The 71933-nt window shown below is 44.3% G+C and overlaps 5 protein-coding genes across 5 annotated transcripts in view; 3 read left to right on the top strand and 2 right to left on the bottom strand.

The window, feature by feature from the left end:
• Window positions 1-9346: 9346 nt before the first annotated feature.
• On the bottom strand, window positions 9347-11941 carry tnfsf14 (TNF superfamily member 14; the record flags this gene model as incomplete). Its single annotated transcript, XM_080523289.1, has 3 exons — window positions 9347-9738; window positions 10164-10197; window positions 11741-11941. 3 exons carry the CDS (start codon window positions 11939-11941, stop codon window positions 9347-9349), a joined length of 627 nt encoding a protein of 208 aa, XP_080379415.1.
• A 1566-nt stretch (window positions 11942-13507) lies between these two features.
• On the top strand, window positions 13508-17071 carry tmed1a (transmembrane p24 trafficking protein 1a). Its single transcript, XM_080524421.1, has 4 exons — window positions 13508-13852; window positions 15291-15388; window positions 15958-16144; window positions 16327-17071. The coding sequence occupies exons 1-4, from the start codon at window positions 13658-13660 to the stop codon at window positions 16543-16545; spliced, it is 699 nt and encodes a 232-aa protein (XP_080380547.1). The 5' UTR covers window positions 13508-13657; the 3' UTR covers window positions 16546-17071.
• A 2019-nt stretch (window positions 17072-19090) lies between these two features.
• dnm2a (dynamin 2a) lies at window positions 19091-54407 on the bottom strand. The gene is made up of 21 exons (XM_080524313.1): window positions 54067-54407; window positions 40178-40251; window positions 39869-40018; window positions 39531-39734; window positions 38219-38317; window positions 37954-38114; window positions 37269-37411; window positions 36959-37094; window positions 34770-34837; window positions 33906-34044; window positions 31741-31827; window positions 31508-31578; window positions 29983-30034; window positions 28475-28507; window positions 25971-26081; window positions 24105-24214; window positions 23862-23973; window positions 23436-23600; window positions 22938-23161; window positions 22367-22612; window positions 19091-21737 (listed from the first exon to the last, which is right to left on the bottom strand). Exons 1-21 carry the CDS (start codon window positions 54225-54227, stop codon window positions 21668-21670), a joined length of 2616 nt encoding a protein of 871 aa, XP_080380439.1. The 5' UTR covers window positions 54228-54407; the 3' UTR covers window positions 19091-21667.
• Window positions 54408-54929: 522 nt separating this feature from the next.
• Window positions 54930-57801, top strand: qtrt1 (queuine tRNA-ribosyltransferase 1; the record flags this gene model as incomplete). The annotated part of the gene is made up of 9 exons (XM_080523689.1): window positions 54930-55217; window positions 55386-55454; window positions 55562-55700; window positions 55819-56013; window positions 56443-56581; window positions 56730-56805; window positions 56897-57006; window positions 57146-57230; window positions 57324-57801. 9 exons carry the CDS (start codon window positions 54930-54932, stop codon window positions 57474-57476), a joined length of 1254 nt encoding a protein of 417 aa, XP_080379815.1. The 3' UTR covers window positions 57477-57801.
• A 1920-nt stretch (window positions 57802-59721) lies between these two features.
• LOC308176043 (potassium channel subfamily T member 2-like) overlaps window positions 59722-71933 on the top strand; it is a gene marked incomplete at both ends in the record, with an annotated part of 36220 nt that continues 24008 nt past the window's right edge. The window contains 1 exon segment of the mRNA XM_080550638.1: window positions 59722-59810. Within this exon segment, the coding sequence (XP_080406764.1) occupies window positions 59722-59810 (89 nt within the window).

The raw sequence follows: 71933 nt of genomic DNA, 5'->3' as shown, positions 1-71933 counted from the left end.
TTGACAAAGGCCAAGAGTGACATCACAACTGGAGCTCACTGGGGTTTTTTTCACCTGAAATGTTCCCCAGATAGACCACAAGCTAAACCACAAGAGATGCTGGGCTGGACTCTGAGTTTTGTAAAGACGTGAAAATCATAAACCAGTGGTGACCTTTTGCACTGGTCATGCTACCTCAATTTTGAATATTCGTCGGCATGACCTAACTCTCTCTGACGCGCGTGCGGCACACGCACGCACGCACTCACACACACACACACACACACACACACACACACACACACACACACACACACACACAGGCCTCGGCGGACCTAACTCTCTCACACAAACGTAGGCCTAAACTCTGATCACAAACCTACCACAACAAATTGAGAAACATTCAGCATATGAAAGAGAACATTGCCACAACGCTTGCCATAATGAATCTAACCATCAAAACAATGGCTGGTACAAGTGACATACACAAACTATGTATGTGAAAGATTCTGCTTGCCATTGTTGTCAAGGTTTTTCACTCCTTCTTTTCTTCCCTTTTGCAAGTGTTGTTCCTCCTTTCATATGAGAAGAGTAGGAGGGCCATCCCCTACATGGAGAGTATGTCTTTTATCTATCTGGGCTTTCTCTCTGTCTCTGCTCTCTCTCTCTCCCTTCAGTCACAGAGGGAAAGTACCACATCAGTCTGCCTTCTGGACAACTACAGAGTGACACAGAGACACAGAGATCAACACATCCTCACCGGGTACAGACGCAAACATACAGCTCAGGAAACACTCTGAGGTTTCACAGCAGAGACATACAACAGGTCTCTCTCTGTTTCTCTCTCTCTCTCTCTCTCTCTCTCTCTCTCTCTCTCTCTTTCTCTCTCTCTCTCTCTCTCTCTCTCTCTCTCTCTCTCTCTCTCTCTCTATCTCTCTCTATCTCTCTCTCACTCCTTTACCCTAAACCTCTTTCCTGCACGACCCCACCGCGGACTGATGATGTTGCAGTCCATGGAGCGGTGTGAGGTGTCAGAAAGCTGCCAACACACTGTCGCTGCAACCCGCCACTGCCAGCGCCGGCTCGTCAGTGTTCTCCTTGTCTGGGTCTCCATCCTCACTATCAGTCAGGGGGTGTTCATCATCCTCTACTTCACTGATAGTCCACCACCATACCATCACCTGGTAAGACAGCTCACCTGCAGTACTGTTCAAAGCAATAGCTAATCATTGAGATTATTACTAGGGCAGTACAGATTAATCGATTCATTTTACAGATTAATCAACAAATGCTTTAGTTGACAACTCATTTTAGGTAAACCGATATTATAGAATTTTGTCAGACCAGGCACAATAAGTTAAAGCTAGAGTGAGTAACATGTAGCCAAGTAAATAACACTGTTGTATGTAAGGAAATTCAGTTCAAGCAATTAGCACTCTTTTGTCTTAATCTACGGGAATGGCAATAGTAATTCGTACCTTTGATTTGGAGGCCGTCATTTCATTATTAACTTGTAAAGAACCCTATTACTCCGCACTCATTGTTTGAGCACCACTTTAGGTTTCTTGTATAGGAATGTTTAGAAACTAATATGTATGCCATATTATGTGACCACCTAACTGCAAGGTGAAAAAAAAAGAAATCACATTTCCACATTCGATTAATCGGTGGATTAATCAACTAATAGGAAAGGATGAATCAACAATTCTTTTGAATCGACTGACAGCCCTTATGACTACTGGTATGTAAAAAGTTGGGAATCAGTTAACATTGAGTGGTTAACAAATGTAGTTTCCATTTCATGTGCAGCTACTGTGGCTGGAACTGTAGATTACCATTTATACCCTGACCAGGAAGAGAGGGCTATAAGCACAGAAGAGCTCTGAAAGAGCTCAAGGACATATGCTTCATGAGATCTTGACGTTGTATCAATGTTTGTCAACAGTGCTTGATTAAGTTGCCTTGGTAACACTTGCCTGTTGCACCTGTTCTCTACAACTCTCTGTAGTGGTTTCAGTTCCATCACAGGTGGTGGGGGAAACACATCAATATATGTTGTCTGTGGTCCAGCACTGGTTACAGGAGAGTCCCATGCATACCAATATCAGAGTAGTGTGTGAGCTACTGACTTGACATTGTTGTGTTATTCATGCCTATACATTAACCAAAGAGCTGAATACTTTACTATCTGACTAGGCAAAGCAGATATTAATTGTTGTCCGGTTGGGCTGCTTGAAGACTGGTGACTTGTTGGGCAAATCCCCATGATTTTTTTCTTTTCTTTTGCAGCCAAATTGTTCAGACCCGAAACCCACAGCAGACTTAACTCCGGTAAGCCCACCAAAGAAACAGAAGATAAATACCTGAATACCTATATATAATATCTGAACATCGAACCTCAAGTTCTAACGAGTCCCATGGTGTCAAAACCTACACTACCAATGCAGACACCAACATGCAGACAAAAATAAATAAATAAATAATCATGTCATAATCATCATACTTTATACTTGGATTATCCTTAAGAAGATATACTGACTATTGTGTTGATAAACAATCCAATATACTATAAGCCTTGTTATGCAGCTAGGTAGGAGAGTATCTGAACCCCCTGCACCTCCACGTCTCTTCTCAGTTCTCTCACTCTTACTCATCCTGTTGTATGACATCATAACTACATTCGGGGAAATGCCACACAGCCTTTCTCCCTTTTCACAATTCTTTCTCTGAAATTTTGATTAAAATCTATTTATCTCATTTCTTACCATTATTATGGAATGCATGATGTCTAAAATCTCATTGTTGCTATCTGGTATCAAGGTTGAAATGAGGCAATTACTGGATATCAAAAGTTAGACAGTGATCATCGGTAAATGGGCAAGACACCTTTCCCATGGCTGGAATTGATTCCATCATCATGTATAGCGTGAGAAATGTTTCTCGAATACGTGTTTATTGTTGATAGTAATCAGTGACTAACCAAGAATTATCTCTGTCTCCATAGAGCACTCTCCAGGAGCCAATAATGCTCACCTCCGCAGGTATGGCTGCCTTGCTGTATTATTCTAAATGTGAATAGTTAGTTAGTGTAGTTGTGTTGCATTTAAACTGACCGTACTAAAGTTAGATCTGTGTATACAAGAACTGTCCATTTTGAATGTTATTCATTTTCTTGGAGCAGTTCTCATGTCAGTGGTAAATGTGTGGCATTTACAGTTCATTCTGGGGGGAAGAAGGTGAATGTGATCCAGTGGAAGCAGGAAAATGTGGCCCATGAAAGCCTGGAAATCAAGAACGATGGCTGTTACTTCCTATACGTCCATGTGACCCTTCAGAGGCGCAAGAATGAAGAGCAGGAGGAAGAGTGTGTGGTTCAGGTCGTGGACAAGGACAGAAGTGTCCTCCTGGAGGGACGGCTGTCCAACTCAACCCGCACCAGTGGGTTACTAGGCCGGGCTCTGAAACTATCGCAACATAATTTCCTGAATGTCACCATCTCCCCTCCTTCCCTGATCAACACCACTGCCTATGCCACCTACATTGGCTTTTTCAGGTGTTGATGGAAGACGGAAAGTGATTGTTAAAGATGAATCATGAAACCTTGATTATGGGGGATGGAATGGAATGGAATGGAATGGAATGGAATGGAATGGAATGGACTTTATTTGTCATTGCTACAGTACAGGTACCAAACAACGAAATTTAGGAGGGGGATGTACCATATGTGACACGTTCTAGCGTTTTGGTCGGCATGTCGGCATCCGATTTAATGTTCTGACTTTTCTTTCGAAAAATGTGATTATATTTCTGTGTTGTTGAAAATTAATGACACATCGCTAGTCAACTAACGCAGCTTATAGCAGTGGGGCTTACTCACCAAATTCATTGTGCTGCAATATTTTGGCTTGACTAGCGAATTTGTGTTGTGATTCTCAATAACATTGAAATGTATTTCTGTGTTTCAAAGAGCATTTTGATTGGTTGCCAACATGCGGACCAAAACACTAGAACGTGTCACATATGACTTGCTGCAAGAATATTGCATGTATGTATGAAGCTAGTCATTAGCTACTACAAAAATGTGAGTTTGATGAGTGAGTGACCAAGTCTAGTAAGCCAATATGAAGATCATTCTACTGTCTTGGATAATATCTACTGAAAAAGTAGAAAAAACTGTATAACATATTTTTTATGTTTACTTAGTAAACTAGTATTTACTTGTCGCTTTGCATTTATGAGTCTTGAGATTGTGTATTGTATACAGTACCTATTTAAATGTCTTATTTATTTGTTTTCTATATATATATAAAGGGAAATGTTGAATGTAGGTGTGATAAAAAGGAGAGGTCAGTTGATAACCAATGAATGTGTGTCACTGTGTGACTGACTTTATAGTGTCAAATAAACAGTTCAATATAGAACTTTTGGCACTAATTTGGCACTAATTATTTACATACACATTTGGCTTGAATGTTGACTATATGGTTCATAATTATGAATGTCTTATCTCAACGGTCCTTTGTTTAAGGCTAACAAACATTTTCTAAATAAGCTTTTGCTCATGGTGTGGGAAGGTGTACCCACTGCATATAATCACTTTAAAGAGTCACTGGAATGTAATGTTAATGTTCTACCACAATAAAGAGATAATATAATTATTGACTTGCATGACTTATTCAATCTTTACAATTATTTTAAAGTTTAAAACAAAGTTTAAAATTATTAGTTTGTTGTTTAACTGGTACTGTAGTATTTTGAAGTTGTTACTACAAACACTACAATCATCACTGGAGTTTAGTTTAAAAGTGAAAACAAAATCATATCATGATGCAGATGTATGAAAATAAACCACAGCTAGATGATGTGTTGTGGTCACATGCCAAACCATGGGGGGAATGAGAACTGTTGTACTGTATGTGAAACCACAAAGTTGATCATAACCAACTTGTTAATGAGCAAGTGAAATGGAAGGGTTACACACTGTCATGTATTGTATCTGTGTGACTCAACCATGAGACCCCAGAGATGACGTGAAAGTGAGAGGTGGGGTACAGTGTGGCCCCCTTTATCATGACTTCATCTACTGTACAGGGCCTCCCCTTCACTGCACTGTCCAACATCTGCCAAGCCTGAATGTGAAGAAACCAAACAAGGCTGAGGTATCACACAGCACATCAAATCACCAATACAACCATTTACTTGCATGGGAGACAGAAAAAGGTTATTGGAACACACCATTACTCATCACAACCCATACATATTTTCCATCCATTTGGGTTTCACTTGAATAATTTTATTTTCCATGCTTCAATGATCAAATCACATGTCTCTCACCACTGTATTCATTAGCTGTTACAACCACAAGTTTCGATTATGCTTATATTGCCTATAATGCTGTTGTTCGTGGATTGATACCAGCATTTATTTTTCCACCACCAGAAGCGAGGGCAGAGACAGAAGGGGTAGCTCAGTCCTCTGGAGATTGTATGTGTCAACATTTCAGTCGAGACACATTAATCTGCATTGCCTCTAGTTCTTATTTCCCCACACAGAGATGGTGTCATGTTTGTTTCCTCTGTCAATCAGTTCACATTATGGAATTCTCTCTCATTAACTCCCTCTGTCTCAATAACTCCCTCAGTCTGTCTCTCCAAGTCAATGGAAAATGATATTGAAACATGGAAAAAAGTCTCCAGCGTTCATCATGTTTGTGGCAAGGGTTACATGAGATAATGTGATCATGTAAACCAACTACTACTGTGAGAAAGTAAAATCAGAAAGTATAATTATTATACTTATTAGTAATTTTAATCATTTCAACAATGAATTTCACAGAATGCGTTAAGCACATTCTTATTTGTTTACTGCCAGTATGCAGAATTATTCCTATGGTGTAACTTATGGGATGATTTCACTGTATGTTATATAAATCAATTGTAACATAGTCTATCATGAATTTCAATATAACTTGACTATACTTCAAACGAAACACCAGGGGACAGTGTTAAACTTCTGGCTAGACCACATCAGCCGGCTGCATGAATTTCACTAGGTTTCATATCTTACGTGAACTCAACTTTTGCTGTTCTAAATGTTTAACCACTGATATCTCAGGAGGCTTCACCTACGTAGACTTCCAAACCAAATAAGCCACATGACCTTTCACCACCTGCAGTTAAAAATGCAATAGGAAACAAATGATTCATAAAAGAAGGAATAAAAGTTTTAGTTTTTTTCATCTGCTGATTGAAATATTTATATACTTCAGTATATGACTTCAGTTGTTCTTCACATAGAATCAAGGATTCTAACACATACAGTATGTGTGTACAAAGAGGGGAAATCCAACCTCTCCTCTTTCACACTGCAGCACAGGTTACAGGTTATATATAGTCAGACCACTGAATGTTCCAAAGATGTGATGATGACTCAATTGTGGATCCTGAACCTGTATATGGCAACACTACATGCTATAACTTGTTTAGAGTTAGAAAAGTTACTTATTTTCTCAGAGAGAGTTTAATTAAAATCAGGACTAGGCCTATATATATAACATATAGGCCGAATAATAATTCGATGTTCTGTGTGAGGTTGAAAAACAAAACAAAAACAAATTGCAATTGTTTGACATGGAGATCACTGGAAAACCTGTCAATTGACACATTGGGGCAGTCTCACAAGCAGAGTTTAAATTAAATCTTGAGTAGGCCTATCAATGGACCTCATAATCCTGGATTTCCTGGTGTTCATGGGTCATTTCACAACATTGCCATTAAATAACTGCATTCATCTAAAATGAAACTTACTTCTGGACAGGTCTAATTTAAACCATCAAATTAACATCTAGATTTGCTCTAGTCTCTTCTCAGGATCAGATTCTAAGGAAAAGTCAGAGACCACGGACCCTCATGGGGATCCGAAGTGATATAAAGAGTTTACCTCGATCAATTCTCTTCATCGATATCACATTTTTTTCACAACTTTGCATGCTATACGATGCCACCATTTTTTTCCAGAGACGGTAAACACGGCCTAAGTCACATCCAGTTTTCTCCAACTGGAGAATGTGTCATGTCCGGTTTCAACGCCAAATTTCCATACCATTGGTCGGCCAACTCAAAAAAAAAAAATTAAAAAAAAAATCTGATACATGAGAAAGGTCAAAGGTCAAAGATGGTGCCAACATATCTCCAAATGGCCTAAACATATAGGTGTCCGCCTAAACATACCTGTACTAAAACAGGTACAAAGTTGCATTTGCTCACATTACTAGCATCAACTTTGGCACAAGTACTAATAAGACCCTGGAGTACTGATTCCTAGATGATTTGGGCTTGGTTATCAGGTTTCCAAGGTGATATTCACTGTAAAAGCTGTTGTTTTTTTAGGCGGAGACTGAATTTGAGATGTTTTATAATGTTCTAGCTCTATTTACTCTGACACAGTAACATAGATTTTGATTCTGACACTTCTACAGCCACCCCACAGGTGTTAGCTTTCATTTGATAACAAGATCATTATGAAGGCCCTTGTGATTGTGGAGATATTCTATATTCACTGTGGGCATGTCATTTCGAGCAGAAAACCAGAAAAATGAGGTGGATAAGAAGAGGTTTTAAACCATGCACGAGAAATGCAATTTCAATTAGTCCAGTTTAAAAATATACCACCCTTAAAGCATGGATGAGAGACACAAACTAGACTCGAGGAACATCATTTCACCTCTCAATAGTCCTCCTCAACCCTACCCCCCCCCCCACCACCCACCCACCCTCTCTCCAAACCCCCAGGCTTGTAAATAGCAGGTCTCCAGCTCATGGGTTGGAAACTGAGTCAGCGAAACAGACATAATGAGATACCTGCCGCTCGCATCTCCCCCAGCACCCCCCACCCCCACTTCCTCTTCAGTTTACAAACATACAACACAGGCCTGCAGTGTGGGTGTCCTCAAAGAGCAGCTTCTTAGAACAGAACAGAGTTGAGGGGAAGGAGTGAGATCAAAGTGCCATGTGCACTTGAAGGGACAAACAATACTAGAGTAGGACATTTTGTTAATAGCTAAATCAATCACACCTCCAACAATACAACGTATTACATACATGTACAGTAATTAAACAGCCTCATCACCTCTATGCAGCTAATCATTTTAGATGTGCAATCTAGTCCAGGATTAATGCCTCCCCGGAAGTCCTGGACTAAATCACACTTTCAATAGAAAATCTACATTGAAGACATTTTTTAGTCTAGAAATAAGCTTTGTCTTTTTTGGAGGGAAACCAGCTGTATGTACTAGTGTTGATCTGATAGCTCTGAGGTACAATCAATCAGGTACTGTAAGCAAAAGAGGAGTCAAAATGCAAACACATGATGGAAAGATCTGCTTAAATTCAGGGGGGTGTTAAAAAAGTTCAGGCACTGTTTGGTTGGCTATGACTGTCTAACAGCAGCTGTGTCTGTAATATCCGACCACTCAAACCACTCTCAATAAGTTCCTGCACAGAAGCTATCTGTTTGTGTGTGTGTGCACGTCCGTCCGTGCATGCGTGTGTGTGTGTGTGTGTGTGTGTGTGTGTGTGTTTGTGTGTGTGCGTGTTTGTGAATGTGTATGTGCATGCAGGCATCCATAGAGTACTGCACTGTTTATTCCCTGAAGTATGTGTGTGTGTGTGTGAGCGTGAATGTGTAAGTAATAAATACTTCATCAATAATGCTGCAGATTTGTGGGAAAAAAGACAGTATCGATTTGTTTCATTTATTTGAATAAAATACACATTATGTGTTACAGTAACACTGCTTGCATTGTTCATGTAGGCTACAGCACTGGTTAGATCACATATTGCAATTAAAGTGTATTTTGGTAATCAGACAGTACGAAAGGGTTACAGTGGGGAAAAATGCTGGAACATGCTTTTGACCTTAACATGAATGCTGTGCAGTGATTTACATACAGTGGTTACCTGAACATCAAGTGCACCTATATGCTTTCAACAATATACAGTACATGTACTGTATCACTATCTATAATTCTACCTCTATTTCAGTCTCTCTATATCTCACAGCATCTCTGATATATAATCTTTCATCAGGTCAATATCACAGCAAAAAAAAGCAGAAAGAGCCAATAGTCAATAGAGTCCTACAGTTCAAAATCATGACCATCCCTGAGTAAATTCAGTTAACTCTAACCATAACCCTAACCCAATAATTAAATAAAATTACATTAAAGAACATGCATTCACCTTACACATTTGATACAATACTTTGTGTGTTTGACAAAATTCTTCTATTGTTTTTTGTTTTATTTTTTTACCACAAATTTGAATCAACCAACTGTTGAATCTTAATTTTACTGTAATTAACCTCTGGCTTATATCATGTAGGCACCAAAGTAGTTCTCTGTCGAGTCCTGCCACAGAACTTGAGTGAGGTTTGTCACCTTCACAAAGATGGAGTCCCCAATATAGAGATGGAACACCCCCCCCAGGTAGCTGTTGGATGTGGACATTTTCCCAACCTTGGGGTTGTAACCCCTGGACTTTAAGAGCTCTATGTCAGGCCCGAGGTATCGTGGAGAAATTCTGCTGACAGAGTGTCCGAATACCCCGTTGAGCTGACTGAAGAAGATCTTGGAGTAGACAAAGTAGAACCCTTCTTTCAGGATGAACAGTTTTCCATCTTTGTAATCCATTTCATGGAGCAGGGGTTCTGCCACTGTGTCCCATAACATGATTGTTTTTCCATGAAGGGGTGGAGGTCCAGCTTGAGAACAAAGAGAAAGACAGAGAATGAATGCACTGGTTAGATCACATTGCAATAATCTCACAGTATACACACACACAATATATTTTCTGGTGTTCATCCTCATAATGTTTTCCTCATTAGTTCTGAGGAAAAAGTGACAAGCTTCTCAAAATGTATACTGCATAATATGTATCTAGCCAACCTGATGCTTGAGAAATATTTCTGTGAAGGTGCTGTGTTGTGTGGTTATCATGGTATTGGTCTTACCTATCAGATGAGCGACAGGTTTTGAAGGCTTCATATCGGTTGATCTTCTAGTCGGGGGAACATAAATGTCTTCTTTTCCTTGTTTTAAGGATGTAAAAAATGTATTTAAAAAAAATTATGTTAGTAATGTGGTGTGCATGTCGGACAAAAAGAGGAAATATAATACTGAGACATACCTTGTATACTCTTTTCAGATAATCCTGATTTCTCCTGCAATGAAGAAAAAAGATAAGGAAAAGAGATCATCATCAATTTGTTTTGATTGTTAAGCCATATTTGAAATGTGTTTAATTACATTTGTCTGGTAGAATAGTTCCAAAAGAGCAAACTCCAAGCTAAATCAATCGCACCTCCAACAATACAGAGTATTATGTAATTAAACTGTGTGTGTGTGTGTGTGTGTGTGTGTGTGTGGTGTGTGTGTGTGTGTGTGTGTGTGTGTGTGTGTATGAGTGTGTATAGGTGTGTATGCGTGTGTGTGTGTGTGTGTCTCGCATCTGCAGTGTGAAAGCTAAATCAATCGCACCTCCAACAATACAGAGTATTATGTAATTAAACTGTGTGTGTGTGTGTGTGTGTGTGTGTGGTGTGTGTGTGTGTGTGTGTGTGTGTGTGTGTGTATGCGTGTGTGTGTGTGTGTGTGTGTGTGTGTGTGTGTGTGTCTCGCATCTGCAGTGTGAAACTAGACTAGCTCTGTCCTCTTTCACTAAACCACACTCTAGACACTAGGCTGGTTGAGTAGAAATTGCGTCACTAAAAGCACCTGACCAAGCACCATCATGGGACATGGAAGGATGGTCCTTGTCAGAAGTGCGTCATGAAACAGCTATGTTTTTAGGAATTGAGGCACAGCTCTGAGATACTTCTCCATTTAACTAAACAAAAAACATATATATATATATCCCGGGAAACTCCAACCATAGCTGAGCCAGCAATTTTCCCGAAAAGAAACACTGGGCTGGGTTGTGAGAGCTGTTTGTAGATGACGCCAACACTGAAGGGACTAATGAAATGCATTGTAACAACTAAGGATCAGAGAACAACTAAGGAAGAGGATGACATATTTAAGCTTAAGTTTTTGTTTGTTTCTGTTCCCTTTAGAGCACGAAAAATATTTCACAATAGAATTTGACAAAAATAACGTTGACATCATAAAAGGGTTCTAAGATGATTAAGATGATTTGAGCTGACCATTTTAAACATTACTTTTTATACCGAAATTCACTTGCTATGTGGCTCTGTTCTGAATGAGTGTACTGGAGGATATACTAGAGCCAAAAGGCTAGTGAGAAAACAATCATCAATAGAAAGGAAAGCCTTTGGGATAGTTATTTCCTACACAAGAATGCCAAGAGGAAGTAACACAATCACACTTTATCGCTTATAGATAAATGACAAGGTTGAAAATATATTCAGTGCCATTTTGAAATAAATAAATATTACATGTGTTTCCGAGAACAATGCATAGACAGAAATGTTTTGGTTGAGAGGAAGAGTGGAAGAGATGTGAGAACAAGAGCTGTTAAGTGAGAAAAGGTATTGTGAACATTTTACAACTAAAATGAGACATAGGTGCAAGCCAAGATATGTGGTAAATGAGAGATGTGTGAAGATGTTAAGAGTGATGGAAACTAAAGCTGTGAAAAAGAAGCAATCTATCACAATCTATCACACTTGGTAGACAGAGATAGACGGAAAAGAGAGGTATACAGAAGGCAGAGACAAGGATAGGTGGACACATGGTGGTACTCACTGGGCCAGGGTTGGAGAGGCGGTAAATGAAGCAGGCCTCTATGGCTACACCACACAGTGCCAGGCCAACCAGCAGGAACAGTAGGTTCTGGGCCACTCTACCACCCCGGCGAGGTGGGCTCGGTTTGGGGGGTAGTGGAGGGTAAGCTGCATGGCTATCCACCACAAACACAGAGGGATAGGTGACACCAGCCTCGGCCATGTCCAAAAATAGATCTTTCTCCAACCAGGGACACAAAAACACAAAAAGGATCCTCCAGGAGATGACAAAACTGGGGTCCGCGTCCTTGGGGTCCCAGTTCAAAATGAGAGAGAGAGAGACTTGGTCCCAAAGGTTACGCCAACGCTAGTGTGGGTGGGATCACTTGTGGGCAGACAGACACACAAGAACCATAGACACAGTACCACCTCCAGAAATCCCCCTCAAGACGACTTCTCTGAAGAGCAGTTACAGAGACACCATTAAAAAAAGAGCAAAAAAGAAACTGAATTTTACACTACACACCAAAATCAATGGTGAAAGAGGACAAATGTTTCACCTCTTTGGTAAAGTTTCTCAGTCAGTGTAGTATGCAAATTAGCATTGTGAAGAGAGTGACCATGCACAGTGCACTATCATCACTCATGCACCCTCCCACTCTCCTGCTGCAGCAGAAACAACTCTCATCTCTCGGTTTACACTTCCTCTCTCACACACTTACACACTTTCAGTCTTTTTTTGTCTCAGTCTGAGTTGATGATCTTGTTGTTCGATATTCTAGGAAGATCACTGTCTGTTTGCTAAACAAACAACAAAAATGAATGAAAAAAAACAACACTCTGCATTTACATTTCCAGGGCAGTTTGTTCTAAATACCAATAATCTACCCTTCTTTTTACTGAAACTTTTAGTTTATACTTTCTTTCTTTTTTTCCGCTCACAGGCTTCGTCAGGAAGTGACCACATAGACAGGGGGCATATTTAGCGTCAGTGTGTGCAGATTGAGCACACGCCTCTGTTGCATGCTGAATACAGGCAATGCACTGATATTTACTGTGCTTCTCTACTTGTTTCTTACTATACCCCCAATTGCATATGCGCAGCCAAAAGTACCCACCCATGTTCATTTGACCATTAGGCCTATGCTCTTATAAGTCTTTCCAAATGGGTAGGCCTAGTACCAGGGTTAAGAACCACTGCTCTAAAATGCTTGTCCATTCCTATGGACAATGCACAGAGAAATTCCAGAAAACACTCATGCAAATCTGACCAGTGTTAATGGGGAAACTTCATTCAATACCCACAATAACATTCTATCACAATAATGATACATTTTCCGTTTGCCATAGAACCCCTAGTCTCCCAGAGCACAATGCACTATACAAAGCACTATGAACAAAAGTTTGTTATGATAAGATATTTGTTTGCAATATGTTTTATTTATCAAACACGTAGCCTCTGTGATAATACATAATATTGTTTCCTATTGCTAATGCCTCTATAAAAACTAAAAGTGGATCGTTTAATTATGAGTTCTATTTCATTTTCACAGCCATGTCACCTGGAATCACAATAGTGAAAGTAGTTTTGTTTTAGTGGCCGTAAATCCATAGGCCTCTACCTCGAGCTGTTTTTCCTTATACTCCCAATATGGTCTGACACCTCAGAGTACACTAGGCTTCCGATTGGTTTCACCCATACTGGCATGAACCGAACTGAAGCGCTATTGGTTGTACTGGGAAGAACTTTGTAGCTTGATTCCTATTGAAAGAATTTGGTCAGAGAACAATATCGCTGTCAAATGAAGATGAAGTTGTTAATGCAGTGAGAAAATAGTCAGAGAGCGAAGTATTATCAACTGAGAGGAATCATGCCGTAAAATCGACTGTTGTAGTGTTGCAGTGATATTGCAGAAGTTGAAAAATCGCTTCAACAGCCATGGGTCAAAGTTGGGAAGAAAAAAGTGCCTCTGCAATACTTTATTTGCTCTCGTGTTTCGTCTTGTCTGTGGACTTAACTTTAGGTTTGGGACAAAGCCAAGACACTGAATTTACATTTCTTCTACCTGCTGGCAGAACGGAATGTTTTTACCAAACAGCTGCGAAGAACGGTAGCATGGAGGTAGAATACCAGGTAGCAGACTTGGACATCATCTTTTGAGCCTATTGAAAAACGTTCTCTCTCTCTCTCTCTCTCTCTCTCTCTCTCTCTCTCTCTCTCTCTCTCTCTCTCTCTCTCTCTCTCTCTCTCTCTCTCTCTCTCTCTCTCTCTCTGTTTGTAATTAACTGTGCCTCTTTTGTAACACTTTAGTGAATGATATAAAGCACATTGTCAGGCAGCTCATGCTGGAATATTAGAGGCATAGGACTTTGCCCACAGTGAACATCAGGAGATAAGGCATCCCTCCATGCAGGTAGGCACAACTTGCAGGTCAAGGGGGACTGTAAGCAAATGGTACAGTTGTGTCAGCACAATTAAAGACATTCTCTCTGCAGAATCATTTAGTATGATCCCAGACATGCCAGGAGGTGTCGAATGAGGTGTGGAATGTGAGTCCCATGTCTAGCTGTAGCGGAATAATACAACTACATGTGAGACTATCAGAAAGCTGTAACAATAATAATAATAACCTTTATTTGTATAGCACTTTTCCTGCAAATGTTGCAGCTCAAAGTCCTTTAATCATTATATAATCATCATTTAATTATTTAGTAATTTAAAGGCAATAAATTGGCAGTGCATTACACAATTTGGGTGCATAAAATGAGAATGGGGTTGGGCTGATATGCTAGCATATGCTAGCAAAAGGTCTTTCAGATATTCTGGTGCTGTGCCAATGATATCTGTATATCACGATGGTGGCCACTCACTTCAATTCAAACACATATCACATTTAATTCAAACATAGGCCTATCTATAGACAATATGTACAATGGACCCCCCCCCATCCTCAGTCCTCATGCTGTATGTAGACCCTCTGGCCAACGATGCATGACAGTGGTATGATGTCACGCTCCTCACTTCCCCAGCCGGGACACATTTCTGTGGGCTCTGTGTAGTCAGAGTGGAGCCTGGTCGGCTTACTGTGGTATCCACTCAGGAACAGCTGAGAGTGGTGAGAGCTTGAGTTGAATGACTGAGGGGATTGAACTTGTCTTATTATTCAGCATCCTGTGCTGTCTGTCTGTCTCACCAAGCTCTCACCCACACACTGTAAAAAGGCTAGTTCACACAGCACAACTTACTTCCTCCCCATGTGTTCCCTCTGTCTGTGAGATGTTATTTTGAGGGAAGAAGGTGTCAAGGAGTGGGCACTGTAGCTTAATGAACTAGCCTCTTTTATTCTGGTTGAAACTGAAAATGTCTGAAATGTGGTCTTGGTGACTCGTAATTTCCGTGTAACTCCTGTGTAGAGAATTTCAATATGGAAACGAAAGAGGCGGTTCTACTAGGGAACACCTGACAGTTGTGCTGTTCATGTGAGGTGACTCAGGGAGGCTGTCTAAGAGTTTAGATTAGATTAGAGTGAATTTCAATGTTATTGTTACCATGCGTTTGTGTCATTCCTCAGGTCATTGCAGGTTCTGGTCTGGATGTGGGCTTCACCCTCGTCTCCCCCAGTGGCTACCGCCTGGCCTCGGACTTCAGGAGATCTGACGGCATCCACACGTGCGTTTCAAGTTTTATTGTTATGTCACATTACACAAGTGTAAGAGAGTAAAATTGTTACGCTTTGGTTCCTGACATTGCAGCAAAAGAGGCATAGGCATAATTCAAGATAAAAAAGCGACTAGTACAGGACATAAGTGACAAATAAGACAGGACACAATTAGCAGTACAACTAGTAATAAAATACATAGTTCAAGTAGTAAAGTGTCTGTGAGCTTAAGGTTTAGCTAGCCTGTGTACATGGGGTGTGCTTGGGGTTGATAGTCAATTGTTTACAGTGGACTTATTCATGGGCCTGATCGCCTGGGGGAAGTAGCTGTTGGTTAGCCTGAGTTTTGGCCCTGAGGCTCCGGAAGAGGCTTTGCCTTTTGGACGGCATCGGTTCAAACAGACCGTGGTTGGGATCTTTGATGATCCTCCGGGCTTTGCTGACACACCGAGTCAGCAGCTAACCCCGACCTCTCTAGGGTAGTGTGCCCTCTCCTCCATTCTACTGACTACGTGAGCACCTCCCAATGTCTCACTTTTCTCGGAATCCCACCCCCCTCCCTCCCCGGTCTCTGTCTCAGGGTGGAGCCTACAGAAGATGGAGACTACCGTCTGTGCTTTGACAACAGCTACAGTAAGCTGTCTGAGAAGATGGTGTTCTTTGAGGTGATCGTGGAGGCCCAGGGTGGGGACGCCGGGCGAGGTGAGGAGTTTGCAGACATGGCCGAGCCAGAGAGTCTGGTGGAGTACAAACTGGAGGATATCAGGGTGAGAGGAACCAAACCACTCAGCCCATCAGTCATTGGTCTGGTTTCGACTGTTTTTTTTCTTTCTTTTTGACATATGCTCCCTTTTTGTCTGTCTTTTTCTTATAATTTCACCACCCTTTGACTCTTCTGTCTCTTATTTCCATCTCTTGCCCCCCTCCTGTCTTACTCCCTCTACTGTAGGAGACAATGGAGTCAGTACACAGACATCTGGAGAGGAGTCGGCAGATGCAGACCATGCTGCGGGCCTTTGAGGCTCGTGACCGCTACCTGCTGGAGGATAACCTGTGGAGGGTCTCCTTCTGGTCCTGTGCCAGCCTCCTGGTCATCCTGACGGTGGCGATGATCCAGATTTACACGCTCCGCCGCCTCTTTGAGGACAAAAAGAGGGTCTGCACATAATCACTCCACCACATCCCCACATGAGGGTGATATGACTCACAGGAGCCTACTGTGCAGTCATGGGTTTAGAGATTTAAAGAGACTTCAGACAACAGTGATATGGGCTATGTGAGGGTAACTGTATAGACAGGATATAGTGATGTGTGTGTGTGAAGCTTGAGGAACTTCTGAGAAAGTAAAATGCCTGTTTTTATGTCAGTCATGAACACTGAATAACAATATCATGACAGCTCAGCATCAATCTACCTGATTGAAGGAAGAAGCAGTGCAAGATAGATGATGTGGCGGTATGATTTACAAATATTGGTTCTTATAATAACATTTAAATTATAATTTATTAATCAACTTCATTATTCAACATGGGTATAGACAAAACAACAGAATAACAACAACATTGTCTATGGTGATATTTGCTAATTCTGGAATGAGTAGAAACAACAGTTTTTATTACATGGAATGGTTTTATTGAATTACAGAAAACTAAATGTAACGTGGAAAAGAAGACTTTTAAATTACTTGAGATTATTTCATTTGTCCTTTTTCATGTATACCACGAGCAGTGTTTTACATAGTCCAACATACGTACGTGCTGGACCTAATCATAAGCTATGACGATGTTTATTACAAGTTTAAAAATAGAGCTTTACCCATGCTGATAGACCTTGAACAGTATTTAGAATTGGAGAAGGCAGTCAACATTATAATGTTACTATTTACAGATCTGCCTGCTATCTTACTCATCTGTGCAAACCCCAGCACTACCTGTTTCTACAATCCTTCACCTCACCACTTGAAACTCACCATGAAGGCTCTCTCAGACCATTTTCTCTATTTAAGCCATTTATAGCACAAGGGCCATCATCATTAGTGATGTCCCCCAACTTACAGTACAAATCAATCAAGTGTAGCATTGAACACTGCAATTAATGGTACATTTTAATTTCTCACATTTACAGACAATTCTGCTACATGAGACAAGTTATAATAACCTATAGTCCCCAATTTTTTCAAATACATATTTCAATAGTGTCTCGTACAACGTTTGATAAACTAACTCACTATTATGCAGAAAATGTATTATGAACTGTTGAGTAATGCCCCTATTTCAAAATGTACTAATGTTCATGGAATCATGGGGAGGATGTGCCCCATGAGATATAGCATTTGTTTAATGAGCTGTGTCATTAGATATTTGGCACATGACCAGTCAATTTATCAGTATAAAAACAATTAGATTCTCTAAGTTTATACATATTTAAAAAATCACATGTAAAACCAGTCCTGACTGAGTGAGTAGTTACACTATCTGAACAGACAGAACAGTCCGCTAACCCCAGTGGAGCTCGAAATGTCATAGAATACTTTCCACACACTTTCAAAACTTATTTTATACCAGCTATTAAGCTAGTTATGACTTTCCAACCCTGACTTTAGCAGACATGTTTTATGACATCTTATGCCTTCTTTTTATGAATACATTTTAGTAGAGACCTTCAGTAATTGTAAAAAGGGTGAATATATAATGGTTAATGAGCATTGATGTCAAAAAACATATGGCTTCTAATCCCGAGCCTCATCAGCTCTGAAACGTATTGTATATGTTAGTGAGAGGGACAAGGTGTTCAGAGTTGAATAAACCGTTGCTTGTCTGTTCGGTTCTCCTCTTGAGGTGATGACTGGGCATGTCCAATCCCCTGCTCTGGGGCAGGGTCACCACTGGTTTCGACGAGGAGCAGGCCGCCTGTTCAGGAACAATCGTAATGATAAGAGCAGCATTAATCAGTTTCTCTCCCATCCATGTCTCCTTGAGTCGTAATGCTGTAAGGTTTGTTATGTACTGTGAGTGAAGAGTGGGAATGATGCATTCATAGATAAATGGTCTGCTAAATGGTAAAAATGTAATGTAAAGATAACATCACAGCAGACAATGGGTTGTCTGCACAAACAGCATGGGACCTATACAACTAGAAACTCAGTAGTGGCAAATGTGTTCCTGCCAATCAAACTGTAGTCATGAACCATAGCTGGCCTTTTTTCTACATACAATGTGGTATTGTGTGGCAACAGACGACAATAAAAGTCAAGTAGAATAGGCCATAAAGTACAAGTAACTAGAAATGATACAAAGGAAAGACTGCTCCCACCACCTTGACTGTTGTGTCTACAACTATGAGGATTGAGGTATATGTATACATATATATATATATATATATATATGTATAACATATTATATATACCTGGCATTCAGTGAAAATGCTGGGGGGAGGAAGAAAGAACAAAGAAAACACTTGCAGGATTTCTTATCCTTCATAACTTCTCTCCGCTTTTTACTGAAGTCAAAAGGCAACAGGCCTGTTGGCAGAGTTTCCATAGCAACATCTGCAGGCTTAGGTTTTATATCTACAAAAACGCAGAGGGAGGAGAGAGGGAAAGGAAACAGGCAAGGGGAGAAGAACCAGGCAATCCAATGAGAGGGGAGGAAGAGGATCACACAAGACACAAGGAGACACCAACCACCACAGCCAGTCCCTTTATTGTACACAATACCTCTTTATTAGCTCTCCTTTCCAAATCTGTTCATTTGTTTATTGAAATCCATTAATTGCTACAGAGGCACTTGACAAGGCTTTGCAAAAACAAAAGAAAGAGATGTATGCAGGTTCCCCACCCCATCGCCCAGATCCAGAGAGGGGAGAGAGGGTGGTGGGGTAGGGAGGGTACATCCATCAGGGAGAAAGGCTGAGTCACCACAACCTTACACATTACAGGACATCAATGAGGGGGGGGAGGGGGACAGGCTACAGTGACAGATGCTGAGGTGAGTCTATTCCATTAAATGTCTACGGTATGTCCCCTTACAACATCTCCATGTCAGAGAGTGACAAGTTAATGTAGGGGGGGTCAAGATCTTCCTGCTTAAAGTTCTATATTTGGTCAAGAGATTAAATCGTTGCATGGACAAACAACATTTGCCAAAGGGTCTAACTAATTGGAGTTAGCTGAGGTTAGACACCCACGGGCACTGTCACTGAAGCCAGACCTGATGAGAAGGAAAGGGGAAGAGAAGCACATTCTGCCCGAGAGTCTGTGGTTTTAGACAGTTTCAATCTTGTTCAGTTCAAACTGCAGATTTACTAGTTGACCTTTCTGTGAGGAGCACAAGGCATTTGCTGAGCTCAACACTATTTAGACATCCTCTCCAGGCAGGATGTGCGTACACCAAAAACAGCAGAGCAAGTCCCACCACCAGCTCACCCTCAATATTCATCATCAAATCAAAACAGAAAACATCAAAGCAGTCCATTGTCACTCACCCCTCTAACCCCCCCCCTCCCCAAGGTTTGCCAATAATAATAATACAAAATAACAAAAAATCAATGATCAAATACCCTCCCAGAGCAATCAAATATTGATATTCATCAGCAAAGAATCACAGCTGTGGAGACACTCCACTCCTGTTGACCCGCCAAGGTAGGGACAAAAGGTAGAGACAGTTGAGACCCTGGTCTGTGGAGCCCTGCAGTATCACCCCAGAGAGATCTTCAGTCTCCCTTTCCAAAGGGGGGAGTAGGGGAAAGTACTGTATAGTATACAGCTGACATATATTTGCAATCAAAACAATAATGATGACAAATGCCCAGGTTATAAATAATGTATCTGGAGATTACCAATCTCAGTTTCCCTACGTCCCAAGCTATTCAATATAAACGGCTGTGTTAGTGCTTCCATTAGTATGGTAACTACATTTAAAATGTTTGGTTTCAATTTATTATCATTAACATGGTTTCCATAGGTCCTTCTTTTAAAAATGAGACATCCCTATCTCTGTGTCTGAATTGAGGCTGTCCTTCCACAATAAAGTTATATACAATGGTATTTCAACGACCAGGAGGGTCCATCAACCATAACGGGAGGGTGGCCAAGACCCATGTTTTAGTAACCACATAGCTTCCCAGTCTACAAAACCCTATTCTCTCACCCTACTCCCTGTCCTCTTTGAGAGGATACCGTCATCTCTGTTAACCTGTTGTAGTCCGGAACAAAATTAACGAAGGTCCATCAGAGACCTCAGTGGGGTTAACTCAAGACTAAAGACACTGTTGGGACTACTTTCTACAAGAACTAGTGGAGAAAAATCATCTCACAAAGTGCAGACAACCTTCTCTCTCTCTCTCCCCTCAATGTTTATTGTGCATAGTCTTATAATAGTGAAGTAAAACCTTGACTCTGAGTGCCTTTCAAGGAAATAACAGAAGTGCTTGGTTAGGGTGGTCAATCTAACTTCTCATTGTGGCAGGATATTCAAATAATGGACAAAAGCTACTCTCAAATCTCATATGTAGCTCTTTACTAAATTGACTTTATATGCCTGATTTTGCTGTGATTAGAGATTTGTTTTAAAGCTACATACGGGGTCATTAAAAGGACAAAGTCACTCAAATAAAATAACAAGAAAAAAGTAAATCAACATCAACACCACCATAATAATAATAACGATAACCTATTTTCAGTATGAAATCAGATAGAAAACCAAGAAAGATTTAACAACAGGATGAATGTGTATATTACACAGAGGTCTAGGGTTGGGCTCCAGGTCAATCTAAAGATGGAAGGAGGGGGGGAGGGAAAGCCAGCCTTTAACATTTTAAAAGTCTATACTAAGCTGCAGTGCACCTTTTCAGAGAAGGTTGTTCAGATATTACAAAAAAAATGGTTTTTACACCGGTCGCTAAAAGGCATGTCACCCTACTAGATCCATATGACCATCCACAGCTGATGCAGCGCCCCCTGCTGGTCAAAGGTGAGTAACTCCTCTGAAACAGGTGGACCTCATATGTTAATAATACCATGAACAGTCTGATTCCAATTCCGTTCCTGATTCTAAATATTCAAGTGGTTAAGGTTTCTTTTCTTCTTAAGCATGTGGAGAGAGACCTCCACATGGGTTTGAGACTAAAGAGAGGGAATTAGCAGCTTATGTGAGAGAACAGTTTAAGTCGACTATATGAAGTAAGGCTGGAAGATGCATATCAAATGTGCACAGATATCAGTAACCCCCCCCTCCTCTCTAGCCCTCCCTCTGGCCATAGCGCACACACACAGGTGGGCATGGGACAAGGGTCTAGTCTAGCAGGGAGGGCTCGGCAGGGCGGATTATGGTGGGCCGGTGAGGAGCGCCAGGGGGTCTTCTGCTGCAAGAGGGGGAAAAAGAGCAAGAACAAGGCATGAGACATGCTCACGGAGAGACAGGAGAGAGAGAGAGAGAGAGAGAGAGAGAGAGAGAGAGAGAGAGAGAGAGAGAGAGAGAGAGAGAGAGAGTGAGAATGATGAAAGTGATGAAATCAACCAGTGGAGAAATGAGGGAGGAGAGAGGGTAGAACGTTATGAGAGAGATATGAAGGGAAAGGAGAGAGAGAACCAGGAGCCAGTGAGAGGAGAATCGGCCCCAGAGAAGGGAGAGATGACTTAGATGGGCGGCGTATTCATGAGGAACATGGGTTCCTGAGAAACTGAGAACGGAAAGCAACGTCAGGGAAGGAGATGGAAGTGAAGAGAAGAAGTGAGATGGGAGTGAAGAGAAGAAGAAGGGTGCAACAGAAAGGAGAATGGAGGCCCTGTGACAGAGGCCTGTGTCACAGGGGGGGCTCCTTATCTAACCAAACCAACAGACACTCAAGAGCCTGGTGCTGCCGTTATAGTGGCATCACTGATAACCTGGGAATTCAACAAGGAATAGTGGGCATAATATTATGTGAGGCGTCGTTATCCTTGGGTAAGAACCGGTAACTGCTCTTACTGAGGGGAGCCACGGTGGTCTTACCTGGGCACACCGGGGGGGATGCGGGCGGGGCGAGAGGGGATCAGCGGGGGTGCACTGAAGGGGTCCTGACTGCTGTTGCTGCCAAAGGCGTTGGCGGGGGGGCCGGGACGAGAGGGGATGGGGGGCGCCCCGAATGCTGGGGAGGGGTTTAGCGGTGGTCCCGGCGTCGGGCCTCGCACTGCAGGTGGACGGCTGGGAGCAGGAGCGGCGGCCGCAGCTGCAACCGGTCGACGCTGGGGGGTGGGACTGGGGAGGGGCGGGAGCAGAACGACGAGTGGAAAGAGAGAACAAACACATAAAGAAGGAAGAGGAAGAAAAAGAAACATTCTACATCACGACAGAAATGCACAAAGTAGTCTCTTACCCAAGTCATCTAAATGTCTGACGAAGGCTCCAACTCTAAATCCCCATCTCCCCCATGTCATGGCCTACACTACGGTCCGACCCAACCCAGCGGTGTCCCCCTCCCCCTCCCCTTCCCTTCCCTTCCCTTCCCTCCCCTCCCCTCCCCTCCCCTTCCCTTCCCTTCCCTTCCCTTCCCTTCCCCTCCCCTCCCCTCCCCTCCCCTCACCTGGACTCCTGCATCCAGCTGTTGTTGACGGGTGGGGGCACAGGGACGGACACGGTGGTGGTGCTGATGTCACCGATGAGGTGCAGCGCCTCCTTGAGGGCGTGGTACATGCGCAGCATCTCGTCCCTGCGCTGGGCCTGGTCCGCCGACTCCTCCATCAGGCTGTTCTGGTCCCCAGATGAGTAGAGGTAGGCCAGCAGCTCCGAGTGGATGAAGTCCTTGGCCTGAGGGAGCAGAGGGAGATGTGAGAGGAGGGGGAGGAGAGGGGGAGGGGAGGAAAGGGGAGGGAAGAGTGGAGGAGAGGCTAGGGAGGGACGCCGGCGGCTTCAGACTAACGTCCAGTGGACTCTGAAACAAGAATCACTGCCGCCTCGATAAGCTCAGGAACTCCACACCCGTGGAGAGCATTCCAACCTAACCACGTTTCTCACAGAACCCGTGGTCCGACAAGACTGAGCCGGACGACAGCCGGAGGACAGCCGCTCTCTCTCCACTCACGTTGTTGATCATGAGGTGCATGATGGTCTTAGGCATGAGGTCTCGGATGGACTTGTTGACGATGCCGGTGTAGGAGTCCACCAGGTTACGGATGGTCTCCACCTGCCTCTCCAGCTGGGGGTCCATAGAGAAGGTGTCTGCAGGGGCAGAATCCTCACCCTCTACCTGGGGAACACAACACAACACTCATACTGTTCAGTACGGGGCTGTTCCATTTGGTTCCGCTGTCAACATGACTGGCCCTTTCTTCGAGTTGAGTGCTTGAAGTGAATACATCTAATATTCTGCCACCGGTGTTATAAACAGTACACACCACTGCCTATAACATCTGCTCTCCCTGGGATGTTAAGAGAGACCCGGTCTCTCCAGATCGAAGGGCATACGGTTCAGCTTTCTAGTACCTCTGCCGTGACGGTAGTGTCATACCTGGTCCTTCTCAGGATAAACGCCTGCCCTGAGGAAGGAGGCCTTCCAGCTGTCCACGTCCTCCTGGGAGTCACAGGCCAGCTCCACCTGACGCAGGTCCTTATACACGTTCCTGGTTGGGGGAAAGCGGATGCAGCGCAGAGGTCAAACCGAGCCGGATGAAAAGCCGGATGAAAACAAGGGACATACTAACAAACGGCCGCTCAAGACACCCCGGAAATGCATCCATCCACAAACTCTGACCTGGACTCAGTGTTGAAGATGGCAAAGATGTGTTTAGTGGACATGAAGCCTTTCTCTACATCTCTCAGCTTCAGGTTGTCCAGGGGCAGCATGTACTTCTTCTCTTTTTCCTTAAGTGACACAGAAAAGAAAGTGTTTGAAGGAAAACATCGCAACCATGAACATTAGGAGGAGGCATTGTAAAATCCATTCACGGACGAGACAAAACGGTCTTGATACAAGCACTGAGCTGCTCCAGCAATGAGCAGACAGGGTGGAATGTGTTTCCTCTGTCTGGGGAGACCACCAAGCTGGTGAGAGGGACGGGAGGATGAGGGAGAGAAGAGGAGGAGCAGGCGGGAGTGCTAGGGGGATGGGGGCGCCAGCTTTCACTGTTGAGAAGAAGCATCTGGAAACGTTTATGTCTGCGCTAACACAGAGAGCAGCACAGTCTCAACAGTTACATCACTCAGAGCAGCACACAAGCCCCTGCCCCCCTCGACACGCACGCTCACTAACTGAAGCACAAATACTTAATTACACGCATGAAGACATACAAACATCCATGCACTTTCACATATTGTAAGCAGACAAATGTAGCATACATACGCACAAACATATGCACCGATACATAAACATATACGCCGACACACACACACACACACATATACACACACACACACACATCCCCCAAACCCGCCCCCAGTAACCCAGTACGATTTCCTGCAAATTCCAAAGTCAGATCCCGGCTGGAACATTTCAGCCCGCCTGCCACGTCAGTTGGCTTCTACCATCCTCCCTCTCTCCTTCTCTCATACCCTTTCTCCCGCTTTCCCTCCTTTTCAGCCAGCGAGGACTGGTAGAGACTGAATAGTACCCGTCATTTTTAGGGAGTAGGTAAGGTTGTGGGTCAAAGGGTGGTGTTTTGCTCCGTCCAGTATCTTTTTGAGGCTTTTTTGGGGGGGTTTGGCTGGGCGCATCGACACGGCCAAGGCCTGGGCTGTTCTGGGACAACGTCGACAGTGGATCACCGGCAAGTACAGGAATAAGACTATGTTTGTGAATGCATGCATGTGTAAATCTTAAATGTTAAGATAACGTCATCCGTGCTGTGGGGTTTCAGTTTGTTATATATCAAATGTTAATGTTATATATTAAATGTTTGTCTAAACAGAAGAGAGATGTAATACTATAGTAGAATAATAAACAAAATTAGCCTCGTGCATGCATTTACAACCTTTCAAAGGACCTAAAATGCATTTAAATCTTTCCCTAACCCTATGTAGTTGGAGAGGGCAAACAGTGTCCAGTTTGGTGAAGTTGTAAAATGTACTGAGTTATTGCTAATTATCAAGTTGAATTTATTATGCAGAAAAGAGAAAAACCTAACCTACTTACTATAGTGTGGCTACATGTATCAATGCAGTTGTATTTGGACCTGCGTGTGTGGTTTCTTTATCTGGGGCGGGTTCAAAGGAATGTTTACTCTGTCTCCCTTTGCCCCCAGTCCTGTCCCTAGGGCACTGACCTGCAGTCACAACGACCTGGCGGCCCTTCCCCCCCTCACCCCCCCGCCTGCCCAGTGTTCAGACTACCTGTTCATCAGGCTGCAGCTGAACAGTAGTCTGCACATTGGTTAGGCTGGGCCGGGACACACACACACACACACTCCATGGAAGAGAGACAGAGGAGTCATCAAGGCCACCGGGGGCCTTCAATGGTGTTCTAGCCTGATCTCCCCCACAACGGCAGTGAGAGGGGGAGGAGGTAGGATGCAGGTTATATATCAGAGCGAGGGCTGGTCATCAGGAGGGGTGGTTCAGTCCCCTCTCTCTCTGGCAGCATGCATGTAGTGTTTATTCCCCCAGGGCGAGCCCAGTCTCTCACCTCCTCATCCTTGTACCAGGACAGTGACTCGGCGGTCAGGACGAACCAGTACTCCTTGGAGCCTCCCTTCATGATGCTGATGTTGATGGTGAGCCAGCCTTTGCGGATCACCTGTCATAGTTGAAAGGGGGTGGGGGGTGGGAGAAAGAGAGGGGTGGCGGGGGAGAGGGTATTCCAGGACGGAGGGGAAACATGTTTGTCATACAGGCTCATTGAGGTAAAGACACTGTCTCCTGGTATGTGGTGATACTGTAAGACTAACGTGACTAAAACTAATAAAAACCTTACCTGATTACTCACTGTGAGTGTTTTCGCTTTCTCCAGTTCAATAGCAACACTAAGTCATTAAGCATTCTGCTACTTCTTAACGGAGCATACTGCTCTGGGAAATACTAAGCTTGAGGTATGTACAACGACGACAGAACACAAAAGCATCACCCAGAAGGGAGAATTAGCTGAAAATGTAGAAAGGCTTGAGTGTCAAACAAACAAAATGGGGCCAGATGGTGTCCAGACCAAACGGGCCCCACAAAAGGGTCAAAGGACAAGGGGTTGACGGTGGTATGTTAGGGTCAGCAGGTCAGTACACACTACCCTATACACTCCTACAGTCGTTAAAACAGACAAGGGTTAGTGGGGTTAACTGGGCACGGATACACTCCAGTGTAGGGCAGAGGGGCTAAATACCTAGCTACGGACAGCAGAGCAAGAGGTAAGGAATAGGGAGAGGTGAGAGGAGGAAGGGGTGGGAGGGAGATGCCGTAAGGAAGGTAATATGCAGAGAAATAATGAGAGAAGAGTAGACTGAACCACGGTTCAGTTTCAGAGAGGAGAGGGAGGAAAAAGTGAGATGCAGAGGCACTTAACAACAGTTAAGTGTTTTGGATGAGGGTGACCCTCTTAGCCATTGCTACCATTAGGAATCTAGACCCCATGCAGTGCTATAAGCATCAGGGGGCACAGCTATTGAACCATCAAAAACATTCTGTTAAGGCCGATTCCGCTAGGAGAACAGGCCCAGTTTAAAACGGACCTCAACCTCTCCCTCTCCTTTGTGTTTTCTCAGGAGGACGGGGGTGAGTTTAGGGGGGAAATACACATTAGTAGGAAAAGCAGGAAAAGGAACGAGAGAGAAGGCAAATAGAAATAAGTTTAAAAAAGCAGAGTGTAGTTTGCCTTGTCGGGGAAATGCCTCAAACCCCCCTCAGAAATGAGTTAAGTTAAAACCCCCGGCCTTAATGTCAGTGGTGAGTTCGTTTACGACACAAGTGCACGAGAAGAAAGACAGAAGATGAGGGTATGAGGTGACAGACATGTGAGATGCTTTTGTTTTCGATACTCTCGTCTCAAATAAGCATGTCTGGTGAGGAGGGTGGGTGGAAAATGAGCTCTGTCCAAACAGGGGAACTGACATAGAAACAAAGATGGCCTAGAAATGGCAGGTGGTAGGAATTGGGCTATTTTAAAAAATAATAATCAAGCTACCAGGGAACATTTCTACACACATTCTCCATCCATCTACACACAACTGTTGTCTGGCAAGTTTGTAAACGTGGATATATGTATTGTATTTTTTTCCAAAAGGATACAAAACTTGATTCATAACTCCTCAAATCACATTTGATCAGCCAACTTCACAAGCCCCCAATTGTTTCAATGAACACCTTTTTGCTGCTGTTAATAATGTAATAATTGCCGCTATTAATAATGTAATTACGGGAATGTCGATCAAAGCTGTAGAATCATAAAGCCCCTGCATGCCCTTCTCCCACCACTGCCCCCCCTCTGCTCCCTGATTTAAGTGATGAAGAGCTTCAGAAGAGTTGTTATGGTGAGAGATAAGAGTGTCCAGGTAAAATAGTGACGATTGGAGCACAGTGAGCGTGTTAACATGCAATGATGAGTTTGATATGGTTTCATTTGGCAATCCATGAGAGGATGTAGAGAAAACATTTAGAGAAGACAAACCACTCACAAACACAAATCACAAAAGTTTGGTGTGTCTAGTGTGATTCATCATGTCCAAACCCAAACCCCGCCCCCCGCCCCATCCCTGTGATGTTGGAGATGATTCTCCACAAGGCAAACTGTGTTGGCCACCGAGCCCAGGGCAGCAGGAGTGAGAACCAAAGGCAGGAGAACTGACACTGGCCACTCTTACAGGGATGAGGATACATCACCCACACTCTTCTTTGTTCTTTCACAGACAATCACATTAGTAATTACATTTCACCAAGTGGTACAAACCATGATGCAAACGTTTCTGGATGTGCTTGGAGAGAGAAGTTTCAGAACTGGTTTTAACGTTTTAGAAAAAAAGGGAACATAAAAAGTTAGTAATAATCTATGTCCAATTAAGACAATTACTAGCTTGTTAGAAAACAGAAATTACTGAGCATAACCCGGATGTTATTGACAATACCATTACCGATTACGGTAATTAAAACTCTAGGATTGTAATTGATCTCAGGTTTGCCGTCAGTCTTTGAGACTTAAGATTCTACCTTCTCCTCCTCGCCCTCTCTCAGTCCGCTTAGCTGCAGAGTAGAAACATATGACGAGAAATAAACAGCTCATAATTTTTTTTACAAGCATCAACTCCAGTATGGGGGGGGGGGAGCTTGGTGAAGAGGAGTAGCCTGAAACAAGGAGTCAGAACACTTATGGCCCCAAATACAGTTGACCCCAGACCCTCTCTCCCTCCCTCTCTAAGAGCGTCCTGGTTGGCTAACCTGTGATGGCCTCAGTTCTCCTGCTTGGGTGACCCCTGCTGACCCCTAACAGGGTGTGGCTTGGATCTGTGGGGTACTTACCAGAATCTCACCGTGCTATGATGGGAAGGGGGACGGGTTAAAGCAAAGGATGGCAGGATAAATCGTAACAGAGAGAAAGGAGGAAGCAAGCAAGCATTGGGTGTGTTTGGGGTGGGGGGGAGGAAAGGAGTAGGAAGAGATTGTGATTGTGGGAGAATGATAGAAAAGGATGGGATCCATGAGACAGCCATAGAGAGTGAGAGATGGAGAGAGTGAGTGAGAGAGAAATAGAGAGTGAGAGACAGTAAGAGAGAGAGAGAGAGAGAGAGAGAGAGAGAGAGAGAGAGAGAGAGAGAGAGAGAGAGAGAGAGAGAGAGAGAGAGAGAGAGAGGGGGAGCAAGAGAACAGAGTTACATGCAATTAGATTGACTTCCACAAAAAAAGTACCACAAATCGGTTATGTCATATTGGTTGCTTCATTAATGGCGACTGGGTCCATGCATATTCTGAATTACAATACAAAAGTGCTCGAGTTAGTAGGAACACTGGAAAACAAACAACATCATTCAGTGATTCATTGTTGCTTTGCTGTGGGGGAAGGGGGGGCGGGGGGGTGGGGGGAGGTTCATGCCTTGGCTGTATTCCAGTGCATGCAAATACATGATCAGAGTGATAGTGGTAGTAGAAACACAGCTGTCCGAGTGCAGGGAAGCAGGGAAGGGGCTCAATGACTCACTAGGGCAACTCTCCCCTTGCTGAGATGGAAGTTGCATATGGCATTGCTCTGGGATAATATAATCTGTCAAAAATGTACCTCTACTGGGACACAGAACCTGAGCGGGGTGCACTTTTAGTGTGGATCACAGTGAAGCAGCCATCACATCACTTCAGGATTTACAGAACACATTTTTTTAAGCAGAGAAACATTTTAAAAACACAATGGCTAAAGGGGTTATTAAAATCATACCTAGTTTTATCAAAAGAATGGGTGTGGGCTTGTCTGTTAGGGCATTTGGCTATAAGCAGTGGTTTTATGGAAACCCCTTGGCTATAAAGTGAATGAATGGGGAGTATATATGGGAGGTTATGTGAGTCTCTAGGCTGATAGGGTCAGGTAGGGTTAACAAGGGTGGTGGATATGCTGGTTACACACAGGGGCAGTGTCAGTGGACAAAGCTGCTTGATTTTCTTTGGGATAGGTTAAGACAGGGTGGGGCAGGAAACACTAACAGGGTGAGGAGAAGAGTGAGGAAGTCTACCTGGTTTGGAATGGCCCTTTTCTTGTTGGCAGCAGTGTTCCTCTGCTGGGCACTGTAATGGGGAGGAGGAGGAGGAGGAGGAGGGTTTCAGAAAGACCAAACAGAAAGAAGGGGAGAAAACACATTTAGTATCACAAACAGGTTATCACCGTGGTACCTGCAATAATAAGGACTACGCAATAAATCACATCTGTTCACAACCGTTCTCAATCCTATCCGTACACTCTAGTGATCATCCACAGACAGACAGAGAAAGTGTGTGGTGGTGGTGGTGGGGGTGGGGGGGGATTGGGGGCATTGGGGGGGGGGGGGGGGGATTGGGGGATTGGGGGATTGGGGGCAGAGGGGATGGTGACACCCACCCACCCACCCACACACACACCCACACACCCACCCACACACACACACACCCACCCACACACACACACACCCTTGTGTGATATCCGACAGCCCACCTGTTGTTGCCGTACCCCGGGGGGCTACCATCATCCATCCTTCTGAAGTCAAGACTGAAAGTGACGTCGCCAGAGCCGTTAACAACCCCCCCTACCTGAGTTCACCGCCACCATGCTCCATGCGCAGGATAGAAACCCACACGCAGCGCACACACTCGGACGAGCTCGTTAGACCTAGCCGCCCAACATTACTCACAAGCCAAAGGCATCAACCTCAAGCAAAGAGGGGGGAGGAGAGAGGCTCCTCTCGGCTACCGCTACATGCTGGGAAGTCCTACGTTAATTGCTTCTCTGGAGGATGAACAGGATCAGGAGCGTACATCACCGCCCTCTCTCTTAAAGAGCATCCTCCAGGAGCGACTGAGCGGTCAGCAACGTGCAAATCACAACACCAAACTGGTAATCAAGACTGTCAATCACCGCTGTCAAAACTAAGACTCTTGAAGCACACTCCAAATAAGGGACCTTGCGATCCAAATGCCTAGAGGTCAGTGAGGGAACGCAACCCCGACAACTGATGCATGCTGGGTTCAGCTGGTTAATGAGGACCATGCAGGACAGATGCCGATGCTAGACTGACCCTCCATGACCCTAACCCCCTCCCCCCCCGGCAGGCTACGGAGTTGATGTTCTAGCTGATGATAGTGATATGCTTGTTAGACTAATCTGTGTCACTGCACTCAGCATGTGGTTCATTATCCTGCGATGCCGTTCCTTGTTAGAATCATCCTGTTCCAGTGGGATTCACTAGTGTTTTAAAGTAACGGACGTTCAAACTCAGTTTTTCTTTGACAACAGCAGGAGAGTAGACCAACACATCTGAGATGGGGACACAGTAGCCCTTGGGGGGGGGGGGGGGGGGGTCTCTGCAGTCTGCACACAGCAGTCCAGAGGGATGAGCAGGTGCAGATGGGACTTGGGGCAGCAGGGAGTTAGAGGGGCACCCCGGGTCACCAGACACACCGTGGCAGGTCGCTGGGTGCTAGGACACAAGCAGTGGGGTGGGATGGGATAAGAAGGGACGGGGAGTTGACAGGGAAAGGAATTACGGTGGAAGAGGGGATGCATACTTAGCAAAGCCTATGAAGTCCTCGTGGTTGGTGTTGATGTAGGACAACTCAATGTCAATCAGCAGCAGAACCTGGATCACCGACAAAGAACCGTTGTTACAATGGATTGTTCAAATCGAAATTGTTCAATTTAAACGGAGAGAGAAGACCATAAGACACTGTGGCGTTAAGACAAATTCTTAAGATTCTCATGCGGGGTCGTCTTTCTCTCTCTACAGTCTCGGAGCACTGACCTGGTCCTTGGTCTTGCCCTCTCTCTCTCTGACGTAGGTGGTGACGATCCTCTCCGTCTCCTCTCTCAGTCTGGGGTAAGAACCCAACTGCAAGGTAACACACCACACAACTGCAACACTGACTGTACAAACACACACACACACACACACACACATGCTTTTGCACGGATTTACTTGGAGACTTACCTCCCATACCCATAGATAAATTGCAGGAAAGTACAGGAAAGGGAAGGAGATAGGTGCTGAGCCCTGATTAAGCATATTTACTGACACACTCACACACTTTCTCACCTAAAAGCATGCACACAGGATGAATGCCTGTGGTCTACGAGGCAGTGAGGCGTTTACCGTCAGCTGGGGATGATCAAGACGGAAACAATGAGTAATGCTGTGATAATGACCTCCTTTACTGGAGTCAGACGTTAGAGCATTCAATGAAATAACTACGTATCAAAATGATATTGCATTCGATTGCATTTATATAAATGAAATGAGTATGAATACAGACACTCCTACTTATCAAAAAGCATATTCATCCCAAGCTGATGGTGAAGTTTGATATTATTTCATATTAGTGAAGAATACAGGAAAATGGAGAGGAGGTTGAATGACAGAGTGAAGCGCGGTGGTTTCTTCAGCTGAAGTGATAATATCACGGTGGGAAGGGAGTGTTCAGGCTGGAGTGTGTGGCTCTTTTAAAATGCAGTTCCCCCCTCGGTCCACAAGATGGCAGATAAGCACTGTTGCTATGGTAACACACCACTACAGCTCTCCCTGAGCAAAGAGAGCCACAAGCTATTTGCATGATTTCCCTCACGTTCCCTTTCCATCCGGTTAAGCAGACAATAGAATGCCAATCGTCTGGATCAGTGAGGGAGCCTAGCCCCGTGCTCTACTGTGCTTACAGACTGGGTCTGAGCCTTGAGGAGGAGGGAGGCAGTGCAGGGTGGGACATGACGCGGAGAACCGCTTTAATGTGATGGAATCAAAATGAGTCAGACAAATGATGAAGGGGCTGAGGAAATTTGAACAAGATATGTTTTGAAATTGTGTACGTGATTTGCAAGTCGATGCTTGATCGTTATGCTTGAGCCATATGGGCCGTCGGAAAAAAAGACAGGGAATGGGAGGGGATGGGAGGTGTACAATCTAAGCACTGCATATGGGGGTGGGGATGGTTTCATTAGAGTTTGGGTTCTGATTGGCAAGGACAGAGACTGGCATTAACACGGCGAGATGCTCTAGATCCCAGGGCGTCCCTGTTGTCGTAAATCTCCTCTTTCCTGCGGCTGGGGTCTATCCTTGGTTACCTTGACGGCACACTTCATGACGAGTGCGGTGAGCTCAGACACCACTAGGTCCACGCATTTCAGGCTGGGCGCTCGCAGTTTGAGGATCTGCTTTTTGACTATGGCCTCGAAGGCCAGGTCAGGGGTGAACAGCCCCGTTCTGTGAGGGGACGTGGGCACCAGGGGAATTTGTGTGGTGGTGGTGGGGCAGTGGAGAAAGGGATAGGCAGAGAAATAACAAGAGGAGAGGGGAGGAGAGACAGAAAGACAGGAAAGAGAGAGAGATAAAAGTATTTTGTTTAGTTAGTTAGTCATTTCTATCTTTTTTATAGAAATACAAGCAAGTAGAAAAGGACAAGCTGCAGGTTTCTCACATCCTCATCTCGTCCAGGGCAGGTCCTCTCAAACTACGTCAGTGAGGCAGAGGTGGATGCATGATGTTCAACTCATAACAAGGAAACAATAGTTTGATATCAGTGCTACCAGTGGTGTGCTGATGTCAATCCCTGGGCTGATAGGGACTGGGGTGAGACCTGCAGCTTGTCCACGTGAGACCAGAGATGCTCAGGGAAAAGCTAACCCCCTCCCCCCCCCCCCAACAACCATCTCCACGACGACACAACAACTGTCACAACACTCCAAAAACACGACAGTCCCACCTGCACACAGGGCTAACTGGGGCGGACTGAGGGAGGTCAAACTGCACAGAGCCCAAATCCTCTGGCCAGACACACAACTTAATGTATTGAATAGTCTTTACAGAGAAGACGAAGGTATTCAAAGAGGCCATGGACAGCTGCTCTGGGCGAGTGTGCCCCCTCAGGTGCGCCCCCCTGTGGTCAGGCTGGGTCAGGAGTAGCTGGACACCTGCAGTACCTTGCTGGTGCACTGCCTGACTGTGTTGATGAGCTCCGAAATGACCAGATCGATACATTTGATACAGGGGGTTTTCAGCTTAATGAGCTGCTTTTTCACGATGGCCTCAAACGCCAGGTCTGGAGTGAACAGGCCCGTTCTGAGGACGCACAGAGAGACAAAGACACACAGACAGACAAACATACATACATACATACACATAGACATACATACACACAGACAGACAAGTACAACAAACAGGTTATTGCATAGCTAGAGATTTACAGGGTTAAACACAGAAAGAGAAACACACCCGAGGAATAAACAAATATACAGGAACACAGAAGAGAGAGAGAGAGAGAGAGAGAGAGAGAGAGAGAGAGAGAGAGAGAGAGAGAGAAAGAGAGACGTTAAAAGGCCAGACAGAGACAGAATTAAGGCAGACAACCACAAATGGTACATCAAAAAATAACAGGAAGGAATACGAAACACGGAGAGAGAGAGAGACGGTTAGAAGTAGAAGGACAAGGAAAAGAGAACAACCAGACAATCACATGGCAACAGATGGATATGGACATTAGTAGAAATATAAAGAGGGAGAAAAAAACAAGGGGGAAAATATCAGACAAACAAATGGCAGGAAGGAAAAGGTGGGGAGAGAGGTGTGTGTGTGTGTGGGGGAGAGCATGAGACACGTTTAGATAACACACACAACCAACATTTCGCTGAAAACGGCGGCGGCTCGTTCTGTGGCAGAGTGCTCTTTGGACATCTCCGTCCGTTGTGACTAAACATGCTGCTGTGGGTCAGTTTTACACAATGGTAGACATAGGAAGTGGTAGAGCAAGAGTTCACGGTGTGTGTCACGGTCTCCTCTCCACTTGCCTGACACCATGGACGTTCTTAATGGCGTGACTGATCTCCCTCCTCAACTCCTTCTCATCGAACACAATCTGGGAGAGGAGAGAGAGAGAGAGAGAGAGAGAGAGAGAGAGAGAGAGAGAGAGAGAGAGAGAGAGAGAGAGAGAGAGAGAGAGAGGGTTCAGCAGATCCAGTTACAGTGGGGAGAACAAGTATTTGATACACTGCTGATTTTGCAGGTTTTCCCACTTAGAAAGAATGTAGAGGTCTGTAATTTTTATCATAGGTACACTTCAACTGTGAGAGACGGAATCTAAAACAAAATCCAGAAAATCACATTGTATGACTTTTAAATAATTAATTTGCATTTTATTGTATGAAATAAGTATTTGATCACCTACCAACCAGTAATAATTCCGGCTCTCACAGACCTGTTAGTTTTTCTTTAAGAAGCCCTCCTATTCTCCACTCATTACCTGTATTAACTGCACCTGTTTGAACTCTTTACCTTTATAAAAGACACCTCTCCACACACTCAATCAATCAGACCCCAACCTCTCCACAATGGGCAAGACCAAAGAGCTTTCTAAGGACATCAGGGACAAAATTGTAGACCTGCACAAGGCTGGGATGGGCTACAGGACAATAGGGAAGCAGCTTGGTGAGAAGGCAACAACTGTTGGCGCAATTATTAGAAAATGGAAGAAATTTAAGATGACGGTCAATCTCCCTCGGTCTGGGGCTCCATGCAAGATCTCACCTTGTGGGGCATCAATGATCATAAGAAAGGTGAGGGATCAGCCCAGAACTACACGGCAGGACCTGGTCAATGACCTGAAGAGAGCTGGGACCACAGTCTCAAAGAAAACTATCAGTAACACACTACGCCGTCAGGGATTAAAATCCTGTAGCGCACGCAAGGTCCCCCTGCTCAAGCCAGCGCATGTCCAGGCCCGTCTGAGGTTTGCCAATGATCATCTGGATGATCCAGAGGAGGAATGGGAGAAGGTCATGTGGTCTGATGAGACCAAAATAGAGCTTTTTGGCATAAACTCCACTCGCCGTGTTTGGAGGAAGAAGAAGGATGAGTACAACCCCAAGAACACCATCCCAACCGTGAAGCATGGAGGTGGAAACATCATTCTTTGGGGATGCTTTTCTGCAAAGGGGACAGGACGAATGCACCGTATTGAGGGGAGGATGGATGGGGCCAAGTATCGCGAGATCTTGGCCAATAACCTCCTTCCCTCAGTAAGAGCATTGAAGATGGGTCGTGGCTGGGTCTTCCAGCATGACAACTACCCGAAACACACAGCCAGGGCAACTAAGGAGTGGCTCCGTAAGAAGCATCTCAAGGTCCTGGAGTGGCCTAGCCAGTCTCCAGACCTGAACCCAATAGAAAATCTTTGGAGGGAGCTGAAAGTCTGTGTTGCCCAGCGACAAGAACTACAGGAAACGTCTGATCTCTGTAATTGCAAACAAAGGTTTCTTTACCAAATATTAAGTTCTGTTTTTCTGATGTATCAAATACTTATTTCATGCAATAAAATGTAAATTAATTACTTTAAAATCATACAATTAGATTTTCTGGATTCTGTCTCTCACAGTTGAAGTGTACCTATGATAAAAATTACAGACCTCTACATTCTTTCTAAGTGGGAAAACGTGCAAAATCAGCAGTGTATCAAATACTGGCATTTTGACATTTTCATTTTTTAATATTTCCATAAATTAGAAGTTCTCAGCTATTCATAACTGGTTGAATGACTGAGATAGCCCTTTATTTTAAAAAGTTATGAGCATTTTAATGTATCATGTCAAAAAAAGTGAAAGATGAGAAATGCTGCCCCCATCTCCTTTCTCCTCCGGGTCGGGGGAGGAGCCTATGCAGATCGGCCGGTCTCGTTTGTCTGCTTGTGATGCAGACAAACTACCCACCACAAAAACATAAAAATAAGTACTTTCTCTTTTGTTTTCTTAAAATGTTTATTCACCATAATGTAGTATGGAGTTCAAAGTACTAGAATACCACATAATATCAAAATCGCCAAAATCGCGATTTCCATCTATTTTTGCTCTTTGCCACAAACGAACGCCAGCGACATCCGACGGGTTTTCCCAGGCCACCACACATATAGTCTCAAAGCACTAATTTCCCCAACTTTCTCCAACTGCATTAAGACACACAGTCAAAGAGATTTACTTGACATTACCTTGACCAGCTCGAAGGGGAAGCGTTCATGGAAGATGCGGTTGATCTTGGCACCGCCCGACAGCTCGTTCGTGTCCACCTGGTCCCCTGAGCCCTCGATGCGCTTCTCAAAGTCCACCCCAAACTGCTGCACCATCCTGGCGAGGGAGTGGGGGACACGACCCTATGGGTTACCCACTGAGGTGGCCTTCAGGTAGTACAGTCTGTGTTCGTAGGCCATGCTATGTTCAATGTGTGTGGCTGTGTGTGTGTGTGTGTGTGTGTGTGTGTGTGTGTGTGCGTGCGCGTGTGTGTGTGTATTCTGTACTCACTGCAGCAGGGCCTTCGTCTTGCGTGTGGGGTCGTCTGGGCGGAAGTTCTTGTACTCCTCCACCTCCTTCTCCAGAGAGAGGAGCTGGCTCTGCAGCTTACTGCGCAGGCCGGGGAGGGTGTCCCGGATGTGGTTGGTCAGTTGCTGAGGAGAGAAAGAGAGAGAGAGAACAACCATCGGGACGGGAGTGAGAACAAGGTTCCCACACCTTCTGAAACATCAAATTCAAGCATCTTTCAAGGACTTTCAAGACTCAATTCCCTCAAATTCAAGGACCCAACACGGCATAGTTTTAGACAGTTCTAGATGAGAATTTATATAATAGGAACTATCCGCTCACAGACAACAATTAAAAAGAGAGGCTTGAATGTGTGAACACTCTTGCCTTCTCTACCACAGCAAAACAATTGATAAAGTTAAGCAATGCAGAGATTTATTTAGTAGTTGACGAGCTAAGTAAAAAATGTTTTTAATATATGTTTTTTAGAGAGACCCTTTCAATGACCCATGTCTATTTTCAAAAACTTTTAAGACCTTGATTTTTTCCCCTCAAATTCACAAACTTTCAAGGATTTTAAGGACCCGCGGGAAACCTGTGAGAAAGAAGGGAGAGAATTTCTGGGGAAGAGAAGAAAATGAGGGATAACTATGAAGATGGGTAGAGAGACTGCAGGGCCGTGGCTAACCTGGTTGAGGGTCTTCTGCAGGTGGGGCGTGCCCATGCGCTCAGCGACGTGTCTGTAGGCCGGGTGGGACAGGAAGAACTTCCTCTCAGCGGCCAGAGCAGCACGGATATCCTTCCTCCCGTCAATGTCTTTCTGACTACGGTTCACCACACCAATGTAGCCTGGAGCACACACACACACAGGGTTATGAGGGCAGTTGGTGAGAGGGAGGGTGTGTGTGTGTGTGTGTGTCCGTGCGTGCTTGTGTGTGTGTGTCCATCCTCACCTCTACGCAGTGGTAGCAACTTGTTCTCCAGGATGTCTTTCGCATCAGTCCCTTCGTCCATCAGATCCAGTTTTGTGATGACGCCAATGGTGCGCAGACCTGGACAGAACCGGACCTTATTAGGACTTAAGAGGTGGAATGACTAACCGAGACCTAATCCAGCCCTCCCCTGACAGTGACAGTGGTCATAAAGAGAATGAGAAAATGAAAGGCAGACCTTAGGAAAACATAACCTACTTTACAGAAAAATGTCGCTCTCTGCTTTTCACAATGGCTATGCTGGGTTGATGAGTTTGGCTCATTTTATTTTAATGAGGAAGTTTAGGAAGATACATAGTAGGTCTTCCTGTGATTTTTTTGTCCTTACTCGTTGATGGGAGGAAGCCGTGGTCCTGGTTTCCCTTCTTTTCAGAGTAGAAAGTATAGCTAGCCCTGTTCCTCTTCCTTTCATAGGACACACTGCAACTACCTCTGCTCTGATACAAGTACTAGGGCTGAGAGATATTGCCTGAATATCATATCACGGTATTTTCTAAATTGTTGACGATATGGGACGCTATTTTTAGTTTCTCCCCTCCGGTTGGTTTCATTTTCATTTTGTATCGCTCCCGTTTGTTTGGAAGAAAAATGTACTATTTGTACTGACTTATTTTCCCACGCCTCTTTTTCTCTTGCAAATACAGTCTGTTGCTGTGAATGTGTTTCCATAAACCATTAATAGTCCTGCTCCACAGGCCTATGGGATAACAGCATGGTCACTGCCTCAGCCCTTCACGAGAAACAGTCACCCATTTGATAGGCTTACCTGTCTAACACCGTAGCCGTGAAGTCTGTTAACCACTCAGAGTAGAGGATGGGATGGGAAGGGAAATTGGGTTTTGCTTTCAATCTCATGTCAATTCTCTGCTATTTCTTCTCGCACCTGCCATTTCATCTCAAGCATATTCTCTGCTATTTTGCCGGTCTCCGTTGTCACAAAGCTGTTCATTTTACACGAGAGCTAACGTTTCAATGATGTCATGGTGTGTCTTCTATTCATGTTAAGACGACTAATGAAACTGTTTCAGCACACACAATCTGCCCGTGTTTTGATAAGAGGAGCGGTTTTGGCGATATAGTGAAATCCCATATCATATTCCATATCAATACCACCCAACCCCAAGTACCCATGAAAATGGCGTTAGTTAGTCCTGTCAAAGCCAACCTTTCACTCTGCCCTCGACCTGCCAGTAGGTCCCTCTCACCCTTGTGGGTCCCCCTGACCCTGTGGGTCCCCCCTCCCCTGTGTTCTAGCCCTGCCAGTGGGCCTCACCCTGTGGGTCCACCTCCTTGGCGATCTTGAGGGCATCAGAGTTGGCCAGGTCAGTGTTGGCCGGGGTGACAGCCAGGATCAGACAGCTCTCCTTGGTGATGAACTGCATCAGCATCTCCCTGATCTGATGTTCGATGTCCACCGGCTGGTCTCCCACAGCAACTTTGGTCATTCCCGGCAGGTCGATGAGAGTCAGATTTAGCACTGCCAGAGAAAGAGACCGGTTGATATATGACGTGTGTGTGTGTTTGTGTGTGTGTTAGCATGATACACTGTATGCTTTATGAGCATTGACATGAGTAGTGTGTGCGTCCGTCCGTTAATGCTATGAACATTACCATTGGGCGAGTACACCCTCAGGTTGATGGGGATGGGCGAGATGCCTTTGTTGGAGCCTGTGATCCTTTCCGTCTCCGCCTCGATCTCCGACCGGACCTCGTCGAAGTCCACAAACTTCTTTCCTTTACAGTGCAGGAACTCGGCATACTCTGCAGACGGCAGGAGACACACAGGGACACTAGATGAAGGGGTTGTGAGGGCAGCAGACAGAGCAGACAGTGCTCCTTGCCTGAGGCACTGTGAGGGGCACAGTGAGGGCACCGACGCAGGGCTGCAGTGAAAGCAGACCGGGGCGACTCAGGACTCACCTGCTTTGTTGTTGACCAGCTGCAGGATGAGAGGTCGGCGGGTGACGATGCCTGATCCTCGAGGAAGAAAGTCCCTGGGAGATGAAGAAATGGAGATAGAGAGGTTGAGAGAGTGAGAGGAAGAGACAGAAAGGTGGGGGGTTGGGGAGCAGACAGACGAGAGAGAGAGAGAGAGAGAGAAAGAAAGAGATAATGTCAAATTATTCATTACGCTCAAGGTCCATTTCCGCTCACCGTGTCCTGTGCTAAATTGATTACCACTGGGGAGTTTCACGCACGCGGTCTGTCTCATCACAAATCACAAGTCACAAAGTCATTTTCTCTCATCATAACGTCCTTGCAGATTAATTCATTTGTGCACCACACTTGTCATTATGGTCGCATTGATTTTGTAATGCAGCGCTTTGTACCGATGTACTTTCTCACTTCAATTTCTCACAGCATGACTTCACGGCTGAGAGCCTCTCGAGGAAAAAGGTGAGGCAAGGTTTCTTACTAGGTCATTATAACATAACATATCACCCTAGATTAAAAAAAAGCATTTCGCTTCTAGGCCTAAAACTTGACTTTGACAAGGTGCAATATACCATTGCACTTATCTATTGTGTTTATCTTGTGTTGATTACACCACAGCCGTGCCCATGGCGGTAAACACCTGACAGAAACCTAGGCCAGTGCTGCTTACAGAGGAGTAGTGTAGCCTGAGAGACTGCATTGCTGGAAGCCACATACATGGGATAGAGAGAGATGGGGTGTATCTGAGGTTTGATAGAGAGAGATGGGGTGTATCTGAGGTGGGATAGAGAGAGGTGGGGTGTATCTGAGGTTTGATAGAGAGAGGTGGGGTGTATCTGAGGTTTGATAGAGAGAGATGGGGTGTATCTGAGGTGGGATAGAGAGAGATGGGGTGTATCTGAGGTGGGATAGAGAGAGGTGGGGTGTATCTGAGGTGGGATAGAGAGAGGTGGGGTGTATCTGAGGTGGGATAGAGAGAGGTGGGGGGTATCTGAGGTGGGATAGAGAGATGGGGTGTATCTGAGGTAGGGCTGGGTATCGCCACTGATTTCCCAAAACGATTCGATTCCGATTCACAGCTCGATTCACAGCCCGATTCGATTCGATTCACGATTCGATTCGATTCGATTCGATTCCGATTCGATCTAGTTACAATATACATTTTTTGCTTGAATATGAAAGAGATTCTCTGAACTAATGCTATAAATGGTTCAAGGAACCCTATAACATGTAGCATTGTTAAACATATCAATGAATTGACTCCAAAGCAGTTACATGAATGTACTTTTTATTTACATATGACTTTGCTTTTGTCCAGCTCATCTCTATCGTCACATTTTTAAAATCCAAAATGCACCCAGACATCTGACTTTAAGCCTGGTGGTGACTTGAGTGTCCCTGCCATCGCCATGTTTTTAGATTTTAGTGTTGAGACCTCACGTTGCGTGAGATATGATAAATTATTGTAGCGCGAGATCTGGCCACGAGATCTCGTTGCGGGTTGAAGCTGCAAGCAAAAAAAAAAAAAAAAAAAAAAAAAAAATCGATCTCGGGATTTATGAATCGATAATCGCTCATTTTAATGAAGATCGATTCAGAATCGGGAAATCGATTTTTTGAACCCAGCCCTAATCTGAGGTGGGATAGAGAGAGGTGGGGTGTATCTGAGGTGGGATATAGAGAGGTAGGGCAGTGTTTCCTCTACATGCATTTCATCGTGGCGGGCCGCCACGATGGAATTTCCTCCGCCACCATTCAGATTTCTCAAAAAAAGAAAAAAAAAAAAAATCTCAAAAAAAAAAAAAACATTTTAGCTGATTCAAATATATCTGATCCTAGATCAGCGCTATAATGGATGTTGACTAAAAGTGCACCTAAATCCACGCCCATCTCTCTCTAACCGCTGATCCAAAATCAGATTAATGACATTCAGTTGACGACGTGACACAAGGGCTCCTGATTGGTCTAAATGTGAACTGTGGTATTATTGTTATTGTGTACAGGCCACCGTAGTGACATCCGGGGGGTATTCCATCAACATCGCTAAAGGGAAAATCCAGGTTTAGTCTGATAAATCTCGCGAGAGTTCTTACAAATATCCAGGCATGCTTGAGTGTGTTGTTGACAATCGTTCATGTCCTTCATTAAACGTTTAGCTTTGTCATTTGATACGCCGCCTACGACTACCATCTCTCTGCACTACAGTAAACAGTTAATCAGTAACGTTAGCCGCTTTTGTGCTCATGTAGGCCTACTTCGTATTATATTATAGCTGATGATCTTTGTGTGTGTATGTGACTGTCAGTCACAAGTTTATATTCTGTATATTCATTATTTATTTTTTTTGGCCATCCTCTAGTTTTGGCTGTGATTAGAAAAAAAAAAAAAAAAAAAAAAAAACGTTGTTTTGAGCGCGCGTGCGCGTTTCATGCGCGTGCACGCGAAAAAGTCGCGCGCGCGGTCACGGCCACCCGCCACCATTGTAAAAATTCCTGGAGGAAACACTGTAGGGTGTATCTGAGGTTTGATAGAGAGAGATGGGGTGTATCTGAGGTGGGATAGAGAGAGGTGGGGTGTATCTGAGGTGGGATAGAGAGAGGTGGGGTGTATCTGAGGTGGGATAGAGAGATGGGGTGTATCTGAGGTGGGATAGAGAGAGGTGGGGTGTATCTGAGGTGGGATAGAGAGAGATGGGGTGTATCTGAGGTGGGATAGAGAGAGATGGGGTGTATCTGAGGTGGGATAGAGAGAGGTAGGGTGTATCTGAGGTGGGATAGAGAGAGGTAGGGTGTATCTGAGGTGGGATAGAGAGAGGTAGGGTGTATCTGAGGTGGGATAGAGAGAGGTAGGGTGTATCTGAGGTGGGATAGAGAGAGGTGGGGTGTATCTGAGGTGGGATAGAGAGAGGTGGGGTGTATCTGAGGTGGGATAGAGAGAGATGGGGTGTATCTGAGGTGGGATAGAGAGAGGTAGGGTGTATCTGAGGTGGGATAGAGAGAGGTGGGGTGTATCTGAGGTGGGATAGAGAGAGGTAGGGTGTATCTGAGGTGGGATAGAGAGAGGTGGGGTGTATCTGAGGTGGGATAGAGAGAGGTGGGGTGTATCTGAGGTGGGATAGAGAGAGGTGGGGTGTATCTGAGGTGGGATAGAGAGAGGTGGGGTGTATCTGAGGTGGGATAGAGAGATGGGGTGTATCTGAGGTGGGATAGAGAGAGGTGGGGTGTATCTGAGGTGGGATAGAGAGAGATGGGGTGTATCTGAGGTTTGATAGAGAGAGGTAGGGACTCAGGGCTCTACAGTGCGACCATTTCACTCGCATTTGCGACTAAAAATACATCTGTGCGACTAGAGAAATAAATTCACGAGCACACGTGCGAGTACCGATTATTTTATTTTTTTTTATTCTAAAAATAAATCTGCGCGAACCGTGTGGCCACATTTTAAGCCGTCAGCCAGCCCGCTACGACCACGGGAAGTCATGTTAAAAGTGAAGTTACTTCTGTTAAACTGGCGCTAAGCTAACATCGCTAATCGCTAACTCCCTCCTGGGCCTTAAAGAGACAAGCGCCCTTTTCTCATCTCAAGCTTCATTAGCTTCATTAGCTCACCACATCTACAGATTTGGTCCCACACACTCCAGATTTGAACCCAAGGTTACAACCAGGGTTAACTACCCAGGGTAGAAAGTAGAAAGCTCTCAGACCTTCAGAACCCATTGAAAGTAGTGGAGGTACTCCAGAAGTCCAAATGCATCTCTAATCCTAGGAAACCCTAGGAAGCAAGTTGCCTAATGGCATGAAAATGCAACATGTTGTACTTGAGTGTGGCAGAGAGGTGGGACCCCCGGGGATGGTGGTGTGCTAACAGCTAGCCGCCGCAGAGGCACCGTGCTGGGCTGGCCACCTCCACATGTCACCACCCCGGGCAGCATGGGGCTGGGGACTGGTCATCTGGATGTGGGGTAGTTTAATACCCCTAGATGTGGAGTTGTCTGGCCACCGTGTGTGACTGATGTAGCCTGACCCAGCAGCAGGGAGGTGGGCAGCATGGAGACAGACCTCTGCATGGCCTGGCTGGGCTGCTAGCTGACAGACCTAGCCCTAAAGCCTGGCTGGGCTGCTAGCTGCTAGCTGACAGGCATGACATGGATGAATGAATGAACATGCTGCTAACCAGGAGAACTTGACACAGCTAGTTACCATAATACAATGCCATCAACTCTGCGTCTAGTAGGGCTGTAGGCATGGGCCAATGTGTGATTTTGGTGCAAAAATTGCAAAATCACTAATAGAAATGTGTTATAATTACATTTTTCACTGTGCTCCTAAATTTCTTTGTGTGCCCCTAACATTTTTCATTTAGGAGCACATGTGCTCCTAGTGAAAAAGGTTAGCGTAGAGCCCTGAGGGTGTATCTGAGGTGGGATGGAGAGAGGTGGGGTGTATCTGAGGTGGGATAGAGAGAGGTGGGGTGTATCTGAGGTGGGATAGAGAGAGGTGGGGTGTATCTGAGGTGGGATAGAGAGAGATGGGGTGTATCTGAGGTTTGATAGAGAGAGGTAGGGTGTATCTGAGGTGGGATAGAGAGAGGTGAGGTGTATCTGAGGTGGGATAGAGAGAGATGGGGTGTATCTGAGGTGGGATAGAGAGAGGTGGGGTGTATCTGAGGTGGGATAGAGAGAGATGGGGTGTATCTGAGGTTTGATAGAGAGAGGTGGGGTGTATCTACTGTAGACAGAGGACTGTGGTCCTTCCTCTTAGTGTGACAGGCCACCTGAGGAATGTTCAGATCCAGCAGACAGGCTGAGTCAGCTGTCAGACCGGACCCCCCCCCACCCCACCCCAACCAGTCTGCTCCACTCCCCCACCCAACCACCAGGCCCTGCACTACTAAAACACTACATCTGGTGGTAATTATCAACTCCAGGCCGACACAGTCCTACAAGACTAACCCGACCTAACGCACATTCTGCTCGTCCTCCCAATCTTCCTCCCTCCTCCTCCCCCTGTTACTCCTCCACAGCCTAATGCCAAACACAGAGCCGCCTTGGGGGACTGGGGGGGGGGGGGGGGGAGAGAGAGAGAGAGAGAGAGAGAGAGAGAGAGAGAGAGAGAGAGAGAGAGAGAGAGAGAGAGAGAGAGAGAGAGAGAGTCTGCTTTAGACTGCAGGCTAGGCTTGTGTGTCACACCCACACCCACAGGACAGGAGGCATGCTGTTGTACAGTGACACTCCTACTACTATGGCCTCTGTGGAACAGTGGGAATGTTCTGGATGACCTGAGTTCAGCAGAAGTGTTGTGTGCTGCACATAATGTAGAGCAGCCAGGCATTTGTCACAGAGGCTGAGACTATAGAAAACAGTGCGGGGGGGGGGGGGGGGGGGAGGGAGAGAGACAGGGTGGGGGAGTGAAGAGGGGGAAAAAGAGGAGAGAAAGAAATAAAGAGAGAGAGAGAGAGAGGGTGAAAGGGAGAGTGACTGTGCGAGGTGAGAGATGGACTAAATGGAGTGGACACGGGGGGTGGGGGGGGGGGGGGGGTGGTGAGGGTGCAGAGACAGGGCAGACCTCTCAGAGTGTTAATGTATTAATGTGTCTCTCCAGTTCCACCACTCTCACTGGACCTCTCCAGCCAGCAGCTTCATCAGATCAACTTTACACAGACACTCAAGTAGACTGAGCAGCAGCATAGACCAGAAGACCAGCTTCAATTCTTAAGAGGCCTAATTCAGCCACACTTCATGAACCTAAACATGCGCACGCACGTGCACGCACACACACATGCACACACACACACACACACACAATCACACCACCACAAAAGCCCCACACGTCAAGGGAAGAGTGGACAGGTGGGTGTTTGTTCATTATTGATGATGTGCTGTAAATGATAGAGGAGGCGGAGCAGATTGTGTATCATTTCATATATTATGGAAGACCAGCAGTCTTCTAGCCTCCACCATCACAGAGAGATGAGAGAGAGGGAGAGAGAAAGAGAGCCAGACAGAGCCAACTCCCCTCCCCCTGCCTCTGTCTCTTCCTCTCACGACCAGGAACATTCGTACCCCAGCTACACAGAGTCTAGAGGCAGGCTAGGTCTAGTTCAGCTCATGCAGACTGGGTGAAACTCTTGAGGTCACAGTATGGTTGAACAGGAGGGGTGGAACACAAACATGTGTCTGAGGTCTGACACTGATTCATGTGGATCTTTGGCATGCATAATTATGTTTCCCACGTTTAACGCCTCAGCTCAGTCAGTCTGTCCCTAGACTTGTGTGTGCATGCATGTGTACAAGTGTGTGATGGGTTTTCTGCCCTAATAAATCAAAACACATTTCGTACATGGATGCAATATAATGCGCTTTATAGGAACATTTATTGTAAAAAACAACAACACATGGATGGTCTCCAATCCAACAGCTTTTCCACTAATAGGGCCTAATTCAAGGATTTTGCATAATTTCACCCTCAATCTGCCACTGAATCTACCTAACCCAAGGAGTTACATACCAATCATCTCATCCATTTGCAGCTGTGTAGCCCGCCGACAAATCAGATAAGAGCCACACCCCAACCAGCTTGCTGTGCGAGATATGACTTCCATATACTCCCGCCTCCAATGACATCATCTCAAACAGACGCGGCCAATACGGAGACCTCATGATTCTCTCTGAATTGCGAGTTATTCATGGTTCAATAATGCACACATTAAACTGTGGAGAAGACTGGAAAAAATAACATTCAGGCTGATGGAGTGCAATTCAGCACAGTAGCCCATTCGACAAAAAGCCACAAGCAATGGTAACATTTTCAATGGGGTGTTTGGTAATAGGCTTAACCATTTTTATTGTCTTTCGGGGACATTATTATTTGGTTACTATTGCACAGCTGTGTGTACCATCTAGGCCTAAACAGTTTAAGCAGGCCAGTCAGGAGAATAAGACGAGCTAGATTTCAGAAGAGGACAGCTGTGAGAGAAAGACTTGTGCTGCCCTATTGGCTACTTATTGATTCTGCACTTTGGATTATATAACTTGGGTCAACAGATGGCTTATTTCCATGCTTAAAATGCACAACTAGGCTGTTAAAGGAAGGTGTTCTTAGGATCTGAGGTGTCTGCAAAATCTGTCTCAAAGTGGCCATCTCTCTCACACAAAAACACGCAGGCCATGCGGACACTGGCTGACTCACTCGCACATACGAGCAACACACACACACACACACACACACACACACACACACACACACACACACACACACACACACACACACACAGTTTCTGAGTCAGAGTGTTATTAGATTAGCAGAAACATTTCCAGCAAATACATAATACAAGCAGGCTGTTCAGGTTTTTTTGACAACAACAGAGGCACCAAGGAAACTCAATCACATCAGCGACATGGACAGAATACCAGGCAAACTCAATCACACCCACGACCTGCTGAGGCACAAAATAGCATCACAACACCTACGACTGAGAGGCAGAGGTCTAGATTCACTTAGTTGGGAAACGCCTTCAACTTTTACAATGGGCCTTACCACACTAGCAATAGCCTACATATCCTGTAATACAAGCAGGGCCAACCAAACTGACTTCAGCAAGAGAAGAGGTGAAATGTCATTGGCCAACAATGGCAAACTAATTTGCTCGTCAAAGACTGGAGAGTGGCATGCGGTGGCCAGTCAAGCACATCATAAAATGACAACAGAAGTGAACTGCCATGGAATGCATCACTACAAAGCTGCCAGATATTCCTGATTCGGAGAGAATCCCCCAGTGCATTTCCCACTACTGTCTGACTCTCGTTCATTGTTGGTGCTGCAGACAGAGGGAGATCATTTCACAGCCTGCGGTACCAGGATACCCTCGTCCACACACACACACACACACACACACACACACACACACACACACACACACACACACACACAACTCTACAACCTGTCTCACTAATCCTACAGAGATAACCGTAAAATATATATATTTTTAAAGAAATGATTTCCCCATATTTCTTTGTCTGGACCCCCTTTACAACTGTACCAGTAAATGCCTCTGTGTAAACGGGTTTATGTCATCATGCCAACAGCACTGCTGCTGACACCAGCTCAATGTCCACACCACAGAACCTCCTAGGCCACGGTGTGAGCAGCACTGCATACCACTTATCCTATTGGTAGGGAGCCTATTGACACTTGAGTCAAAAACACCATAAGACTGACTCAAACACTGCTCAAATCTAGACGTTTGTCTTCGACATTACCACGGCTGTTTGCAAGTAGGCCCATCTCAAGCCAAGGCCTGGACAATGCACACAAGCATTCCACTATCAACTCTATGTGTGATGAAGCATCAGCTGTGAAGAAAACATCATTACCAAACAGAAACACAGAACGACAGTCAGTCAGAATCAGTCCAGCTTCATTGAAGAGATGCCCATTAAACTCAACAAGTCCTAGCTGAGTTGTCACCTCTATGCAAACATTACTGTTGCCATAGTGACCACCCAGAGGAAAGCCCTTCCATGTTAGTTGGACTTGACCTTGGGGCTAAATGCATGTGTGCTACTGTTCTCACTCAGTGACCCTTCAGGGACAAAGGGCTAATTTCAATACAAATGCCTCAGCAGTGGTCCTGTTCTGCATGCACACACATTGCCTCAAGGGAAGGTCTATTCATCAAGCATCGCTAAAAAACGACATGTTCATTTTTAGACGAGGGCTGTAAATATGGATGTTTGCCGATAACTTGGTATTTGTCTAAGCATTTGTCCCTCTTGTGTGTGTGTGTGTGTGTGTGTGTGTGTGTGTGTGTGTGTGTGTGTGTAAGTGTGTTAAATAACCTAGTTTTTTTAAGAGCGGTCAACGAGTGGGGGAATATGGAAGGCCTGCTCAGGCAGGAAAATTGGGGTCAACTACTAATGATAATGACAGCTGAGATGTGTCAACTGCACTCAAAGAGCAAATTCCCTCTCATCTGAATCAACACATAATATGTTAAGTGGAAATGTGAGTGTGTGTGTGTGTGTGTGTGTGGGGGGGGTGTGTGTGTGTGTGTGTGTGTGTGTGTGTGTGTGTGTGTGTGTGTGTGTGTGTGTGTGTGTGTGCGCATGTGTTGGGTTGGGTCACACTCTTGTTGTGTCTTTGAATGGGGAAACCTGCTTGACAAGCTGCTTTTGAGTGTGCTTGTTTTGTGTCTGAAGGGTGATCTCACCCACTGCTGATGTGGGAAAGAGGGACAGGACCAGCCTGTTAAGAGGGACGTGGGTTAGTCAACACAACAGTGTGGCTGAGGAAGGAGCAGAAGGGGCATTTCTACTGCGCAGAGAATCTAATGGCTGGAGAAAGAGGAAGAACAATAAGGAAACCAATTCGGGATGTCTGTAGCACACAGTATTGTATTACTTGTATTGTCTGCTGTGATGCAATCTTTAACAACCTTGTGTTTAGTTATATCTCAGTAAACCTCTCCTCCATCTGAAGGTCTAGAAGCCTAGAACAGTGCAGGGAGGAGTATAGAAACAGAAGGAAGTGATTCCAAGACACCATAAAGAGGGCTTTAGCCCGTAGCCTGAGGCCAGTAGCGGCACACCTGCTGTTTCTCTGTCTACATCACACACCATGCCTTTCCTCCAAACCGGGTTAATGAGTGAGTGACATTCAGTGCATGATAGAAATTGAACAAACTACTGTAACCCATCATGTACCAAAGTGAACACAAAGAGAGCCGATCCAATCAGCCTCTGGGAAACGTATCAGGCAACTGTGACTGGTAGGCTACAGTAAAATGGAGAATGAGTTGCTTGACATCAAACAAAAATGTATATATCCAAGTAGTGTCAGACTGACATGTGTATCCTGCCATTGTGGGTGTGGCATGCAGTTATAAATAGAAAGAGGGGAGACTACACCTGGGATTCCCTGCGGAACAACTGCCAAAAACATGACATAACACCTCCTCTCTGCACATTAGCTATTCACCTAGCCTACTAGTACTCACTAAAACACATTGACAGGCTAAGCGTAGACCAACATAGAATAATAAAAACATGATTATCACGTGAGCCTTGTTTCACAAACCAATGGCCTCAGCTACAACCATCCTCCATCCTTTCATTTACATTTATTGGCATTTAGCAGACGCCTTATTCCAAAGCGACTCACATTTGACTAAGTAAGTGAATCATCTATCCACTTAGTCATAGCTTTCAAAGGGAAGATGAATGTGTAGGAAAGAATTCAGAGTAGAAGAAAATCAAATCACATAAAAAACCAAAAAAAGACTTTCCCTTTCACCTGCCTGTGGTCTACAGAAGACTATAGTCTCCATAGTATACAGGTTGTACACAGCAGTGAGCGAAAGCTAGTAGGCCTAGTACTGTATTTGTATAGTATAGTGGATAGTGTATATATAGTAAGGGAAACATATGAAAATCTGCGAAGTAAATCGTTACCAAAAAATGTCTTCACCAATGTGTTTCTAAAGGTGTGTAATAACATGTACTAAAAGGTTGAAATTCAACTTCTGTGGGAAACCTCATAAAAAACTGCTCAAAGTTGGGGTACCGATAACCGATTTTTGAAAATTCGAAAATGCTTAAATTGGACTTGAGTAACTTTTGAGGGGTCAAACTAGGCATTTTTCATGATTCTGAGTTGATTGCAAGCATTTATTTGTCACCAAGACCACTTCCTGGTAGAGAAACTGCCACGCCCTTTTTTTTAGAGAGACACTCTGCTGGGCAGTAACTTACCTGTTATGGAGGCCTAAAAAAAGGGAGATGAAAGTGAAGCTGAATAGCTTCACTCTCACCTCCCATTGTGGAAGAGATGTACCAACATGAGATGTACCAAGGACTACCAGAGGTGTTCAGCTAGACACAGCCCAGAGACAACACACCTTCCACGGGTGCTGTGACTAGGCCTGTGGCCCTATGCTGGAGGTCACATGAGCTCCAGGGCCTCAGGTCCTGCACTACCAGGCCGAGTAGGAGAGCCCTCACTGGGCCTAGCTGTCTACTAGGAATGCTCCGATCTGGATTTTTGGGGCCGATACCGATCACCGATTTTTTTCCTCAAGATCAACCGATACCGATTTTTTTTTTGAATACATAACTGTAGGCCTACTGACTGGATAGCCTACATATTTTTTGCTTTTTAGACAAAAGTTTTGATCCATTAGGCACCAAGCAAACGCAGACCCATTTTTATGGCATAGTAAAAGTCTGGCCTATCACCCAGTTAGGGCCTGAAGCCCAAGTCAGTGGATATGGCTGTATAAAAGACATCATAAACGTGGCCTTCATGGTTTACATACTGTTACGTCCTCCTATGTTTTCTGTTCAGTTATCTGTCTTCCCCAGGGAAAAAAAAAAAAGAAAAGAAAAAAACGGTTTTTGCGATCGGCCATTTTTGCCGATCACCGATCGAGTCATTTGGAGTGAAATCGGCCGATTTAAATCGGTGGCCGATAAATCGGAGCATCCCTACTGTCTACCAGTCACCCCTCTTCTGGTGCTCTGACCTCCAGGGCCTATGTCATACACTATCAGTCCGATTAGGAGTAACCTCACTGGGCCTAGCTGTCTACCAGTCACCCCTCTCCTGGAGCTCTGACCTCCAGGTACTATGTGATACACTGCCAGTCCGATTAGGAGTGACCTCACTGGGCCAAGCTGTGTACCAGTCACCCCTCTTCTGGAGCTCTGACCTCCAGGCTATATGTGATACACTGCCAGTCCGATTAGGAGAGCCCTCACTGGGCCTAGCTGTGTACCAGTCACCCCTCTTCTGGAGCTCTGACCTCCAGGCTATGTGATACACTGCCAGTCCGATTAGGAGTGACCTCACTGGGCCTAGATGTCTACCAGTCACCCCTCTTCTGGAGCTCTGACATCCAGGCTCTATGTGATACACTGCCAGTCCGATTAGGAGAGCCCTCACTGGGCCTAGCTGTCTACCAGTCACCCCTCTTCTGGAGCGCTGACCTCCAGGCTCTATGTGATACACTGCCAGTCCGATTAGGAGAGCCCTCACTGGGCCTAGCTGTGTACCAGTCACCCCTCTTCTGGAGCTCTGACCTCCAGGCTATATGTGATACACTGCCAGTCCGATTAGGAGTGACCTCACTGGGCCTAGATGTCTACCAGTCACCCCTCTTCTGGAGCTCTGACATCCAGGCTCTATGTGATACACTGCCAGTCCGATTAGGAGAGCCCTCACTGGGCCTAGCTGTCTACCAGTCACCCCTCTTCTGGAGCTCTGACCTCCAGGACCTATGTGATACACTGCCAGTCCGATTAGGAGAGCCATCACTGGGCCTAGCTGTGTACCAGTCACCCCTCTTCTGGAGCTCTGACCTCCAGAGCCTATGTGATACACTGCCAGTCCGATTAGGAGTGACCTCACTGGGCCTAGCTGTCTACCATTCAACCCTCCTCAGGAGCTCTGACCTCCAGGGCCTATGACCTACCCTATAGTGCCCGGTCTAAGTGCCTCATCATCGGACTCCTTTCCTCCATAACACCCCCTGGTTCCTCCACACCCTACCACGTGCACCAGGCGGTCCCGGGCCCCCACACTTAAGCACCCCCCCACTGATAAGGACAGCCATCCGCGACTTCCAGAAGAATGCATCCCTGGTATCCTAAAAACTTTTTTAGTTACTAGTAGTACTGGCAGGACCAGTACTACAACACATGTCCTACAACACTAGGCCCAGTCTCAGAGCCTCTTACTCAGCCACTCTACCTACCAGCCTCCCTGCCCTGGAGCTTAGACTCTAGTGTCCACAGACTAAGTCCCATTAAGTACCAGGCCTAGTAATACTTCCATGCCTAGTTTGACCCCTCAAAAGTTACTCAAGTCCAATTTAAGCATTTTCGACTTTTCGAAAATCGGTTATCGGTACCCCAACTTTGAGCAGTTTTTTTATGAGGTTTCCCACAGGAGTTGAATTTCAACCTTTTAGGACATGTTATTACACACCTTTAGAAACACATTGGTGAAGAAATTTCTTGGTAACGATTTACTTCGCAGATTGGTCAAATATCTGGTAAAATGCCCTTACTAATAGCCTTTATTTATGTAAACCAGCTCTTTTCCCTTCTTGTTTTTAGTATTTTTTTTCCTAGCACCAGTGGAGCCCCCCCTCCCAAATGTCGTTGTATGGTACCTGTACTGTATTAATGACAATAAAGACCATTCATTCATTCATTCATACTGTACTGTCTACCACAAAGAAAGCTAGAAATATGTGTGAAAACAAAATCATGAATCAAAAGTGACCAACATTTATTGGGGGTAACTACACACATAACTAGACACACTACGGTTTATCAACCTATGTTAATCATTTGACAAGTCAGTCCTTGTAGAGGCCAGATGTTCATTTCCGTGTTCAGCCGCAATGACTGTTGTCACCCTCTCGCACCCTCACTGGCCCCAAAGGATGACTCAAACTTTTCTGACTTTTCTTGAACTAGGGCCTACATAAAGATAATGTAAGATGGGTCTCGAGGTTAAGCTCAATGAGACAATGTATTCATTCTTCAAGCATATTCGTTTTTCATCTCCCTATGGCTTTGCCACGCAAACGTCGGCATCTAGTTACGTCAATTATTCGTCCCTTCTCTGCCCGCCTCTCTGTTGTGTATTTGCGTTTACGGCAAGTGCGTAAATGTTGTGTGAGTATTTGACCCCGTCATGAGAACAAAACGTCTAAAATCTCTCACCAACTGGCTTTAGCTACATTCCTCCAGAGTTGGTCGTTCATATCTATCCAGTCATCCCCTAAAGTGAATTGAGCCAAGTCGAAAGACAATAAACACTCAACACATTCAACGAATAACTGCCACCACCACCAGCAGCAGCACCACCAACCTGCCGACGAAATTTTCCAAGACCGAGCTTTTTCCGGCACTCTGTCCACCGACCACAGCGATCTGGGGTAGGTCCAAGTGACAACTCTGGCCAATGGTACTGAAAGCGTCCTGAAGTTTGTTGATAAGGGGGATCAAGTCTTCCATCCCCCGGTTCCCCATGGTGTCGTTGGATCGACTCGGCTTCCGAAACGCAAACTAAGCTAGCTGGCGTAGCGAGGTGCTCGGGTTACTGAAGTGTTGAGTTCCACCCCTTCAAGCTGCCCCTGTCTGTACTCTTGTCAAAGAGATATCGGCTGTTATCAACTGTGTCACTTACGGTTCTGACGAAATATCATAACGTGTTCTTATAAACACGTCAAATATTCAAAGTCAACCAAACGGACAGAAAACTCACAACACAAAACTTCCACCATCCGGTCAGGCGAGTCGACACATCCGATCTAAACCGGTGATTAGGCTTCACCTCCTGTCAGGGAAAAGTCATCGCCCATTGGCCAATCTCACTGCCTCTCTATCAACTCTGTCTAGCCATTGGCTGTTTTTGTTTCAATTATTATAGTTCAATGAAAGGCGATACAGTAATATTATCATTCTACTGATAATAATAATACATTCAATCGAACAACTCTAGAACACAATGAGCCATATTGTATTGTGTATTACTATTGTAAATGCTTATTCCTTTAGTGTAAATCAGTGCAACGTTTATATGAGTCAGAGAATCGATATTCAAATACTAATTCTAATGATACAATGTTGAACCTCCTTTTGAGTTATATCAGTTTGGTTTGGAGGAAAAAGTGAATTATTGTAGTTCCGGTAGTGACCCTGATGCTCACGTGCTTATCGGCGCTGTACAACATGGCTGCGCCCATAGTCAGAGAACCTGAGACGAGCGATCTGGAAACAGCCATGTCTGTAAAGAAAGCTGTTTCCATCGTTTCTCCCCTAGCTCTCCGAATTGTCGCTGAATGCCCCGTGACCAAAGCGAGAGCTTGTGATCTTACACTTCCGCACTGTGTGGTCAGCACCCCAGTGTTCATGCCCGTGGGTACCCAAGGTACGATGAAGGGAATCACTGTGGATCAGCTGGACGATCTTGGATGTCAGATCTGCCTTGGCAACACCTACCACTTGGGTATGAGGCCGGTAGGTGATAAGGGTATTTATTTACATGTGTATATTACTTATAAATGTACAAACATTGCTTAACCGTTGCTCGCTTTTAATAAGTGGTTTACAGTTTCTCAGATTTTGAGTTGTCAGTGTACCAGGCTGCAGTGACTGAAGATAGTCCTTGAATATTTTTTTCCACAGGGCCCTGAACTGATTGAGAAAGCGAATGGCTTGCATGGCTTCATGAATTGGAAGAGAAACCTTCTAACGGTGAGCAGTGTTTTGGACGACAGGAACAAATGTCTTCTGTCTCTCTCACGTTTAAATAATAAGTACATAGGTAACGCTCCCTCTATCACTCCATCATGTCTTCACAGGACAGTGGAGGCTTTCAGATGGTGTCTCTTGTTGAACTATCTGAGGTTACTGAAGAGGGGGTCAAGTTCAAGTCGCCCTATGATGGCAAGGAGATCCTACTAACCCCTGAGCAGTCCATCAGCATACAGAACAGTCTGGGTAGGCTATGTGTTCCACAGTGTAGTGTCATTATGAGTATCTTTTGTATCTATGCTGCCTCTCTGTGAAGTTATTGAAGATAGTATTATTACCTCATCTTATTAATCTGTTCGTCTAGGGTCAGACATCATGATGCAGTTGGATGATGTCGTCAGCAGTACGGTGACAGGACCGCGGGTGGAGGAGGCTATGAAGAGATCGGTTCGCTGGCTCGACCGCTGCATGGCAGCCAATAAGAATCCAGACAGACAGAACCTGTTTGCCATCATCCAGGGAGGGCTGGATCCAGAGCTCCGCAAGGCCTGTTTAGATGGTGAGATGTCCTCCTGCTCCATCACATTTACATTTTAACCATTTAGCAGACGCCTTTAACCAAAGTGACTTACAATTAGAGATTACTGGGACAGTCTCCCAACTGTAATTTAGGACTAAGTGCTTTACTCAAGGACACACTAGTGGTGGTGTTCCCAGGTGGGATTTTAACTCATGACCTTCTGATCACCAGTCCAACTCACAATCCACTAGGCCACCACTATCCCCATCTATGTACTTTCCTGACTGACCAACACAATGTTTTTCAGCATCAGTTATATTGGTAAAAACCCATGTTGGAAAACACCCCATAGAAATATATTATCTTTACTTATTGTGCTGCACCTGATCTAATGCCGCTGTCAGTCACATATTTCAGTAAAATATGCATTTGAGGGGGTTAGACGTATCTCTGTCTTTGCCTTTACAGAAATGACAAAACGTGATGTTCCTGGATTTGCCATTGGTGGGCTGAGTGGAGGGGAGGAAAAGGATGACTTCTGGAGGATGGTGACATTGAGCACAGACCACTTACCCCGAGAGAAGCCTTGTTACCTCATGGGTGTTGGGTATGGGTGCACCCTTCCTTATGTCATTTTATACTATTTCTCACTCAAGGTCTGTAGTACGTCAGCTTCATTGGTTGTGCGATATAGTATGTAGTTATTGTATTATATGTGGAACATATTCTCTGTGGATTCTCTGTGTATGTTACAGGTATGCAGTAGACCTGGTGGTATGTGTCGCTCTTGGTTGTGACATGTTTGACTGTGTCTACCCCACTCGCACTGCGGTAAGTGACATGTTACATTATGAGAATGATGATTATGATATGATTCTGACTGTATAATAAATCTGTGTTGGATTAATCTTACTTCTGACAGAGGTTTGGCACAGCGCTGGTCCCGTGGGGATCTCTCCAGATCAAAACCAAGCATTTTGCCAAGGACCTCCAACCCATAGACTCAGACTGTCAGTGTCCCACCTGCAGGAGGTAAAGATTACTCAATCCTGGGAGACTGAGCTCTCAGCTTTCCTCTGAGTATGTTTGAAGTTGTGTGCAGCATTGTATTTGTGCTCATGTGCAGTGCATTCATATATTTGGTGTTCCTTTTGTTCCCCATAAACTCCAGGCACAGTAGGGCATACCTGCATGCTCTATTCAAGAGTGATACTGCAGCCATGCACCATATCACCATCCACAACATTGCCTACCAGGTCTGTATGTGTACCAGATGTTCACAGGTTTCTGTAAAGGATCAGTATTTGGGATAGATGTGTTAATAACTGTATTCCTCTCTTTGTGTCCAGCTCACTCTGATGCGGTCAGTGAGACAGAGCATTGTGGAGGGTCGTTTCCCAGAATTTGTGAGAGCGTTCATGAGGCGGATGTTCCCCTCATCAGAACAGTACCCCAGCTGGGCGGTGGACGCTCTAGCATCGGTCAACATCACACTGGATTAAATGTGGGAGGGAATCTCCTGCGTTTGCACAGACTGGGACTTGAGCTTCTGTAGTGACCAGTGCAAACTTTTATATAAGAATCAAAATGTCTTTTTAAAACAGACTTATTTTTCTAATGTTTTTCTACCTTCAGTTGCCTCTGCTTGTATACTCTGTCAGCCTATTTACTGAGTCCAATACTGTTGATGTGCCTGTTTTTATAGCGTCTTTGTTATCATGGTTGTTAAGGAGTGTTTGTTTTCATTCATATGCAAAACAGTCAGGTAGGAAATATGTAAATAGTTTACTACTTTACTTGTGTATTGCCATTTATGTTGGTGTACTAGCCTCAAACCATAAGCAGCTCCCAGCTACAGTATATGTATGTTGCTTTAGCATCCAGTTTAGTTTAGTCTCAGGAGTGTGATAATGTTGTTTATAGTGGGGGGGGGGGGGTAAGATAAGGAAAATAATTTTTCATGTGTACTGTTTTGCAATAAAGAATTGATTACAAAAAAAAGGAGTGTGATAATGTGAGACTGGATGAGTGTTGAAATCCAAGAACTGTCTCCTCTGAAATATTCAGGCAATGTTGTAGTTACCATGGCTACAGACCACCGGCCCACCCTCTAAATGTTGTGCTTTCCCGTTTTGTTTGTAAATTGTAGCTCATTTCAGAACATTTCTTAGTGCAAATTACAAGGCTTTTACAAATGTGTTGAATAAATAACTATAGTTTAGTGTATGTTTTATGGTACTAGTAATGAAGACATAAAGGAAGAATTGCTCTTAAATGTTTGTGCTTATGACAGTGGGCCACTAGAGGGCAAAATAAACCAAAATCTGCTTATTTAACATGCTGGATACATTTTGTTGGAAATAAAGAAAAATAAGTAGAGCATGTATGGATTTTGTGAGATGTACATGCAGAGAGTTCTGGCAGAAAAATCCTCTGAGAGGTGGCTTTTGGAGCATTTAAATTTCCTGTCTCACCAAAATTGATACCCAATTCAATGAGTTGCAGCTGTCCACACAGCATCTGAAGACAACGAATAATGTCTTTTTATTTTTTTTATTGCAGTCTAGTTTAATATGTAGAGGTAAAGATCCATCATTCATGTTGTTGTTGATGCTAGATATCTGATTAGGAGGACTAAACGTAATTATGTAATACGTGATTAACTTCATTGCAAGTTTAATTGAATAGCACCTGCAATGAGTTGCTGTGAGACAACCTGTCAGCCAACTCTCTTGGCTAACATTTACAATGCAGTGCTGTACCTTCCTGTCAGTAGGCCAACATGTACAGCAGTTACTGTATAACATGGCACAGAGGAAGATCATTAAATGGTCTCAGACTGGTATAGGCAAACCATTGTGAGTGTAGCTGGTGTGAAATATAACATGAAAAATAGACTATTTGTCATATAATATGCAAACATTTTGAGCCACTGTGCGCATCAATGGTTGCTTTTGGTTACACGTGTGAATGTTGGTTAGAGAGCTGGAAGATATATTTTTTTTTATCTGTGTGTCGCACTGAAGACTAGAAAGAGGATCTTTGCCAAGTGTGGAAAATTAAACGCACCACTAACTGAGCGACGCCAATAAAAACGGATAGCCTTGGCCTCATGCATATTTCAGCAAGCTCTAAAAAAGATCCCAAATGAAAATCTGTCCCCTAAATGGATGAACATAATACAGTATTTGAGTCATAAATAACCTAGTTCGTTTTACATGAGCAATCATTTAGCGTGACCTAGAATGTGAAATAAAATCTTCAGAACCACAATAGTCGTAACCCAGTAGACTACTGAATATGACGAGCTTTTTTTTCTCCAAATTTGACAAAGGTTATATTGACACTATATTCTTGTTTGAGGTCGTCCAATCGGCTTGAGCTCGTATGTGGCTGTGTGTGTCGCTGCGTCCGTAAGGAGCCAGTGGATGTTCACAGAGACAACCAGTTGCTCGCCAGTCTGTCACACCAAAAGTAGCCTGCCGTACTCACGCGCCTGTCACGGCAGAGCATCTTCGACCTGTTGCCTGAGCGGAAAAGTATTACAGCCTTGTTAGGAACATAGGAAGATAACAACTTGACTTTAGAGTGCCATGACTGGTATGAATTATTAGACATTTACCTAAAAAAAAAAGAATAGTTCATTTTGGGAAGCCTCATTCATAGGTGAGGCCAGGCGTCTCTGTTTTTGCATTCCCATCCTTGGGTATCTTTGCGCCGGTGGGTTCGGCGCCGAGGAGGGGAACCATGGTTGAGCTGGAGAAGGAGGTGCTCCCTCTGCCTCCACGGTACCGGTTCCGAGACCTGTTGCTGGGAGACTGGCAGACGGACGACAGGTATGCATGCACATGTTCAAACTTATTGTTTTGAAGAAACGAAGATTCAGCCCACACGTAGCCTACATCAATGGGTATAGCATTGTTTATACGCATTACGGAATTGTATCCTCAGCTCATGTATTCTTTTTTAGACGACATGCTTATGAAATGCATTTTGGTTCATTGCTATTCAACATTAGCCTACTACTTTGATTCCTTTCTACTGATGTGGCATTGCTCTATTGATGGCGCTGTCGCTTAGAGAACACACAGGACCGCGATTTGGGACTGCTGCAACAGGTTTCATACAGAGATGAACAAAGTGTTTTGTGTTTGATGAATATACAGAGACAGGTTGTAGAGAGGGTGTGTGTGTGTGTGTGTGTGTGTGTGTGTGTGTGTGTGTGTGTGTGTGTGTGTGTGTGTGTGTGTGTGTGCGTGAGAGAGAGAGAGAGAGAGAGAGAGAGAGAGAGAGAGAGAGAGAGAGAGAGAGAGAGAGAGTGAAAACTGCTCTCAATACATCTACTAAATTTCGTTGTATGGTACCTGTACTGCAATGACAATAAAGACCATTAATTAATTAATTAATTCATTCATTCATTCATTAATCTATTCTTAATTACATTCGCCTGTAGGTCTCTCTGCTACTGTGGATGTAGCCTATAAATTAAGCCTTCGTGCATGGACATCGAACTTGGAAAATTATTGTTTACATAATAAATGGTTAATCTACCCCTTATTCATTATTCAGCATGCTATAACGATATGCGTGTGGCCTTAACCTGACCTGGCAATTTCAGGTATGTGTGTCCTAACCAAGTGTCAATTAACCTGTCCAATTTTCAGGACCATATTTTGGCATGGTCGCCACATGCAAAATGATTGAATATGGGTATGCAACACTTGGTTTGTATATTTCATTATTATTACATGATTGAATATTTTCAATTTCACGCCTGGCGCCCCTTGTTGCTAGATGAGAAATTAGAACCAAAACACTTACTTGTGGTCTTGAGTGGGTGTTTTGAATCGGATAATTGGAGAAAGCTTGCATTTAAAAAGGTTAAAGTTGGGGAATGTGACCATAGAGCAGTCATGGAAATGGCCTTTATTCTGACAAAAATGGTAATTTCACATTACTGAACAAATAGGCTACAGTAACGGCTGTAGTGTGATCATTAGGGGGCTTGCTTCAGCAGAAACCTGTTAACAGTTCTGTGAGGAGAGGTTAAAGGGACACTTCACCAATTTGGAACCTCATTCATTATCTCCAGCACCATACTAGTGTCTAATAATGTATATATAATGGTGAATATATTGGTGAAGTGTCTCTTTAACCTCTCACCCCAATGATATATTTTTTAAGTACAAAACACTGGAAATCACTATTTTCATATGAAAACAGTGATTTCCAATGTTTTGTAGTTAATACTAAAAAGAAATAATTACCCCCGAGGACATCATAGAGGGTAATTTCCATTGGACTTCTTTCTCCTATCTTTTTGTCTACAAAATGTAGAAAACCACCGTTTTCAAATATGAAAACACTGGTATGGTGCGGGAGATAATAAATATGCGGTTAAAATCGGTGAAGTGTCCCTTTAAGGTTGACTTGAGTGAGACTCTTTCCCTTTTGAAAACACTGTCTACATATCAGTGGAGTCACTTATGTAGACAAAACCTATGTTGAGAAAAGATGTAGGTGACAAGAACAATGTGGCTGTTTAGTGGGATACACTGAGGCTTAAATCATTGTGACCGTCCTCATTGTTTTGGTTAAGAGCCTGCAGAAATATACAGCAGTGTGGCAGCACATGTGCTTCATCTGCTCCCAGAACACATTGCTGCATGTATAATGTATTCCCAGATGAGTGTTTGGGAGATGGCATGATGTTCATCACTCCAAAGGCTGCAGCGGGCATTGAGCTCAGAGGGACACTTGTGGGATGTGTTCATGTTCGCTATGAGCTCCTTTATTTGCACTGGCAGCACACACACACACACACACACACACACACACACACACACACACACACACACACACAAACACACACACACAAACACTCACCCACACACTATCTAATCACACACCCAGGGGTTGGAACTGAGTGCTACTCCTCGCCAATCAGACCGGGTTTCAATAAAAGCAAAGTGGCAAAATTGCATTTGGCGAAGCTGGTGTGTGTGTGTGTGTGTGTGTGTGTGTGTGTGTGTGTGTGTGTGTGTGTGTCAGTGTGTCAGTGAGAGCCAGAGAGGAGGGGTTAGTGAGAGGGAGGGAGGGAGGGAGGGATGTTCTGGCATATCATTCTGTCATGGGTCATGATGTTGATCCCACTGGGTTGGGGAGCATTAACAGGTATAAAATGGACTTGGGTGAAAGAGAGTGGGCTGATGAATAGTGACAGTCAGCTTAATTCCTAGTCTAAATCACAGGGAGTGTGGCCTGCTCCAGGTCCATTAATCCTAGGGCAGACTTCAATACTCCCTCAAACATGCCTACACACACACACACACACACACACACACACACACACACACTCACACACTCTCGCACTCGCATTCACACATACTCCCACACCCATGCATACACATGCACACCCATAAGTTATCTCCTTCACACATACACACACTCTACACTGGGAAAACACACATTACTGAGCCCTCTAATCCCACTTCACGTTCCCCCTGTGGACCACTTCCCCCTACTCCTCTTCTCATATCCCTACTTTCCCCTCCTTTAACATCCTCCTCCCCTCTCCATGTTTGTTCTGATTGGTGAAGAGCCTGTTCATTCCACACAAATACTGTGTTCACCTTTCCTTTCAAGGGCATTTTTCTTTTGTGGCCAAGTATGTTTTATTGTTTTTGTTTTTGATGTTCTGTTTTTATGCACAGCATGATCACATTACTTAAATGCACTGATTAAAATTCAGTTAATTCAGTTAAAGGATAGACAAATAATAAAATATGAAAACATTCATGGATACTGTAAAGGCAAAATTATAAGCAATGATTATTTTCATTTGATATATACTGACAGACATGACAGGTAGTGCTACTAGTCATTAAAGTCTGGCATATGCGTATAAGCACAAGAAAAATATCATAGCAATAAATCATAGGGCTTTCTGTAACCATCTGGAATACAGTATGATGTCTGTGAGCAGTCTGAGTCATTACTCTGAGGGAGCTAACTCAGAGTATATCATATTTGATATTACATTTGATCTCAAAATCAAAGGAAATGTCTACTGATGTAACTTGTATCACCCATCCCCTTAAACAGATAGGCCCACTGAGTTAATCAGAACTGAGTATTTGCATAGCTCTCATATCCACTTCTGCATGCACTTAAGTATATCACTATGCAGTTGGTAAACAGAAAGCCCTAAGAGTTTTAAATAAAGAAGATCTACGGAGCCAGAGGTAAAAAAAAATATTGGCCCAAAAGAAGAAAAGTTAAAGTGAAAAATGTTTTGACTGAAAGTGAACAAAGAATATTCAATCAATAGAATTCAAACGCATTGAAAATGAAAGCATTCAGCTGATGTTTGTATCCAATCATAACGTGTCCTTGGTCAAACCATTTATTTTCACTCTTAGTCCTTCTTGTGATTACAATGTTTTTCCACCTTCCTTCAAGTCATCTTGCCACATACTGAACCACATATACTGTAACTGTCAACTCATTATCATTCTCTGGTGATCTCAGCCGTTCAGTCCATGATGCAATTTCTCTGCTTATTTCTTTGACCCAGTCATAATATAGGGGTCAGGTCAAGCGAGGTGAGGTACTACAGAGATTTGGGGAATCGTTGTCAGGGTGTTCTGTATGTGTCGCTAGGCAATTGTCCGGTGACAAGTGGATATTTTCCTTTCAACTGAACACTAATGGTCTTGAATCAAGTGCTTGATGGAACATTTCTAACAGGACCCCGGGCTCCCTAGGTGTTTGTTTAATGTTCGAAAATGTTAAGAGACAGACTTCTCCCCGTACGCAACTGGTTTACAATGGTGTCGCAATCTATTTAAGTGCCAATGTTTCGGTCCACCAGCCTTTGTTATTTGGAATTTGGTTGACCTTTTGGTTGACCTATGAAACCATTACATCTGAACTGAGAAAATGCATTCTGCAACATACTGTACAAAAGCATCGGCAGGAGATTCTGGTATAGAAGTGTGCCACAGAGCAGAAGGCAGGTCCTAGTACCACTGCTCTTGTTAAACTGCCATTGTGTATGTGCTCTTTGGCTATGAGTCAGAATCCCTGGAAATGCCAGATGACTAAACATTGAAATCCAGATCTTTCGCAGGTTGATGATAAGCTTTTCACACAGCAAAATGATCAGTCTAGCCTTTGTCTGAAATAGGCTTGAAATAAAAACCCTTCACCTGAGTTGGTGGGATGGAGGTTGTTGATAGCAGTCTTTATCCTCGATTAGCACGTGAACTGGGTGACTAAAGAGGAAACACAGTCTAAGCGCATGTAGTCGGTGTGGTCAAATCAGAAGGGCAACCCCCTGCAAATATGCCTACAGTATCCTCTGCAGTCTCCTCTTGATTTCTGTTTCTTTTGTATACCTGTTTACACTCACTGTAGGTTTCTGGGATTCCTCGAAAGGAGTATAATTCAGATGTTATCAATAGCATTGTCCTGCAGTATAACACACACGCACACACACACACGTACACACACACACACACACACACACACACACACACACACACACACACAAAGACATGTTTGCCTAAATTGATCGAAGAGCAATAGTATCCATCTTATCACAATAGCAAGTCTCAGAGGGAGCTCTGCATAGTCCAAGATTATCATACAAATGAGAGTCCTTTGTCCGTAAGACAATCTTTTTATTGACTGTTGCCAGCACACCACCCCTCACTCAATCTCCCCCTCACCTCTGCAGTGTCTCCCCCCTCCTCATCCCTTCTCTCCAAGGCTCAAACTAGGAAGGTTAAAGTGGATCTTTTAATGTTCATCGTTGTTTTACATTATCATATAGCTCTAAAACATTGTGTATGTTGCTCACTGTCTAGATCAGAGTAGGATGTCACCCCATTGTAAAACCTATAGTATTCTTGAGCATTATGCAGCACATGGGTGAGGAGAGGGAGGTATTTAGGGATACTGATGGAGTCTGTGATGAGAAAAGTCACACTGTGAGAAGGAGCTTTCATCATCAGATCTGAGGCAGGGAAAGACCAGGGAGGGAGTGAGGGGGGGGGGGGGGCGGGGTCGGAGGGGTCTAGAGACCTTGTAATTAATTACCTGATTCGTGTGAAGTGTTACTGTCCAATGTAAATCCTCTTGGTAAACATTTGGATCAAAGCTAACCTAAAGTGTTATAATGAGAATGAATTGGTTGAGTGTTTTAATTGGCACCACCTACAATGGCATTAGTGTGTGCCCTGGAGCATGGGGGGGGGCAGATAATGCCAGCATGTCAGATCCTAACAAATGAAACCGTGCTCACTGTCCCTGACTTTTCATTTTAAAAGCACCCGGCAACAACCTAATTAATCAGCCGAGAGGAGATGGTGGCAGCCAGTTCTGAGGGGAGTAGGCAGGTCTTCTCCAAACAAATTAGTGGGGAGGGGATCAGGGGAACGGCCGACAGCTTGCCTGGTTGGTGTGTTTAATCAATATCCTGTGGGGAAAACTCTAGCTAGAACTGGATAGGCCTACTGTGTTACGCTGTGTCTCCCTCCCTGTCGGATCAGATAGCTGCTGTTTCAGCTCTCCCTGTCTTAGGAGGAAAACTACAGTCGGACATACCAGAGGTGGGATGAGAACATTCTCCCCTGGTCTTGGTCAGAGTGCACCTTAGTGTTCCACTCCTAGACTCCTTGTACATTATCTATGGGCAGTAGCGGACTGGCCACCTGGAGCACCGGGAGAATTCCCGGTGGGCCGGTGGATCTGTGGGCTGCGGGGCCGGCGGATGGGCCAGTGGATCTGTGGGCTGCCGGGCCAGTGGATGGGCCAGTGGATCTGTGGTTCACTACACCATTACATACGTGTGACAGGCCCATTGATCCATTCCTCTTTTAGTAGGTGCGGGTAGGGCTGTGCCTTGTTGTCACAGTCTATGTTGTTGTCCCAGGCCGTCCCTGTCTAGGGGAATAGACTGCAAATAGCAGAGTTCTTAATGACGATGGATAATGTCCAAGGAGCTGGAGCTGAGGTGGAATCAGAATCAGAATCGCTTTCATTACATCCCAATGTACACAAGAGTAAAATGATTTGGCTTTGGTTCCACAACATTGGCATACCAGCATCAAGATACAAAATCACGGGGCGCCGCTTAGGTGGCGTAATGGGTTAAGCGTCAACCATGTAACTGCAGGGTTCCCGGTTCGATTCCGGCCGGGGACATATCCTGCATGTCATCCCTTCTGTCTCTCTCACCCATCCTTCCTGTCAAAGTCTCTACTACTGTCTCTATCAATATACTAAATCACAATAATAAGTGTAATAAGAAAGTAATAAAGTGATGGTACTACAGTGGCTTCAATAGTGCAAAAAATAAATTGATATATAAATATAATACAGTACAGTAGTTAAGTAGTCAAGTAGTTTACAAGTAATCCAGTAGTGTTGTAGTTATAATAATATAATGGGTTCATTTTTGTAGTGTGCGTGCAGTTTTGGGGGTGCCAGTCTTTTGTTTTCTTCCAGTGCAATTCTGTTTGACATCCTCTCGGTTTTACCCCCGAGGTGTTCGGTATTTCCCCGACGGCAATAGCTCTGACAGTGGAACTAAACCTTCCCCTTTAATCCATTTGATTGCCACAGGTATTGGCCCTCAGACGATGGGAAGGCATGTAGTTGGCCTCAGGCAGCTGGAGGGAGGACATACGCTGAATGCCTTGAGGAGATCCTTGGTGGTTATCTCCATCAGTGAAGCATAGGGTCCCGAAGGAGATTCAATGTAAAATTCACAGGATCTTCAGGTTTTTACCAAGGCGTTATTTTCAGTAGACCTTATTTTGAAACTGCTAGGCTTTAATGAGCCTGCTAAGGGAATTCCCTGACTGTTCTCTACTGAGACAAGCTCTGTCAACACACACTAGCTCTCTGCTGAGGCTAGCTAACACAGCCGTAGGGGCAGCCTGCGCTGTGCTGTCCTGGAGTCAGTATTGTATGCTAGAGATAGGCCTTGTGACATCAGCGTGGGGGTTGGGAGGCGCTGTGCACTACTGCTGGGGGGGAATCACAAACACACACATCCACTGATCATATCTCCCTTGGTCCCAAATCATATTAGCTTAATATGCTGCAGGAATCGTCTTCTCCTTCATGCAGCCATCGAGACACTTTTGAGAGGGCAGAGGGATGAATCTCCTGATATTTCATCCATATTACTTTGCACATGTCCTCGTCAGTGGTAATTTAAGACGGGCTATGAAATAGATTGAGATTTCCTTTTATTAGATCAAATGCCTGCACGCATCAATGTAAAATATAGAAGGTTAAAGGCTGAGGTAGGGAGATGTGAAATGTAGCAGACGTTTGGATCGATCGGTAATGGTGTTTTTGAACAAAGATACACGGCTAATCCTGCACAGCTTTAAAGGCTTCTCTATGATAGTTGGGAGTAGTAGGGTGAAGGAGGGTAGGCTATGTAATGAACAGACCTGTTAATGGACCAATGCATCAGGACAGCTGGAAGTAGACAGATTTGGAGGAGACAGTAATTTATAGGGCTGTCACGGTAACCACACCACCGCACCACTACGGTTGTGTTAAGTCACCCACGGGGTCAGAGCAAACAACCTCAACCACTGCCGAGTTTTTCTCGGGTTGTTTAATGTTTGTTGTCACATTCTGTTTGACTTGCTCCATCATTTTAGTCCCCTATTATAACATTTTAGTCGCATCATCGTCATTATAACATAAGATTGAGTTCTGATAGAATCTCAGCTTTCTAACCAAGCCAGATTTGTCTGTCAGTTACAGTGGGGTTAGGGTTAGGGTTACTGAACACTGATTTGGAGAAATCCCAAAAAGTTCACTCTTTTTTTGAAGGTAATGTCGATATGACATTCCACTCATGACACAGCGAACACTCGCACCACAGCTAATGAAGAGAGGCATTTCTTCTTTAACATTAAGCAAATCAAATAAATCATTATGAGCTAGCTGGCTATGAGCTAGCTGGCTATGTTCACAGTTCTAGCTGGCTATGTTCACAGTTCCGCTAAAGAGTTTGTCAGCTTGATTTTAGCTAAACTGTACTACAAGGCAAGACCACAAGCAACCACCTTGAATGTTAGACTTTGAAACCGATGTGAAATGGATAGAAGATAGAACACATGTTCTTACTTAGTCAAATGTATTTGTTGTAAGTCGCTTTGGATGAAGGTGTCTGCTAAATGCCAAAAAGACATGTTGTTCTAGTGAAATCTGATTGCGGTTCCAGCCATGGAAGACATGGTGTTGAGCCACTTACATGACTGCGGGTGGCGAAACTCCAAACCACGACAGCCCTCGTCATTTAGTGATGGGCTTGTGTGTGTTTACATGTGGCCGTGGCAACCGCAGTTTCATCTCCTATTGTAAAGGGTGTTCATTTCCCCCCTCTTTCAGCCTTGAGCACTGGTGGATATCCTGCTGATCTACTGCCCTGTTGATCTGCCACCATGTTGATCACACTGATTGTAAATTAAGTAAATGTCATGTAAATGTCATGTATGTGGTTCGCCAAAAGGCTTCCCCCCTTTGATGCTGATCTTTGATGTGTTATTATTTACTAGGATGGTATTTAAGGGTGCAATGGAGATGCATTGGTTTTGGTTTAGGCCTGCAGTGCACCAACTCTGTCCCTGACCCACACAGCTAAGACTATGGTAAAACAGCCATTTGTTTACAACCGACTCATCGTTTCTTTGTATCTTTCTTTTAAATATTAAATGGATTATTTTGTTAGAAACATATTTTGCTATTCTCATTCTTCCTATTTGCCTCTATCAAATATCGTGGCAACAGTTCAGATAAACAACAGCACACTCGTGACCAGGTTTTCACATAGAATTTACTTTAATTGTGGCCTGGGGTGGTCCTGCACCAATTACCATAAACTTCACAATTCTCCTGCATGGCAAAAGCATATAGTGAATCATGTCTGTAACATAGAGTCAGTTACAGTATAGGTGTCTGTCATGCAAGGATGAGTAAATCATTATCAATCATATTATTCATATTATCTCCCTGCGGTGATCCGCAACATCCCTACCCTGGACGCCTTTAAAACAGCCTTTAAGTCCCACCTGTTTGCCAAGACCTTCGGCCTCTAGTTTAGTTGTTGTTTTTGTTTGCCTGACTGTTTGTCTGACTGCTATTTTCTTGTCTCTCTGTAAAGTGACCTTGGGTCGGCTGAAAGGCACTATACATTTAAGTTATTATTATTATGATGCCATTATTATTATAGCATGCACACTTTTACCTCTTCAGAAGTATGTGACCCTAGATTAATCCACGACTCTTAAAGGTGCAATCTGTAATTCAAACAACAACAAGGCTGAGGGATGAGGCTGGAGAAATGAGGCTGGAGAAATGTAAACACTCTCAAATTCATAGACAGAGTGATGAATGCAAGGACTGTGTGTGTGTGTGTGTGTGTGTGTGTGTGTGTGTGTGTGTGTGTGTGTGTTTGTGTGTGTATGTGTGCGTGCGTGCGTGCGTGCGTGCGTGTGAGCGCCCGCGCGTGTGTGTGTAAACAACAGGTCTAGCCCAAGAAAGAACAAGAGTGATAGATGGACTCAGGGATGAATAGAAAGAGAAGGGACGGCAGTTTCACAGAAGATGTAGGGCCAGTTTTAATCCATGAAGACCAAGAGCTTGGCTGGAAAAGGGTTGAGTAAAAGGCTATTGTGCACACTTACTTAATGTCATTGTGGCCTGTACGGCTCTGGTAAATGATGACTTTCATTTTGTTTGCAATGTGGAGGGTTTGCGGCGGTAGGCGAAGAGCGAGCATTGGAGGCTCTAGTTGAGATACACACTTCCATCAGTCATAGTGCAGACTGATTGTTTTTTCTCGCTTTATTGCGGCTCCCTTTAGAGAAAGAATAATGGAGAAAGAGAAGGAGGGGATCTTAAAGTGCTTCAGTCATTATACAGTAGCTATTGCGTGGGAATGTAAATGATTTTCTGTGTTACTTACAATGGCGATTACAATGAGTTGCAGGGGCAATATTGAAAACATTGGATTGCCACAATATTTCAAACAGTAACACTTTCATTCATCTTTCTTAACATCAGAAAATGTTTTTTCCCAAAACAACCACACATCTACAACACTTTAGAATTTGCAATGTTTAATTCAATATCTCTTATGTTGATCTGCTATTCTATATGTATAAGTCAGTCCATATGAACATAAAACAATGACATCTCAAAAGTGTCCTTGCCTCATTGTGAGTTAATATATTCATAACATGCTCAATCCTGAAAAAAGAGGACAGATGAATAAAAATGTGTTTTCCACAAAATGGTGTTCTGTCACCAGATCAAATCAGCAGGAAGAGGTCTTATGCAGTGCAATGTGAAAGTCTCTCTTTTTTATTTGTATTCTCACTTCATCACACTATTTTGTATGCTGTGGTTCAACTATCCAGTGTTTATCTGGGTCAGGGTCGAGCTGCCCGTCTCTCCCCATGGTAGAGGCAGAGCACACCTTGCCTCTCTTGAGCTGCAAGGCAGGTGTGTAATTTCTTTGCCTCCTGTCGTCCCATTGAATTCACCTCCCTTCATTTGTAGGCTGTGTGTTTGCCATTGTGTGCCATTGTGGCCGTTGTGGCCTGTTTCCCTGTCATCTCTGACTGTTCTCTCCTCACTGTGCACAATGCTACTCCTTCATTGTTACCAGTTACTGTTGAATACAGTACATGCATTGAGGGCGATAGTTCCAATAATATCTCATCTTGTTTAATGATCGTTTGCCGAAGGCAAGAGTGAATGTCAAGGAAATGATTAAAGCACTAAAATGCATGTCAAGGAGAAGCACTCTAGGTTTCTTTGAAAGTTTTCCTGTCTTACTATTGTATTTTTCTTTCACATACTGTACTATCTCAAAAGGAGCCCCCAATAACATGAAAGGATTTGTAATGGGAGTACATACAGTGCCTTTCAACCTTTTTGTTTTCCTGAGTGACATATGGAGATTATGATAAGCTAGGCCTGTAATGGTCAGGCCGAGCTCCTCAGTTGTGTGTCTTTTGGATAGCATTACTCCTCAATGTCTTTAGTGTGTCAGTGCTGTGTCAGTGCCCCGCCCCCCCTCTTTCTGTCTATCTCTCTCATAAATGCAAATGCTAAAATGCTAATTTCTCTTCCTTAGGCTCATGACTCATGCTCACAATTAGGTCTGCTGTGTTTTTTTCTTTCTGTACTCCTACCTGTTACGACCAGTTAATGTCTTGTTTGTTACTCTGTTTAACCTTCTGGGAAGATCTATGGTTTGGACCCCTGAATCCCTTTCAGGATAAAAACCAAAACATTATGTGACATTGCTTTGATAAACGGCACGTGTTGCCTAGGGCACATTTGACACCACGACCGTGTCCCCCAGAGCCAATGCAAAGACACCTTGTCACTGACTGTCAAACACTATTATTTGAACTAACAAATAACTAAAATAATAAGAACTTTTTTTTCTGTTGCCACCAGTTACGTCATTAAAAGATTTGATCTACCAAACCAATTATTTTCAAGCAATTATCTACTCCTGCATTATATTGTCTTTGTTTTTTTAAAGCCTTGCGGGTGGATTTGCAATGTTATTGCCAGGGGGACCACGTTACTGTGTGTGTTTGTGTTTCTTTTGCTTTGAAACTATGCTCTTTATGAGCTTTTAATGTGTTTTCCCTTCTCCTCCCTCCCCTTAGATAACAAATCGTTGCCGTAATCTATCCCACAGTCCTCCTGCTTTTATTGGCCAATATTTCCACTTGACTTCTCCACTCCTCCAATCCCATCAAGTGAAAATGCTCCCTCTTAGAGAAGCACAGGAGCAAAATTACTTCTGAAATGAATTTCTCCTATAGTGGAAAGTTACCGCAGAGCTTCTCACAGATGTGCAGAGACTTTGATAAATAGAGATATGCATGGATGGTTGGATGGAT

This window comes from Nansenia antarctica (genome assembly GCF_963989245.1).
Source record: "Nansenia antarctica genome assembly, chromosome: 2".
NCBI lineage: Eukaryota > Metazoa > Chordata > Actinopteri > Argentiniformes > Microstomatidae > Nansenia > Nansenia antarctica.
This window is presented reverse-complemented; position numbering and strand designations above follow the sequence as displayed.

What these genes read in the sequence shown, in the direction of transcription:
- tmed1a (XM_080524421.1), top strand. Translation starts at nt 13,658, where the DNA reads ATGGGTCAAAGTTGGGAAGAAAAAAGTGCCTCTGCAATACTTTATTTG. An exon ending in GCATGGAGGTAGAATACCAG is followed by an intron (nt 13,853 to 15,290) that starts GTAGCAGACTTG and finishes GTCATTCCTCAG; the next exon opens with GTCATTGCAGGTTCTGGTCT. An exon ending in AGATCTGACGGCATCCACAC is followed by an intron (nt 15,389 to 15,957) that starts GTGCGTTTCAAG and finishes TCTCTGTCTCAG; the next exon opens with GGTGGAGCCTACAGAAGATG.
- dnm2a (XM_080524313.1), bottom strand. Translation starts at nt 54,227, where the DNA reads ATGGGGAACCGGGGGATGGAAGACTTGATCCCCCTTATCAACAAACTT. An exon ending in GAGGGTGTACTCGCCCAATG is followed by an intron (nt 39,735 to 39,868) that starts GTAATGTTCATA and finishes TTTCTCTGGCAG; the next exon opens with TGCTAAATCTGACTCTCATC. An exon ending in AGGGCAAGACCAAGGACCAG is followed by an intron (nt 31,579 to 31,740) that starts GTCAGTGCTCCG and finishes TCGGTGATCCAG; the next exon opens with GTTCTGCTGCTGATTGACAT.